Raw genomic sequence first — 71,272 nt, 5'->3', positions numbered from 1 at the left:
ATAGTCTCCTGGTGGTCATACTACAGCAGAGAGTTTGGAAGAATATGGTTTTGATTAATTTAGGTGAATATTTATAATGTAAAATCTTCAATAAATATGGCATCATCTTCAATAACGTTACTAGTGTACAGTATATTTCTCCCAAACTCACTACACATATCAGTAGTGTCCTGTTGGTCATACTACAGCAGAGAGTTTGGAAGAATGTGCTTTTGATTAATTTTGGTGAATAATTATAATGTAAAATATTCAATAAATATGGCATCATCTTCAATAACGTTACTATTATACAGTATATTTCTACCAAACTCACTACACACATCAATAGTGTCCTGTTGGTCATACTACAGCAGAGAGTTTGGAAGAATGTTCTTTTGATTAATTTTGGTGAATAATTATAATGTAAAATATTCAATAAATATGGCATCATCTTCAATAACGTTACTATTATACACTATATTTCTACCAAACTCACTACACACATCAATAGTGTCCTGTTGGTCATACTACAGCAGAGAGTTTGGAAGAATGTTCTTTTGATTAATTTTGGTGAATAATTATAATGTAAAATATTCAATAAATATGGCATCATCTTCAATAACGTTACTATTATACACTATATTTCTACCAAACTCACTACACACATCAATAGTGTCCTGTTGGTCATACTACAGCAGAGAGTTTGGAAGAATGTTCTTTTGATTAATTTTGGTGAATAATTATAATGTAAAATATTCAATAAATATGGCATCATCTTCAATAACGTTACTATTATACAGTATATTTCTACCAAACTCACTACACACATCAATAGTGTCCTGTTGGTCATACTACAGCAGAGAGTTTGGAAGAATGTTCTTTTGATTAATTTTGGTGAATATTTATAATGTAAAATCTTCAATAAATATGGCATCATCTTCAATAACGTTACTATTATACACTATATTTCTACCAAACTCACTACACACATCAATAGTCTTCTGGTGGTCATACTACAGCAGAGAGTTGATGAAATGCTGGACACCAGAGAGCATTCTGTGTCAGACCCCCCTCGAACCTTGTGTCTTCTTCAGATGAGTCCTGAAGCTCGCTGGCAGAAGAAGGCTACAAGATTATTTCTGAAGTCTCTTCTGCACTGACATGCTTCTTCATTTTAGTTCCTATTCTCTTTGCTCCAGGTCTTTCTCCTTCTCTGCTCACCAATGAAATAAGCCCTTGGTCAAACTGCATGTTTCTATTTGGCAGCCAGGTGCATAAACACACTAACAGTTGTAATCAAGCAGCTCTTCAAAGACACATCAAACACATCCCTCAAAAGATGGCCTTTTTTTACCCATGAAATGATCCGTGCATGCTTACAGATTCTCACAGACACACAGACACACAGGGAGAGGGAGGAGAGGTGTGTGCTGGTTGTGCACAGGCCTAAAAAATAGTTGTTCTATCACCTGAGAGAGCACCAGGTCACATGCTGCAGGACCTGCTGGTCTGCTGCTGGAAATGACACACACACACACACACACACACACACACACACACACACACACACACACACACACACACACACACACACACACACACACACACACACACACACACACACACACACACACACACATACATACATACATACATACATACATACATACATACACACACACACCACTCTCGGGGCCCCCTGTTAGTCACACGGTTCCATAATATAACTGGCAAAAATGTAAGAATTTCATGCATCGGACTACAGTGGGAAAATGGTTTAATCTGTTGGAATAGAGTAGAAATATCAAATATCACTACTTTTCTTCTAAATGAAATGCTGACATTACAAAATGCATGGTTTTATATTGCAATGGCAGTGAGATCAAAAAATGTGGTTTGAATGGAAGTCAATGAGGCAGAAACTGAAGAACAGAATTTACAAAGAGGAGCACAAGATGACAATAAAAACACAGGCATCAAAACACATTGGCGGAAGTTGCCAGTAGTATCTAAAAGGTTCAGAATAACAGTAAATCGAAAGAAATGGCAAAAGATTGTTCCATTGACGGGTTCAAACAAACTGAGGCAACCGTGGACCGACGTGTTGTACAAGAGTTTTCGAGAGAAAAATCCCTGTTGTACACTTGCCTTCAAGAGTCACCACATAAAAACTCCTAACAGCAGGAAAATTAAAAGTCCGTACTTAAACATCTGTGCAGTTTGTACATTCCCTTCCTGCAGGGCCAAATTCTTCTTTAAAATCCAAAATGAGCCAGTGAAAGACACCCTTGTTAAAATATCTGTGCTGCAAAGAGGGGAAATGGCACACAAAGCAAATGAGAAAAAAATCCGACCAGCAGCAAACAGAAGAAGAGGCAGAATTGCAAGAGCCCTGCATAAAGGAGTGAGTCAAGTATTTTACAGTAAACTTAAAAAAACACCTGTTGCTGAACTGATTTCAGGAAACATAACCCGCAGTCTGAACAAAAATGTTCTCAAAGTGATACGTTCAGAAGTAAGAAGAGGTAAAAGAATCCATGAGGATGTTTTCATGGAGATGTACCTCACACAAATTATCATTAAGGAATGTGACTCAAGTGATCGCAGGATGCCTGGGTACATACAGCATTTTCAAGTTGACCCATTTGGAATACATATGTATTCTGAAACCGGAGTAAACATAGTTGTGCAACACCTGAGAAAGAAGACACCGCTGACCCTATATCTAGATGCTACAGGTAATGTTGTATCCAAAGTTCCAGGTCAGACCAAAAGAGTGCTTTATTACTGCCTGGCTCTTCCTGGAGGTGGTCAGCAAGTACCTCCCCTCCCAGTCTGTGAAATGCTGACAAATGAACACTCCATACCACCAATCACATTCTGGCTAATGCAGTTCCTCCGCAAACTGTCACAGTACACTAAAATAAAAGTACATCAGGTAGAAACAGACTACAGCTGGGCCCTGCTCCAAAGTGTTCTCCTTTCTTTTAACAAGGAGAGCATTGTCAGTTACTTGGACAGGGCTTTCGCTATCTGTTCAAAGCTGAAGTCATGGAAGGAAATCCGAATGTTGACAGTGCTACACATTTGCTCTGCACACGTGCTGAAAGCTGTAGCACAGTCAATTGGGAGAAAAACTGCAGACAAGGGTTTGAAGGAATTTGCAACATTTGCATTTGCCAGGTTGCAAAATGCTACTTCAATGACCACAGCACTAAAAATCTTCCGCTCGCTGTGCACTGTGTTAATTGGAAAGCACAATTCCAATACTGTCCTGATCCATTTGAAGGCCATGAAAGACTTCATAAAAGAATGCAGGATTCCCGACATGGAAGAGGGAAACAAGTTAGGAGACAGCCCCTTAACTCAGGAGGAATTTGATGAAGAAAGAAGAAATGCCCACACAATTGTTGGCAGATCTCCCTTCACATATGAGTTTAGGAAGGTCATGGAGGAGGTTCAGGGAGAGCTTGAAAAAGAGGAGGTCGAAACCCCACAGGATGAAAATCCATACCTTTGCCCTGGCATTGTTGATGATCTTTTTGACAACTATCTAGGGATTTTTCCCCTTTGGAGTGGGCTGCTGTTGGGGAATTTGAAAAGATATGCAACTGACACAGAGGAAGACACATTTGGCCAAAGTAAAACAAGGGACACAAACTGCCATGTGGAGAGATGGTTTGGAATAGTCAAACATTCTATTCTAAAAAAGCAGAGACGACTGAGGCCAGCGACATACATCAGAAAAATGTATGGCTCTCTACAGGGGAGGTACAGAGAACACATAATGGCACATCACTTATCTGAGCAGTTACTCCTCAAAACATTGCTACCAAGAGACATCAGTCAATCCAAGGAAGGTTGGGCAAAGAGAGATGGAGTAAAGCCTCGCACTGCCAGCTCCAAATATTACACCACTCCAGACATTCTTCCAGTTCCAAAAAGAGCAAAGTTAACTGTGAACACTGGCGAAGATATTCAGAGCAGCACAGATGTGAAGAACAGCAGCAATGACCCCACAAGTAAAGGATCCAAGCCTGCAACAGAGGTATTGTTTTTCTATATTAAAATGTATGCTTGAAACAGATACAAATTAATTTGACAAGTAAGCAATTCTTCGAGCTATAAAAACAATGTTAAGAAAGCATTAAAAACGTTTTAGCATGAGGCAATCTTTCATAGAAAACGTACAAAATCTAAAATAATGAAATGTAAGGAAAGTATAATGTGCATTAAAAGTATTTAAAATTGAATTAATGGCAAATGCTGTACGAAGTTATTATGATACCATTGTTCATTTCATTTTAGGTTGATGCCCTTTGGACATGCAAACCAACTGAAGTTGTTGTGGCTGTTGTAAGACATGCTGAAGAGAAGCATAATTTCACCCTGAGGCACAGAGAATTTCAGAGTTTGAGACCTGATGAACTCATCATAGGCGAGGCAAGTATTTATTAAAACTTATGCTGTACCGGACTGCTCATCTCACATAAGCCATATGTTAATGATTCAATTGTTGACAAAAAGTATGTAATTTGTGCTACACAAAATGATATCCAAGTAAATTGTTAGGCCAGTCCATCTTTAGATAGACCAGTTTTAGCAAAGGTTTTGCATAATTGATCCATTCTAAAATGATCTGACAATGATGTGATTAAAACCGACTTTGGCCTCTATATTAGCTGGCATTTTTGTATGATTATTTCCCCTACAATTTATCCAAAAGGTAATAGAATGTTACATTAGAGGCATCCTCAACCTGAAGGATAATGCTGGCCGTCTATACCACCTGGATCACTACACCATGGGTGTAATCCTACACGGCACACGAGAGCAGATGGCCAGGCAAGAGCTAAAAAAGGTGAGTAAAACTGATTGTTCAAAGTATTTTCATCCCTTTAGTATTGTAGGCTTGAGAAAGGAGACTGAACTGTGTCTACAGGCACCTTCCAGCGTTATTATAATCATGTATGTCGTTTTTGGAGCCATTTGTGTTGTTTTTAACGAATACATTTAGAATATAAGCTTCCCTTTTTTTCTTGTTCCTGTTGAGAAAAATAATAAATTAATACTGTGTAAATGAAATTATTGTTTTGCACCTGTATATTATAGAAAATAACACTTGTGTTTACATATTCCCTAATTTTTTCAGGTCACATTTGATCTATATGATGGAGCCATTGGATTTGTCAATATAAGAAATGTGCACTGGAAGTTTGTGGTGAGTATACAGCTATACTGTAGCTGCTTTTACAGCATGTATGTTTTTTTTACAGCATGCATTATTTTTTTGTAATACATTACTCATATACTGTGACAGAGTTAAGACTAAAATGTGTATCTCATGCAGCCCCATTTTGGAAATGCATCTTTGCCTCATGATTGATTTAAAAATGCTTCTTTTAGTTTTAATTTCTTCAAGTTCTTCATCTATATCATAGGGAAACAATATAAAATGTAGTCCAAAATAAGTACTCATTCAACCATTTGTCATTGGTGGTCGCTACTTCTCCACTAAAGATTTGAGTCTTCTGACCCCAAATTGTGCAACTTTCTTTCATCTGATCTGACATCTTTAATTATTTCAATACTTTTAAGTCTTTAAATATACACATTTAAAATGGGTAGTTATTATTTTAGTATTACTTTTAATAGCTTTTCTAAAAAGTTGAAGGGATTTTAATAATATGAATCTATTAGTTAACTTTGTTTTTCATTTTTGAAGAAAAGCTGATACATTATTGTTACTGCTGACATATTGAAAAAGGTTTGGTTTAATTATACGGTATGCTACTTTTTAAAACAGTACCTCCATGCCCTTTCAAACCACATTTATGTGGTTGATCCTCTGCAAGGGTCAAATGAAGTTGAGGACTCCAGAAAGGCTGGTTACAAATTTGGGTAATATAAAATAATACTACAGGAAATACATTGGTTAAACGCACATTTGGTAAAGGCAAAGAGCAAGCGCAAATGTAAAAAATGTTCCTATTGTTCTATAGAGAGTATTTCAAGATGCGCCGGAACAGACTGGGAAAAGAGGACTGGGTGAGCATTAAATGGCAGCCTGGAAAGATAACCCACACCTTCCAGAAAGATGCCACCAGTTGTGGATCCTTTGTCATGCAGGTGATTCAATGCAACATGTTGTGTTCATTAATAATAAAGCATTTTATTTTAAAGGGAAATTCAAACACACGTCATAACGTCATGTTATTTTTACCATCTGTCCAGATGGCCAAGATGACAGTGAAGGAATTTCCGAAAATACCACAGACGTTTCACATCAACTCATCAAAACAATCTCTTCAAAATCTACGAAGAGACATGGCAGAAGAAATTCTCAAAGGATCAGGTATTAGCCAAAAATATGAAATGAATATATGGATCCCTTCCTGTAAATTGAACAGTAATACACCTGTTATTTTTTCAGTTTCAAAGGATGACTTCTGTTCCTTCTGTGGAATTGAGGACCTGCCCACAACTGCTGTTGATGCTGTTTGGGTGAGAATAAATGATGAATTGTTTTGAAACTCCAGAAGATAATCTGAATAATAGATAATATGTAGATCATCTGGAGTTAGATTTCAGGAATAACATAAAAGTAATGACATTTTGTATATTTTTATGCATTACAGGTTTCCTTTTGTTTTTCTTATAATTTGTTAAAGTTTTAGCACAGTACAGAGAAACCTGAATAACAACAAGTATTTATATTAAAAAAAAAAGTATAATCTCTATAAAATATAAATGAATATGCCTGCTTTACCTAAAGTGTCCTAAACTTGACATTTTCTTAATATCTTTCTTGTATTTATCCCCATGTAGATTCAGTGTGAAACTTGTGGAAGATGGTTTCACACGCAGTGCCTCGGAATGACTGCTGCACTAATACCAAAAAAAGATACCCCGTGGTATTGTGTGTTGTGTATCATCCCTAACTAAAGAGGCTATGTAAGAGTTTGTGTAACTTTTACCAGAGGTACCAGGATTTGGGGAGGTAAGGCTTGTAGTTAGAACTACCACAATAGAACTAGTGCGCTTATAAACGGCATGTGGGGGGAAATCCAGCCCAGCCAGTGATTTCAATTCGGCAAAATTAAAGCTGAATTTTGTACAAAACAAACAAAAATCCAGAAAAAAGCTTTGCTAAAGATTTTGGGCAACTGAAGTAATGATTAATAATCACCTGTCCATAGTTTTAAATTTTTATATTCTTAATTAAGATGTTAAATATATTTTCCTTTACAGATTAAATTAGTCACAGATGTTCATGATGTTTTCCATGTCAGACATTACATTGTAGATTTGTTCATTAATATTGTACAGTAAGATAGGTGAAAAGCCTGAAATGTTTTTTTTTTCAATTTTAACTTTATTTTACTGTTTCATAGCTAATGAACAAGTTGTTTCATGTCTTAATTTATATATACAATGTGTAACATATATATGTATATATCAATGTGTGTGATGTCTAGTTTATTGATGATTAAAAGACTGTTCTACTTTTGATGGATCTTGCTTTGATGTAGGTGATACCATGTATATATTCAGTCTGTAAGTTAATTAATGAAAGAACAATAAAACAGTGCAATGGTTATGAATAAATAGGAGATCTTCTTTTGAGTTAAATTTCAATAGCTTCTGGTTAAAATTAAGGGGTCTCCTGTTTGACAGTAACTTATACTTAACAATACACTTTATTTTTAAAATAACATAACGACCATTAAAATACGTTTTCAAATACACTTTTGTAGTGTAGCAAGTTAGAGACCATTAATGTCTGAGGTGAGTTTGGTAGCACTCCACTGTATAATAGTGAAGATATTGAAGATTATATTATATTTATCGAAGATTTTACATTATAAATATTCACCAAAATTAATCAAAAGCACATTCTTCCAAACTCTCTGCTGTAGTATGACCAACAGGACACTATTGATGTGTCTAGTGAGTTTGGGAGAAATATAGTGTATAATAGTAACGTTATTGAAGATGATGCCATATTTATTGAGGATTTTACATTATAAATATTCACCAAAATTAATCAAAACCATATTCTTCCAAACTCTCTGCTGTAGTATGACCACCAGGACACTATTGATGTGTGTAGTGAGTTTGGGAGAAATATACTGTATAATAGTAACGTTATTGAAGATGATGCCATATTTATTGGAGATTTTACATTATAAATATTCACCAAAATTAATCAAAAGCACATTCTTCCAAACTCTCTGCTGTAGTATGACCAACAGGACACTATTGATGTGTGTAGTGAGTTTGGGAGAAATATACTGTATAATAGTAACGTTATTGAAGATGATGCCATATTTATTGAAGATTTTACATTATAAATATTCACCAAAATTAATCAAAAGCACATTCTCCCAAACTCTCTGCTGTAGTATGACCAACAGGACACTATTGATGTGTGTAGTGAGTTTGGTAGAAATATACTGTATAATAGTAACGTTATTGAAGATGATGCCATAGCCTATTTATTGAGGATTTTACATTATAAATATTCACCAAAATTAATCAAAAGCACATTCTTCCAAACTCTCTGCTGTAGTATGACCAACAGGACACTATTGATGTGTGTAGTGAGTTTGGGAGAAATATACTGTATAATAGTAACGTTATTGAAGATGATGCCATATTTATTGAAGATTTTACATTATAAATATTCACCAAAATTAATCAAAAGCACATTCTCCCAAACTCTCTGCTGTAGTATGACCAACAGGACACTATTGATGTGTGTAGTGAGTTTGGTAGAAATATACTGTATAATAGTAACGTTATTGAAGATGATGCCATAGCCTATTTATTGAGGATTTTACATTATAAATATTCACCAAAATTAATCAAAACCATATTCTTCCAAACTCTCTGCTGTAGTATGACAAACAGGAGACTATTGATATGTGTAGTGAGTTTGGTAGAAATATACTGTATAATAGTGAAGTGATTGAATATTATTGTATTCTCTTTTTTCGGAGTTGCACTTTGCAGACGGTCCCTGAGCACTCGTTTCTTCTCCGGCTGCGGAAAGAGACCAATTGAATGTGTCCAGCTCGGAGGACGGCGCATATTGGCTTTTTTTTATCAACATGTGATTGTAGTTTGTTGTCAACCTTACCACGGTACTTAGGAGACGTAATTTGTGTCTGAACAACGTTTTGTTCATGACTTATTGATCCGTGAAATCCGAATCTGCCAATATCGTTCCAACTTTACTCAACTGCTGCAGGGACGGGGGCGTGTCATCTCTGATATGTACAGTACAGTGAAGGCGTTTAAAACCAAGCTGATCCTGTGGGAGACACAGATGCGGAAAGAAAACTTGAGCCACTTTCCCAGCTGCCAGACAATGAAAGAGAAGCTCTCTACCGCTGTGTTCCCGAGTGCACAGTTTGCTGATAAACTCAACATAGCCTACTTGCCGCCGACTTCCGACGCCGATTTGCTGACTTTGAAGCTCAAAAAAGCAGGTTTGAACTGCTCGCCAATCCTTTTGGAGTTGACGTGGAAAGCGCACCAACAAACCTGCAAATGGAGTTGATTGAGCTCCAGTGCAATGACACACTGAGGGAAAAATATGAGAGAGTGGGTGCTGCTGAGTTTGCACGTTTCATCCCCGACACATTGCCTCAGCTGCGCATCCAAGCTGCTCAGACGCTCTCTATGTTTGGCAGCACATACCTGTGTGAACAAATGTTCTCTTTGATGAAGCTAAACAAAACATCACACAGGAGCCGTCTTACTGATACACACCTTGAGTCAATCCTGAGGATTTCTTCAGCTCAGAGCCTGACCCCGAACATTGATGAACTTGTACAAAAGATGGGACACCACCAAGTATCAGGCTCAGCCTCAGACAAGTGAGCATCACAGAGCATTAACTTATTTTTAGTTTTTAATTCAGTTACATTTTTATTTATTTTTATTTTTTGTTTCTACAAGACATGATTTTTCTTTGAAAGAAGTATTGTTTTGTCTGTGTGCCATAGATTTTTGTATTTTATTTATTTATATTTATTTTTCAGTTAATGGATTGCAGATAAGAGCCATGAGAAAGAATACAACTGATTTTATTTTTATTTTTTTATTTTCTCATTTTACTATTTGAAAGCATGGGAGCAGCACAATATTGCATTTTCAGTTTATAATGCATGCAATTTCATTTATGCATTTATCTCGATATTAAGGAGCATATTTTATTTTTGAAGGACATTAACTTTTTTGCTGTTTGCCTGTTGAAAATGTTTTCCCTTTAAATAAATGACAGAGCCATAAGAAAATATTGCTTCATTCATTTAATCATTAAATAATATACAATGCACTGTGTTAGGTCTTGGTTCAATAGGTTATGTGCAATCATTTTAATATGTTTTAATAAAAATTGAACCAGTCCGGCCCTCGGCTTGTAGCAAATTTGTTTTTTTGGCCCTCTGATGCATTTGACTTTGACACCCCTGCCCTAGAGAGATAAGAGTTACGAAACTCTTTGATGTCGCCGCCAGCCGGTCACGTGGTTTATGTATGCCGGGATAGTTCAAAACGCACTTCCGTGGCAATGCTTCTCTATGGCAAAAACAGCACGAACATGGTCAAAATAGTCATAGATTAAACAAACGCTGTTATTTTTTAAAGATTGCTTTCATATTTACATGATGTGGTTACACTTTGTATGGATTGGCACTATTTCCAAGTTTCGTTATTTAACAATATTTTGAGGGGAACGTGTGGTAGCACAAGCAGGCTATGTTGATGTCACTGCCAGGGCAGTCACCTCCGTAGTATAGTTGCGCTGCGCTGACATGTTCTTCTATGGTACAGACAGACAGCAGCGATTGCGTTATTGAATGGTAAATATATATTAAAAAAACACGCACACCCAAGTACTTTATCAGCTGTAATTGCATTATTGCATACTTTTTATTGACAATTTTGCATTTGGAGAGGCAGGGTGACAACGGAAAGCTTGGTAGCCTATTACTTATGTAGCAGGATGAGCAGTAAATAGTGTTGTAAGGCATATTCTTTTTAGCCTATCACCGCCAGGGGGCACCCTAAAAAGGGGCAGAGGCTTCTTGCTGGCGGCTTCTTGTTCGCTGTAGCCCATACCTACCCACTTCCGTTCTTGCCGTGTTTTGCTTACGCCACCGGCGTAGGTATGTTGTAGGAGAATTCATACGTCACTGTATTCTAGCGCCGCCATTTTGGTGTCCGGTCACAGCAAGTCATTACAACAACAGAGAACACGGAGGAAGCAACAGAGAAAGACACATCGTGAATAATAAAGTTTGTGGATATGCCTGGGATTTGTTGTGCTGTGGGCTGTGACAATAGTCGCCAGAGGAACCCCGGACTACAGTTTGTATCGATCCCCAAAGACTTAGACCGTCGTAATAAATGGCTGGCTGCCATCAGAAGGGATCACTGGCAGCCGACATCTAACTCCAGATTGTGTAGTCAACACTTTGTTTCTGGTAAGCTCTTCACTTATTGTTATCTTTTAGCTTCTTTTGTCAGAAATAAGTTTTCTAAATACTTCAACATAGATAATTCAGTTACCGAATAATAATTACCGTTGGCAGTGTAATGGGAACATAGCACGAGTCAAATATTCCCAGTTTTGAAAGGACTGCATTAGTTTTGCTCTGTGTTCCTTTACGCTTGAAACCGACTGCATTTGAATAAAATACACATTTCTGGCAGAAAACTGAGAAAGAAATTGCCGTTCTCAATATTATTGAATGCATGCCTTAAATTACTTGTGTATTTATTGTATTATTGTATAATTATTTGTGTATGTATTATTGCTACATTTACTTAAGTTAAGGATCGTAATACTTGTCATTATCCTATTAGGAGGCCTTATACACACATTAATATTCTACCATGTTTGCCTCTGTCTGCTTAGGAAGAAAAAATGACAACCCCATGAGTCCTGACTACATCCCCAGCCTGTTTGCGCACACGTCAGCTGGACAGCGGCAGAGAAGCATCTATGCCACCAGCAGATTTGAGCATACTCAGCTGATGAAAAGGAAACGGACTGACACTTTGGTTCCTGATAGTGACCATGAGAATGTGGCACCTTCCAGCACCAGTGATGCTACTGGGCTTGACATCACCTTAGTTGAACAGGTAGAATGTGTGAAAGATGACCAGTTACTCTCAAGCCATTCTTAGCTCAGGTATTGTGGAACCATGCTCAAATACAGCCTGCCAAGCTACAGTCAAGGCATTGACCAACAAGTGTGCACGATTAAGAGCTTAGGTTAATTGTCTTAAGGACAAAGTTAATGTGCTGTCTTTTAATGAAGAAGCCTTCAAAGGAAATGATGAGATGGTACAGGAACTAACAGGCCTACCAAGCTATGCTAAAATGATGGTTGTTTTTGGCTTCCTGTCTTGGTTTGTGAAAGCCGGTCCAAGACTGACTCCCTTTCATAGCTTTTTATTAACACTGATGAGAATGAGGCACACATGTGAAGTTTGAGCACTTTTTGAAAATGTTCATAGGAGTTATATTACTCTCTCTCTTCTCTTGATCATTCATCATCATCGGTGTGTGTCTGTGTGTGTGTGTCAGGGTGTCCGCGGGGTCTTAAAAAGTATTAAAAGTTGATAAATCAATTTAGCAAAAATTAAGGCTATTAAAAAGTATTAAAAAGTATTAAACGGCATTTTCCAAGGTATTAAGAAGTCCCACAGCAACGACAACATGAAACACCCTTTAATTTACTGAAACGACATGTCGGGAAACCCCCTCAAGGCGGCCCCATGCATAGCGCGCCGTAAAATGCTGCTTCTTATTTTAAGTTTCGTTGCCTTGCTCCGCTCTGTGGAGGGTCCCAAGGTGGGTAGACCGGCATACGCAACGCTCTAGGGGTCCAACAGCTCCGTGTGTAAGCCCTATATGATCATTTTCTGATAACGATGAAATAGCCCGCCTCCCTCTCCCCACGTCTCCTGCTGCTGCTGGGCTGTCAGAAGAGGGGGAGGAAAAGAGAGGCAGGCACCGTTTATTAAATATTATTATACAGAGAACAGAGTCGTTATCAATTTGTTTTAAAGCTCAATAAATAACAAAGAAGACCTCTGATCGGCACTTTTCTAATTTGTACGGAAGATTTAAACTTTAACAGACATGTTGACCGGCGGAAACATTTTTTTAACGGAAACTCTGCCGCACGGTTCCCTCGTCCCTTGGAAGAGGCGGAGAGGTGGGTGTTTTTCATCTACTGGTGGACTACCTGAGAGATATACAGCAGGAGAACACGCCGTCCACCGCGGAGAATAAACAAAAGGGCAACCAAGGCAACCATGCTCCGGGGTCTTCTTCGCTGCTTTTGGTGTATTTTGTGGCGGCAGCAGCGCCACTTACAGGCCTGGCATATTTACTACAGCGTTTCCAACATTTCCAGTGGCCTAGTGTTAACGGACACATTAATGAATCGAATGCGTGTGAACGGAAGACCCTTTTTGCGTTTGCGTATGCGTTTTACCGTATGCGTCCTCGTGGGGCCGGGGTCTAAGCCAAACTATATCCGGTCACAGAGATCTGCTATTTTAAAGTAAAGTCAACACATATCGACCCTAATATAGTCTATATTAAGAACGAGAAAAGTCTTAACCTATATATCGTTTTTTGTAAACATATGACAAATGTGTGAGGGTGATGACGTCAGAGCATCGTCCTATGTGCCAGGGCTTAGCCCCGGACAGCCCCAGCCCAATTTAACCCCTGGGTATTTGTGAGGGAGCTCCTATATGGCATTACCCCGCTGAAGCTCACCAAAGTTTAATATATTTCATAGTTCAAAGTTTTGTGAATTGTTTTGTTTATTGGTCAAATACTGGTTTCTAATGGTTTCTGAGGATGATACTGGAATGAAAGAGCACAGAGTACAGAAGCAACAAAGCAGCATACTGCATTAAACCTGACCTTCACAGAGAGGTTGAAGTTCATGTGGAGAGGAGGCTTCAGTAGTCTGTCTACACTCTGTTTAGTTGTGCTATCTTACAATAAATATAGTAAATGTGAGGTAAAGTGTGTTGCCAATGTAACCGGTTAGAACTCAAAGTTGCGATGAGGTCTTAAAATGTATGGAAAGGGTCTTAAAAAAGGTCTTAAAAGGTATTAAATTTGACCTCAGGATTCCTGCATATACCCTGGTGTGTGTCTGTGTGTCTGTGTGTCTGTGTGTCTGTGTGTCTGTGTGTCTGTGGGCTGCCAGCTGTTACCTGCCACTGTTGGAAGGAGCTGCACCAAAGAAGGTAGCGGAACATTATAAACTGTGAATTATTTCATGAAGATAAAAAGAAAAGAAAAGTATTTGTAAGCTAATTAATTAGCCTAGCCTCTCTTTGGAACAAAACAAGTGGTCGCCATGGAAACTGTCCAGCAGGCAAAAAAGAACTTCTCAGCTCTCAGAGCAGAGGGAAGAGAGATTGAATATCCTGCTAAATGCAAGAGTGTAAATGCGAAGGACAAACACAAGGAGAAGACACTGTGTGGAAACCCAGAGGTCCTCTTCACTGACTATGCCCGACAAAAAGAAGGAAGGAAGAAGAACAACCTCATATTCTTCACTGATTCCATCTACATCTGGAAAGATACTCTGTGCAGGAATTATGCATACGTGTCCAGAGAGGGCATCGGCTCGGGAGGCAGATTAAAAATCTGTAAAGATGAACACCTTGACAAAGATGACCCTCTGCTCACCATCACATACTGCACCAAAGGAAAGGTCATGGTCCAAGGGAATGAAGCCAACCTGGAGTCATTCCAAGAGGCATTTCCCCTGTTGAAAGCTGAGGTGGACACAAAGAGGATCAATGTCCCCTCTGATGTCCCCTCTGATGTCCCCTCTGATGTCCCCTCTGATGTCCCCTCTGACAGCGAAGGTGATGAGAGCCCAATAGAGAACCCCAACACCTTGTCCATCTCTGCCCCTCCCACACCAGCCAGCTCCAACAATCGGCTGAAGGAGAGTATGGCCCTGCTGGAGCTGGACTTTGCAGAATTCAAAGAACGGACCCAGGCCAGGCAGTCTGGTCCCCCAGACAACACTCTGCAGCAGCTTAAAGAGGACCTCCAGCAGCTCAACGAGGCTTTGGCATCTGACCTCAGAGGAAGTGTAGAGGCACTCAAACAGGAGAACAGTGTGCTCCGTGTTCAGTTAGCCAAGGTGAGGGAGGATGCTGAGTGTAGAGAGAAGAGCTTCACCAGGCAGGTCCAGCACCTGACAGAGAAACTCTCATCAGTCCTCACAATGACGAGTAGAGAGACAGAGACTCTTCCTGCCAGTGTCCCTGGCCCACCCTCTCTGCTCAGCACCCAGCCCAACAACACCCTGGCCCCTCCTGATACACCCACACAGCCAGCTGCCCACAGCTAGCTCTGCCCATCCCAGCCTCCCTCTACTCAGCAGGAAGAACAAGACCCACAAGTGGTCCTGCTGGCTGACTCAAACGGGAAGGTCCTGGACCCAAGAAAGCTTTTTCCTGATAAAAAGGTGCTGTCTAAACACTGCAGCACCACAGGCCAGGCCATGAAGCTGTTGAAAAAGGAGACCCTCGGGAGCCTTCAGTACCTGGTGATCCACACGGGAACAAATGACCTGCACACCCTCCGTAGGGACACTGCTGAGGCAGTGAGGAAAATGGCGGAGCAGGCCAGTAAGGAATTCCCCGACACCCGCATTGTGGTCTCCACCCTGCTGCCAAGGACAGACACCCCTCCTCATGTCATCCATGACATTAATATGGAGATCAGAAAAGGATGTGCCACCTTACCAAATGTCCACCTGGCCCTCCACTCAACCATTGGCCCCTGGGACCTCTATGATGGACTCCACTTACACAGAGAGAGGGTGGGGATATTTGCAAAGACCCTCAAAGATGCAGCCCTGGGACGCAGTCCTCCCACCCCCTCCTCTAGAGGCCTTATAGACCCTCCCACACCGCTTCCTCCCCATCACCACCCCAGGACCACCACCCCTGCTGTGAGGAGACACAACAGCTCAGCCTGGACCTCCCACTCCCCACGCCCCCAACACACCCAGAGGAGGCTACTTTCACCCAGCTCAACACCTGCACAACATCAGCAGCAGAGATATGCAGCAACAGCTGCTCCTCATCTCCCTTCCCGCCTACAGCAGCGGAGCTATGCTGCAGTTGTAGCCCAGCCTGCTGCCACCCTCCCTCCCCCTGCTACCTCTGAACTGGGAGACATCAGGAAGATGCTGCACACCCTTTGCACCCGACTTCTGTCCAGCTAAGACATTACATTTATATGTTATCGTAGTAATCAGTACAATAGCAATATTAGTGAAAATAGTTGTTTTATTTGTTGTTTATTTTGTTTATATATTTGTCTCACTATACAGGTTCATTTTGATTGTTTGTTTTTGAAAAAAATATGCGTTCTTTTCATATAAGCTGTTGGAATATTCAGGGACTCCACTCCTCAACCTTTGAGGTTAAGAGTGAGAATCCAGAGTTCTTAGAATCTATCAAAGATGTTGATCTAATTATATTAACAAAAACATGGTGTAAAAATGATCTGCTCACTCACTGTCCTCCAGGTTATAATGAAGTCATGGTGCCCTCTATAAAATCCAAAAACATACGCAAGGGCAGAACATCGGGGGGGATCTTGGTGTGGTATAAAGGAGATCTTTGCCATCAGATCTCAGTAGTAAAACAAGGTAAATCACACATTTGGCTAAGGTTAGATCAAACCCTGGGCATAACTGACAGGAATCTATACGTGTGTGCTATTTATATACCCCCAGTAGATTCTCTTTATTTTGAAGAAGACATTTTTGAAACTCTCCATTCAGAAATAGCCTATTTTCAGGCCCAGGGAAATGTGCTTCTAACTGGAGATCTGAACGGACGAACAGGAATTGAACCTGATGTTATAGACCCACAGGGCAGCCACCATGTATTTGTTGATCCCCCCCTGTTTACCACACCAACCGTCAGCCATCGGAACAGCCTTGACTCTGAAATCAATCAGAATGGCAAAGAGATAGTGCATCTCTGTCGGGCCTTAGGCCTGTACATAGTGAACGGGAGGTTCAGAGGGGACTCTTTAGGGAGATTCACATACTCCTCAGCTCTAGGGTCTAGTGTAGTAGACTATGCAATCACTGACATGGACCCCTCCACTATCAGTGCATTCACTGTCAGACAGCAATCCCCCTTTTTAGACCACAACCAAATCAATGTGTTCTTTAAAGTCTCAGGCCAAATGAGTGACACAACGAGGGAACCCAGTAAGCTGTATACATTAAATCCTACTTACAGATGGGCCCCAGACAGTGGAGACAAATTCACCATGGCCTTGAACTCACCTGATCTAATGAATGACATGTCACTATTTGACCAAAATCAATATGTTCCTACCAAAGATGGTGTAAACATGGCCATTGATTATATCAATATGATATTTCACAAGGCAGCTATTAAAGCTGACCTTGTAAAACAAAAGCGGAAGCCTGTTAAAAGGCAAAACGCTGACAAATGGTTTGACCGGGAATGCAAGACCATCAGAAAAGACCTGAGAAAAATAGCAAATGAAAAACATCGGCAACCAAACAACCCAGCCTTACGCATTAGATACAATAAAGTTTTAAACAAATATAAATGTACAATAAGGAACAAAAAACAAAATTATACCCACATGGAACTTGAGGATATTGAGAAAGCCATTGATCAAAATCAATTCTGGGATCTGAGGAGCAACTTCAACACAAAACAACCACAAGCATTACCCATCCAAATCGGTGACATCTGGAGAGAACATTTTTAAAGTTTGTACAAAGACATACCAATAAATCTAATGAATTCAGATCAATGTATTACAAAAGAGAAACTCCAAACATTAGAAGAAACTATTAAAGACAACCAAAACCCCCTTGATTTCCCAATGACTTGGGAAGAATTGACCACACAGACACAATCTCTCCGGCCAAGGAAAGCTTGTGGCCCAGACAACATTAAAAACGAAATGCTCAGATGCAGCACCCCAGAGATGCAGGGTACAGTGTTAAAGCTGTTCAATATCATATTGCAGTCAGGATGTTTTCCTGACATCTGGTGCAAAGGGCTCATTTCCCCCATTCATAAGAGTGGAGACAAATCAGACCCTAATAACTACCGTGGCATCTGTGTCAGCAGCTGTCTGGGGAAATTATTCTGTAGTATTCTAAATAAAAGAATACAAGATTTCCTTAACCAACAATCCATCTTGAGTAAAAATCTAATTGGCTTCCTTCCAAAACACCGCACCACCGACCATGTATATACCCTTCACACTTTAGTTAACAAACATGTACACCAAACAAAACATGGTAAGATATTCACTTGTTTCATTGATTTCAAAAAAGCTTTCGACTCTATTTGGCACGAAGGGCTCTATTATAGACTTCTACATTGTGGTATAGGGGGCAAAATGTACGATCTGGTTAAATCAATGTATTTAGGGAATAAGTGTGCTGTTAAAATTGGAGACAAACAAACTGAATTCTTCACCCAGAGAAGAGGTGTTCGTCAGGGTTGCAATTTAAGTCCCACTTTATTTAATATATATATAAATGAACTTGCTGTTCAGTTGGATCACTGTGCTGTTCCTGGCCTCTCCCTCCTAGACAGAGAGGTGAAGTGTCTGCTCTATGCTGATGACCTTGTTCTGCTGTCTCCTACTGAACAAGGACTACAACTACAGCTGGACATAGTAGACCAGTACTGTAAGAACTGGGCCCTGGCAGTCAATATGAAGAAAACTAATGTCATGGTTTTCCAAAAACGCCCCAGATGTCAGGAGAACAAATACCAGTTTACCATAAATAATCATATCATCGAACATAGTATGAGTTACACCTACCTCGGTTTAACCATAACAGCATCAGGAAGTTTCAACATGGCAGTGAATGCACTCAAAGAAAAAGCCAGAAGAGCTCTAAATGCAATTAAGAGAACATTTTATAATGTCCAAATTCCAATTAAAATCTGGCTCAAAATCTTTGATAGTGTGATCCAGCCCATTGCGCTGTACGGTAGTGAAGTATGGGGTCCACTCAGTCACCAGAGCTATACCCGCTGGGACAAACATCCAACAGAGTCTTTACATGCAGAATTCTGCAGATACATTTTACGTGTTCAGAGAAAAACACCAACAAATGCCTTTAGAGCAGAATTAGGCAGATACCCACTGATCATTAACACTCAAAAGAGAGCACTGACATTCTTTAACCACCTTAGGTCCAGCCCCCGAGACACCCTCCACTCCAAAGCCCTCCAAAGCCAAGAGCTAACCCCAGAGAAGAGTCCCCTATGTCAGCTGGTGCTGAGGCTAGCTGCCCCCTCTCAGAGCCACTCTGACCAGTCTCTCAACAACACTGCTCTCCAAACACCAATCACAGTCCAACGCATTATAACACAATGTAAAGACAACTATTTACAACATTGGGAAGAAGAAACTAAAAGCCAAAGTAGATTAGAATGTTACCGGGCTCTAAACAGAGAGTATGAGCTGGCAGAGTATCTCTCTATTGTCAGAGATAGAAAGCAGAGACGGATCCTAACCAAGTACAGGCTCAGTGACCACAAACTGGCAATCGAAACAGGAAGACTCAATAGATCCTGGCAACCAAAAGAGAACAGAATATGTAGTCACTGTACGACAGGTGAGACTGAGACAGAGATGCACTTCCTCCTGAAGTGCCAAACATTCAACCAAGTAAGGAGCATTTACTGGAACAAGTTGAACTCTGTAATCCCAGGTATCAAGGAGGTTGATGACCTCTCAAGACTGAGAGTACTCCTAGGAGAAGGAGACAAGGCACACCTTGCTGCCCAATATGTATACACATGCCACAACCTGAGGGACAGTGAATGACACACACACACACACACACACACACACACACACACACACACACACACACACACACACACACACACACACACACACACACACACACACACGTGTTGAAATGTAATTGTATCACTGTATATATATATCATCAATAATATGTAAACATTTGAAATGTATGTTAATGTTGTTAATTATTTTGTATTGTGATGCTTTGGCAACATTGTTTAATTTAACTTTCATGCCAATAAAGCCCCTTTGAATTGAATTTTGAGAGAGAGAGAGAGAGAGAGTGTGTGTGTGTCTGTCTGTCTGTGTGTCTGTCTGTCTGTCTGTCTGTCTGTCTGTCTGTCTGTCTGTCTGTCTGTCTGTCTGTCTGTCTGTCTGTCTGTCTGTCTGTCTGTCTGTGTTCATTGTTACAGCTCAAATGCATTGCAATGACTTCCATGTTAAAAAAAGACTTTAAAAAGCTGAATATTTTCAAAAGTCTAACATATTTTCAAAAGGTTGAAAATTTCCCATCATGTGCTGAAAAGGCTGAATAGTTTATATTTGAATGGTTCATGCATCTTAAATTAGGCTGAAGGAGTTAAATAAAGATATTAAATGTAAGTAGTAGTGATTGAATGTTTACAAACACCTGTGTGTGTAAACCCAGAGATCAAAGGCTTCAATGGTGTCTGCTATGATTGGATGATGTCACTCGTGTGTGTGTGTGTGTGTGTGTGTGTGTGTGTGTGTGTGTGTGTGTGTGTGTGTGTGTGTGTGTGTGTGTGTGTGTGTGTGTGTGTTTTCAGCCATAAATGTTCACAGTTTACAGCATTTGCACGCATTTTCTGAAGGAAATGCATTTTCTAGTTATTATTATTTCAGCCAATACTTTGGCTCTCCATAACTTCAGCTTACTTTCAGCTACAGAAACCATTCAACTATTAAACTATTCAGCCTTTTCAGCAATCGATGGGAAACTTTCAACTTTTTCAAAATATTTCATACTCTTTGAAATATTCAGCTTTTTAAACTCTTTTTTTAACATTGAAGTCAATGGGAAGAGCCTTCAAATCAGCCAATACTTTAGCTCTCCATAACTTCAGCTTACTTTCAGCTACAGAAACCATTCAACTATTAAACTATTCAGCCTTTTCAGCAATTAATGGGAAACGTTCAACTTTTTCAAAATATGTCATACTTTTTGAAATATTTAGCTTTTTAAAATATTTTTTTAACATTGAAGTCAATGGGAAGAGCCTTCAAAGTGTCTAGCTGAAAGTATGTGGAAGGAGTAGCATTTGGCGCAAAGTGTAGGAAAACAGGATTTGAAGGCATCTCCCATTGACTTCAATGTTAAAAAAAGAGTTTAAAAAGCTGAATATTTCAAAAAGTTTGAAATATTTTGAAAAAGTTGAAAGTTTCCCATCGATTGCTGAAAAGGCTGAATAGTTTAATAGTTGAATGGTTTCTGTAGCTGAAAGTCTGCTGAAGTTATGGAGAGCCAAAGTATTGGCTGAAATAATAATAATAACTAGAAAATGTATTTCCTGCAGAAAGTGTGTGTGTGTGTGTGTGTGTGTGTGTGTGTGTGTGTGTGTGTGTGTGTGTGTGTGTGTGTGTGTGTGTGTGTGTGTGTGTGTGTGTGTGTGTGTGTGTGTGTGTGTGTGTGTGTGTGTGTGTGTGTGTGTGTGTGTGTGTGTGGCTCCAATCTGCCCAGCAACACCATGACAACCAACTGCAGCACTGAGTCCCATAACAATGCATTGGGGATTATATCTGACAATTTTGCCACCTGTTCAAAAACTACATATGTAGCACTTCATTTCAGACTCCAGTTTACAGCTTCCTGCCTACGACCTGCCTAAAACCAGTATAGAGGAATGTTAAGCCCTCTCACTATTTTCGAAGAGGGCGTTGCCAGATTTTCAATTTCAGGTTTTAACCAGGAGATGGCGCTTCATTCACAAATACAGAAAGATAAGTTTCATGGACTCTCAGTTGTGTTTTGAAGAGCATTTGAACACATCAATATTTTAGATACTATACTAAAGTATATCTATATCTTGTAATTCAATAATATATAGTCTTTATATATTAAATAATCATAATAATAATGTAAATGTTTACATTACACTTCTTTATTTGTTATGCTCATACTTTTACCTTTACAATCGTTTGCTTTAATATGCAGTATATTTTTTGTATATTTTTGTGTTTGCTTCCTCCTGCTCCCTTTCGGACACATACTGTATGATTTACTATTATTATTAATATGAAGATATTATTAAGATAAGATAAGATGTTACTTTATTGATTGAACATTTTAGTTTAGAATGTGCTGTCACGCGGTAATTCAGAAGGCTCACAGGTCACATTCCGACCGTTATTTAAAACAATAGGTGCTTTCACACCGTCTACAGTTTGATTTGTATAGAGGGAGCTCTGTGGCTGAATGGCCAGCGATTAGGTGTGGCGCATTTATCCTAGTTGATCAGAGCTAACTGCCTGCCGTCAGTTTTCATTTAAAAAACAGATCTGATTTTAAGACTATTTCTGCGCTCATAAAGAATGATAAGAATAAGAATAATCCGTATTGAACTGGTTTCATTAATTAGTGAGTTTATTTAACACTAGTACCACCAATCGGGTCAATTTGTGTGATGTGTGTTATAGTATATTTATATTTGTCAGTGATTTCATGTCATTTCATGTAGATCTGCAATAAAAATATTTTTGGGGTATTGGGGGGTCTGGGACCCGGAGTAATCTGCGGCCGTGAGCTGTTATGTGCCATTATGACACGCATGGTGTTCTTTTTTTATATTGAAGTTCGAGCTGTGTGCTCGAGTCTTCCTGCTTGTCGGCTCTGCTCATGGATGTATAATAAGGCTCTGCTGCTCCGACATGATGGTCTAGCTTCAGCAGCTACATTACCTACGGGTGCGTTCGTTACTATATTAACTGTGCGTCCGGAGTCACTGTGGCAGAGACTGGACCGCTGGTGAACAGCTGTTAGAACGGGCCGTTCAGGTGTTCAGAGCAGAGCTCCCTGTCGGAGCGGCAGAGCGTGATGTGAACTGAATTTTTTTTCTGTGGCAATATTATTTAAGGAATCGTTGAGCTAGCTAGCTAGCATATATTGTCACTATCTGCTAACGTTAGCTTTAGCCTTCTATTTCTAATAGTTTTTTTCATAGGCTATAAACAGAGGTGGTATAAGTATATATATATATATTAGGGCCGCGACTTTAACGCGTTAATTAAGATTAATTAATTACACAAACATTAACGCGTTAAAAAAATTAACGCATTTTAATCGCACTTATTTTTGCCCTGCGGAACGTTTCTCACTGGATGAGTTTCAGGCATACCGATTATACTGGAGCACCAACTAGGGTGACCACCCGTCCCGCGTAGCGCGTGCACGCACAGCGTTTGAACCCCAATTCATGCGTCCCGCAAATTGAGACCATGTCACGCATAATCAATGCTTGCTCAAAAAAGAATTGCTCGCTCTAGCTTCTTGAGCTCTTGGCAGCCAAACTAGCATTACTTGAGACTAGTTCAGCACGCTACAGTTGCCACACCCACCCCCCAGTATAACTGCTGACTAGGTTGTCAAATTTTGCGTCGTCGTCATGACAGCAAACGGCCGCACGCGCGGCGACAGACGCTGTGCAAAAGACTTCCGGCGGAAATGAAGTGCATTTGTGTAGGGTTATGCCGCGCTACCCGTGGTTTTGTCGCGTGAACTTGTCTATAGAAAATGGCGTCTGAAGCACCAGTAAGTAAAAAGAGAAGGTGTGGGTACAGGAAAGAGTGGGAGAGGGAATATGTGTGGCTGAAGGCTGTTGAGGGGGATAGTGAGAGGGTTTTCTGTGACATTTGCAAAACGTCCTTCTCAATCGGACATGGAGGCGAATACGATGTCAAACGACACAGACTGACTGACACACACAAGAAAAATGTCCAACAAAAAGAGACATCGAAATCTATGGATGCTTTCCTCCGACCCAAAAACGACTGTCTAGCTGACAAAGTCACTGCTGCAGAGGTGACGAGTGTGTATCACACTGTCCAACACGCTACATCATATCGAGCAGGAGATTGTGGCATAAAGCTAGCCCCAACGATTTATCCGGACTCGGACATTGCCAAGAGGATGGCCTGTGGTCGGACGAAGGCAGAAGCTATTGTCACTGATGTGCTTGCCCCTGCCTCTGTCGAAGATTGTTTCAAAGTCCTCAAAAGACCACTACATGAGCAACGAGAGGCAACAACTAAAGGTACATTTAAAGTTATGTTCATGGATGTAATATTGTGTTAGCTATTTATCTGACGTTAGCTAACTGATGTCTAATCATATTGATATTCTTCTACTATGTTAAAAGTCAACGTTTCCTTCACTTCAATGAAATTAAATAGCATCAGTAGCCAACGCAAACATAAAGGCTAAAGGCTCTTCCGTGCCTTTTTGAAACCAGGCTCTGTGTACCTTATATGATTTCACAAAAAAAAGCAACTATGATTTTTGAAAAGATGTAGGCCTAAATAATTGTATAGATTATATTTATATAAAATCAATAATGATCAAAACAGTAAAGTAGTGTCTTGTATTTTTGTAATAATCTGTTTTTAGAGAATCTCTCTCAAGTTCACCCCATCTGTGTGTGTCTCCACAGCCCACACGCCATTCTTCTCAGTGGCTTCAGATGCCTCCAATCATGGGACCACCAAGCTCTTCCCACTGTCAGTGCGTTACTGGACGCCAGACTTGGGAGTACAGACGAAGGTCATTGATTTCTATGATGACAGTGATGAAACATCTTACGCGATCCACAACCAGATAGTCACCAAGCTGGAGGAAAACGGACTGGGACTAGACATGATATCTGCGTATAGTGCTGACAATGCTAGTGTGAATTATGGGAGATACAACTCTGTCTTCCAGAAACTGAAAGAGAACAACAGTTCTATTTTGAAGGCAAACTGTGTGGCCCACATCGTTCACAACAGTGCAAAACACGCAGGAGATCGGCTAAATATCGACATAGAAAATGTTGTCAACAAGACCTTTAGCCACTTCTCCTCATCTGCCAAACGCGTTGAGGAACTTAAGTCAGTTCACACCTTTGTGGAGATAGAGTACCAGTCCCTGCTTAGACATGTGCCCACAAGATGGCTGAGCCTGTGGCCTGCAGTGAAGAGGCTTCATGACTGCTGGGCTCCTATCAAGGCCTATTTTCTCTCATTGGGAGAGGAACAGTGCCCAAAGTCACTATGGCGGCTGTTCAGGGATGACCAGGATGGTGAGGGCAACCCCCTTGAATTACAGGTAATTATTTTGAATTGCATTCAACAGGGATAAGAGAAATTATGATAATGCAAAGAGTGATCATTGACTCATCTTACTTCTTTTAGGTTTACCTGTCCTTCCTCAGCAATGCGCTGAAGATTTTCCACGACACTGTGCTGGTGCTGGAGCGAGAAGATGGGACTGTCTGTGAGCTCTACGATATGATGTTCACCCTAAAAACCAAGCTACAGCAACGACAGAGTGATGGTTTCTTTGGGGCCCAGACGGGTGTAATCTTCCAGGAGTTTCCAGACAGGCAGGCAGCTGTGCTCAGAGAGGATATGTGCAACTTCTACCAGTCCTCTCTCACTTACCTGGAGCAGCGCTATGACTTCTCAGACTCCAACTACCAGAAGAAAGTGGCTAGCCTGGCACTACAGAAGAGCCCATTCAACTTCACCCATCTCTGTGAAGCTGTAGAAGTCCTGCAGCTAAGCAAGCAATTGGACATGGATGCACTATATGATGAGTATTGTGTTGTTCTGCCACACCAACAGGCCATTGTGCAGTCAGAAGCTTCAGTCGTTGAGAAGTGGGCCACCTTACTCAAGCACACACACACACACCAAACATGACAGCATTAGCTTCTTTCCTCTTGAGTGTACCAATCACCAATGCTTCAGTGGAGAGGGTCTTTTCACTGATGACAGGATGCTGGACAGACACAAGGAACAGATGTTCGGTAAACCTCATCAAGTCAGAAATCCAGGTGAAGAGCAACTTCACATTCAGTTGCAAGGACTTCTACTCTTATGTAGTGAAAGAGAAGGCTCTCCTCAATGCTGTACGCTCCAACAAGAAATACAAGTTCAAGAAGAAACCTGAAGAAAACTAGTTAATATCCCATTTCTCTAAGATGTAGTTTGATTGATTTTGAACATTGGTGGACTGTTTACAGGGTTGCAAATTTACCATTTTTAGGTTACAGTTGCCTTTTAGGTTAAAAAATGTCATTGTTCTGCATAGGATTTTATGTTGGCAACTTTTTGCATTGTTGTCACCTTGTGATGTTGATGGGTTCGCACTCCTGTGTCTATACTGAAAAAACATTTGGAACCTTCTCATGAATGTTGCTTGAAGTGAATAAATTGCTTAAGTTAAATAGCATTTGCCAATTCATTGTTCAAAATGTTATGAATCTTTATTTAGAAAGAAATACACATTGGTGGCCTATTGATGGACATACATCAGATATTACACATGTCTAGTGGAATAGGGCACTATTAATGTACTATGTAAGATGGTATGTGCTAGAAATAGGTAAACCACTTCCGCGCCGGGCAGTGTCCCACATTGTCCCTCAGAAACATACCCCTTGTCCCCCCTTGGGCTTCTTAGCAGGTGGTCACCCTAGCACCAACTAACGTTCATGACTTCAGACAACAACAAACCACAGTGAACAATAGTCAAACATGAACGAAGAAGCTGATGAGACCGCTGTGGTTGGCCCCGTGGATCGCCGGAGCTGTTAGATTAACATTAACATGCTTATTGTAGTTGTAAGTGCACTGCCTTGCGACCTGTAGCACCGTCCTTGATGGAGCATATGTGTGGACTGGACCTGCATTTTACAGGAAAGGAGTGAGCAGAGAGTAGAGTAGTTGTCGATTCTCGTTCTATTTCGTATATGGCTTCGCCCTCTAAGGCTATCGCTATTGGGTAATCCCCCTGCGCCCCCGCGCAGCACTGAAACACTTGTAGTCCACGCCCACCCGCAAGGTGGGCCCCACCCTCGGGCCTCCTTCCGGTATAAATAGGAAGGTGGCCCGGCAATCTGCTCCCTCTTTTCTTCAGCAACCGTCAGAGTACTGAAGCACAGGAAAGGAATTAGAGTCATGAGCAACAATTGTGTCCGTGATTGTCCCTCATGTAAAACGGGGTACATCATGAGCTATGATCTACACGCGATATGCGAATCCTGTCTGGGGCCAGAGCACGCGTACGCGGCTCTCAACCAGCAGGTCGCGTGTTCGCATTGTGCCCGTCTCCCATCAGCCGACAGGCAGCGAAGAGCGGACGCTCTAGCTGCCGCGGCTGAGGGGGACGACTGGCCAGTCCAGGAGCACAGGGACGACAGCCTGTTTCTGGAGCCGAGTGGTGGGCAGGAGTCGGACGACTCCTACCCCGTTTCCCTCCATGGCTCGCCATGCGGCTCTCCCCTCCCCCCTCTCCCCCGGACGGGGGAGACGGGGTCGGAGCAAGGTACGGGTATGGCGGCCGAGCACGCGGCCCCCTTCTCCGTTGCCACGGCACTGCCGGCGTTGGGGGGCATCATGCTGGAGCTGCCGGAGATCATCGGCAAGGCGGCAGCCTGCAAGGCTCTCCTCGTTCCCCTAGGACGGGAAAAGGTAGCTCTGGATGACATGGCCGGAGTTTTTTCCCGCGTTCAGACGGGCAGGAGTGACCCGATCTGGCCGCGCTTCCCAGCCATTAGGAGGTACCAGGAGGGGGCTGCGGCGAACCCGAGGACCCTGAGGGCTCCGGTGGCCACCCTTGTTCCCTTCACTAAGGTGGAGGGATTCACTGACGAGGGTTTCGCAACCACCCCCGCTCTGGAGCAGAGCTTGACGGCGTTCTTTGGGGTTAAGCAGGCCAACTTGGTCGCCGGACGGCGCCCTGTGTTGGCCTCCCCCAAGGATCAGTATGTCGCCCGCCAGGCTGACCGGGCGCACCAGTGTGCAGTTCAGGCGTCTGCGGCGGCGAATAACATCGCGTTGCTGGCAAACTCGGTGGTTACGCTGGTGGAGCGGTCCACCACCGTGGCTCCAGAGGAGGCGGAGGAGATCGGCAAGGCGGCCAGCGCGGCGCTCACGCTGTGCGCGTCCGTGGCTGTCTCCCAGGCGAGGATCGAAGCGTGGATGACGCAGATCCAGCGCCACCTCTGGCTGCAACAGGCGGCTGTTACAGAGCCGGCCAGGAAGGTCTTGCTGGACGCTCCGATCAGCTCGGAAGGGCTGTTCGGACCCCAGTTTTTGGCCATGGTAGAGGCCATGAAAGCGGCAGCGGAGCAGGCGGATGATATCCGCCAGCACGTTGGCTGGCTCCAGCCTGCGGCAAAGCCGCAGCGGCACCAGCGGCAGCAGCAGCAGCAGTGGCCAACCCGGCCACAGCGGCAGGCAGAGAGACAGCCGAGGCGGCAGACTCGCCCGTCGGCGGCGGCAGGGGCACCGTCCCGAGCCTCCGCCCCCCCACCAGAAAAGAAAAAAGAAAAGTACTCCCGTTCGTCGTCTGCTCCACGAGAGCCGCCGAGGAAGCAGAGCCGGCCCTGACGGTTTGGTGGGGAGTGTGAAGGAAATAAAAGAAGCTTAATTTCCAACCTTTTGTCATCAGTTTCAAATTGGTTTCACCTATCCCCCACTCTGGGTGAACCAGCTGCCTATGACCTATCGGTTAATAGCCAGCAGGGTTCGTTACAAAAGCCTGCACATTTTAATCTATCGGTTAATAAGTTACAGAGCGCAGTAACTACGCCAGCTGCCTCCAATCTGTTGATTAGTAGGCAGCGGGGTTCGCTGCGGGGGTCTGATGGTTATAACTTTTCGGTTATTAAACCGCAGACCTCGCGGCATTCCTCTGTCCGAGATCTGCCACCTACACACGGTCACAATAAGCCCATGAGCGCCGTGGTAACGCCTCATGTGGATATTACTGCACACACCTCTACTCATCCTCTGAGCGTGTACGCGCCTCACGATGAGAGTCGGAGTGAAACGCAGCGTGTGGAGGCCCCCTCACAGCGCTTTCGCTCTAGGCCCACCTTGGGTTGCCTCACGGGCAGCGGCGGCGAGGGCTCTGGCGTGGCTCGTCGTCATGACAACCACAACACATCTCGAGCATGTGCGCCCGCTCTCAGAGTGTTTCTCGGAGTGGCAGCGCGTGTGTCTGATGGACAGATGGATGAGCAGGCTGATCAGCAGAGGGTACACCCTGCAGTTCGCCTCCCCCCCCCCACAGTTCAACGGGATACAGGAGACACGCCTGTCATCCCGGGAACAGTGTCGGGCGCTCCAAGCAGAGCTACGGGAACTCCTGTTGAAAGAGGCTATTTCCAGGGTTCCCCGAGGGGAAGAAAATTAGGGATATTACTCCCGCTACTTTCTTATCCCGAAAAAGACGGGGGGAATGAGACCCATCCTCGGGGGAATGAGACCCATCCTCGACCTGCCAGCGTTCAACGAGGCAATAATGAAAAGGCCGTTTCACATGCTGACGGTCAAAAGGGTGCTAGAGTGTGTTCACCAGGGAGACTGGTTCACCTCTATAGACCTAAAGGATGCATACTTCCACGTACCCATCATCCCACAACACAGGAAATTCCTGCGGTTTTCATTCCAGGGAATATCGTACCAGTACAACCGTCTGCCGTTCGGTTATTCCCTGGCTCCTCGCACCTTTTCGAAGTGTGTAGAGACGGCATTGCAGCCGCTACACAGAGGAGGGATGAGAGTACTATTTGACCTGGACGACCTGCTGCTGATGGCTCGCTCCAGGGAGGAAGTGGCTTTACAGACGGTACAGCTCATATCGCATCTGTCAAAGCTGGGTTTCATGATAAACTGGAAAAAGAGCTGTCCTCTTCCCTCCCAGAGTATTGTTTACCTGGGTGTGGAATTGAACTCAGCCCGCATGAGAGCGCGACTCTCACGGCAGAGAGTGGAGACGCTGACAGCTCTCCTTCGACGCGTCACACCCGGCAGCGTGGTGACAGCCCTCTCCCTGATGCGGCTGCCCGGCATGATGGCAGGGCGCTTCCTGGTTTCCATGCCTACAGCGTACGCTGTCAGGCAGACCGTGGGAAATTCCGTGGCGCGGGGACGCTCTCTCGCAGGTGGAGGGAGCGATTTACAGTCACCCAGTGATAGGCCAGCGCCTATGGGCATGGCCCCTGAACGGGAACACTTAGAGAGGTTGGGTCTCTCTCAAGATGTTGTACGCACCATTCAGGGCGCCAGGGCCGCGTCTACCAGAGCGACCTACACAGCCAAGTGGGCAGCGTTCCAGCGCTGGTGTGTAGAAAGAAGCCTGGACCCCACTACGTGCCCCCTGCCTCACATGTTGTCATTCCTCCAGCTGTTGTTGGACAGGAATTTGGCTTTAAGCACAATCAAGGTATATGCGGCTGCCATATCATCTTGTCACGTGGGTTTCGGAGCCGGGACGTTGTTCAGTCACCCCCTGATGAAACGCTTTCTGCAAGGGGTACGAAGACTCAGACCGGTGTCACGCGCACTGGCGCCTCAGTGGGATCTGGCTTTGGTGTTACGAGCACTAAGCAAAGCCCCATTTGAACCGTTAGAGCAGGTTCCCCTTAAAATGTTATCAGCCAAAGTAGTACTGCTTTTGGCTCTAACATCAGCAAAAAGGGTGAGTGATTTATCCGCTCTCTCTGTGGCCCCGTCATGCCTCCGGATCCAAGGAGATGGCAGTTCGGCTGTGCTACGGCCTAACCCAGCCTTTATGCCAAAGGTCATCACAAGCACTTTTAGGTCAAGAGTGATCACCCTGGATGGGTTTTTTCCGCCTCCTCATAAATCGGAGGAAGAAGCCACATCTCATCTCCTCTGCCCGGTGCGCGCGCTCTCCTGCTATGTGGCGCGCACGGCGGCCTGGCGCCGTTCTCAGCGCCTGTTCGTGCACTATAGAGAGCGCTCGATCGGGCAACCTCTGTCTGCACAACGGCTGTCACACTGGCTGTGTGAGGCTGTGTCACAGGCATATGTCTCCTCTGGGGTGGAGCCCCCGGAGAACATCAAGGCGCACTCCACAAGAGGAATTTCCTCCTCCACGGCTTTGCACGGAGGAATGTCAGTGGAAGATATTTGCACGGCTGCATCTTGGTCTTCCCCCTGTTCATTCATTCATTTTTATTTGAGGGATGTCTCCCATTCCTCTCTGACACACCCTGTACTGGGTGTCCTGTCGGAGTGAGTGACGTCAGGGAGCCAGCTGTGCGCCTCTCTCTCTCCTGCCTTTTGGCACGCGGAGAGCGGCCCATTTCCCCTCTTATAGGAGGGATGTTCCTTTTTCCTCTGACACACTTTGTACGGAGTGCCTGGTCAGAGTGAGTGACGTCAGGGATCCAGCTGGGCGCTCTCCTGCCTGTCTGCACGCAGAGAGCTGCTGTTCCCCCACTACGATCGCAGGACGAGGTGGGACTTTCGTCTCTACTTTCTCACAGCGGCCGGTATGTATTGTTCCCAGCCTTCACCCCGTCGGGAAGATAGGCATGTTTTGCTATGTTCCAGGTACGGTGATGAGCCATTACGCATGGCACATCAGGCAGGGGGGTGTTATTGAGCAGGTATGTCTGTGCTTCTAGTGCCGGGCGGACCCAGTGGGGCGCAGACTACATCATGCTTCGCCCTTAACCCAATAGCGATAGCCTTAGAGGGCGAAGCCATATACGAAATAGAACTGAGGTTACCTACTGTAACCCCAGCTTCTATGAGTAAATGGCGCAGCCCTCTAAGTGCGGGGCCCCACTGGCTCTACGAATAGCTGAAGAAAAGGTATGTTGTATGGGAGCAGATTGCCGGGCCACCTTCCTATTTATACCGGAAGGAGGCCCGAGGGTGGGGCCCACCTTGCGGGTGGGCGTGGACTACAAGTGTTTCAGTGCTGCGCGGGGGCGCAGGGGGATTACCCAATAGCGATAGCCTTAGAGGGCTGCGCCATTTACTCATAGAAGCTGGGGTTACAGTAGGTAACCTCAGTTCTGTTTTCTGTGAATATCTGCCTCATCCTCTCAGACTTTGAGTTGCGCACGCTACTAAAGAGACGTGTTACCATGGAAACCAAACAATGGTGTAGCTGTATTAAAGTCCGAGTGGAAACAGTCGTGTGTAAATCTTATTTCTCAGCAATCGGGAGAAATGCGGGAGAAATATGACCCCGGGAGGAAACCGGAAGAGGGCAATGAAATCGGGAGTCTCCCGCGAAAATCGGGAGGGTTGACAAGTATGACCCACACCCAACCAACACTCAACCAGATGACTGGTTTCAGGGCCAGGATAACTAAGTCCATGTCTGAAAAAATAACCAGCTCACTGGATTGCACTCGACTGTAGACCACTTGGAGTGGTAGAAGATAAGGGGCTGCAAAAGGTACTACAGATTGCATCGTCTGACACAACATATGAGCTGCCGTGCAGAAAGACAGTGACAAAAAGAATCCAGCAGCATTATGACAATGAAAAGGAAGATAAAGAGAAAGCCGAATGTGTTGCCCTGACTGGGGATCATTGGACCTCGGTAAGCAATTCAAATTACCTCTGTGTGACGGCACACTTTATTGACATCTTCTCACTGTTCTCAGGTCAAATATTTATATGTGATTAAAAATGCGATTAATTTCGATTAATTAATTACAAAACCTCTAATTAATTAGATTAATCTTTTTAATCGAGTCCCGGCCCTAATATATATATATATATATATATATATATTGTACTTGAGTAAAAGTAGAAGCACTCAGATCTTGTACTAGAATAAAAGTAGAAGTACTCAGATCTTGTACTTGAGTAAAAGTAGAAGCACTCAGGTCTTGTACTTGAGTAAAAGTAGAAGCACATAGATCTTGTAGAGTAAAAGTAGAAGTACTCAGGTCTTGTACTTGAGTAAAAGTAGAAGTACTCAGATCTTGTACTTGAGTAAAAGTAGAAGTACTCAGATCTTGTACTTGAGTAAAAGTAGAAGTACCAGAGTGTAGGAATAATCTGTTACAGTAAAAGTCCTACATTCAAAATGTTCCTCAAGTGAAAGTAGAAAAGTATTCTCATCAAATATAATGAAAGTAGCGACAGTAAAAGTAGTCATTGTTCAGATTGGTCCATTTCAGAATAATATATATGATATGTTTTATAATGATTGATCATGAAAGTGTTCTCAAAGCTGGTAAAGGTGTAGCTAGTTTGAATGACTTTGTATACTGTACTATACTTTGTATACTGCTTGTGGATTTACTCCAGGTGGAACTAAAGTCTGATTTAACTTGATTATATTTCACATCATTCATCCACATCTGTAAAGTAACTAAAGGTATTAAATACATGTAGGGGAGTAGAAGTACACCATGTACCTCTGAACTGTAGTGGATTAGAAGAACAAAGAAGCAAAACATTGAAATACTTAAATAAAGTACAAGTATCTCAAAATTGTGCCCAAGTATAGTACTTGTTGAGTTTATGAACTTAGTTACTTTACACCATGTGGCTATAAAGATAGAAAGACTAAGCCTTGCACAGAGGCATGAAAATACATTTTCAAAATGCTCAACAGTAATTAATTGTTCTTATTTTTATTTTATTTTCCAACCTAGGAGAGGTTTTCCTACATTTTTCAGGAAAAAATATGTCTGAGGAGTTATGGCAAGTTTAAAATATTTTTGGGGGAGAATTTCAGGCACTGCTGCACTCTGTTTTGAGATCAAAGCACTCTAGACTGAACGAGCTGCTCCATCCACTCTAATGTTAAAATCTGAAAAAGGACTCTCTACCAAGCTCCAAACTAAATTCAATATCTCAAAAATGTTGAAAAGCTGAAGGTCTTGTGATCATTTGAAAGTTGGAATGAAGTGTCTAGCTGAAAGTATGTGGAAGGAGTAGCATTTGGCACAAAGTGTAGGAAAAGTGGATTTGAAGGCATCTCCCATTGACTTCAATGTTAAAAAAATAGTTTAAAAAGCTGAATATTTCAAAAAGTATGAAATATATTTGAAAAAGTTGAAAATGTCTCATCAATTGCTGAAAAGGCTGAATAGTTTAATAGTTGAATGGTTTCTGTAGCTGAAAGTAAGCTGAAGTTATGGAGAGCTAAAGTATTGGCTGATTTGAAGGCTCTTCCCATTGACTTCCATGTTAAAAAAATAGTTTGAGAGAGAGAGAGAGAGAGAGAGAGAGAGAGAGAGAGAGAGAGTTTGTGTGTCTGTGAGAGACAGAGAGAGAGAGAGAGTTTGTGTGTCTGTGAGAGACAGAGAGAGATTGTGTGTGTGTCTTTTTGTGAGAGAGACTGTGTGTGTGTGTGTGAGAGAGAGAGAGAGAGAGAGAAACAGAGAGAGAGCGTGTGTGTGTGTGTGTGAGAGAGAGAGAGAGAGAGAGAGAGAGAGAGAGAGAGAGAGAGAGAGAGAGAGAGAGAGAGAGAGAGAGAGAGAGAGAGAGAGAGAGAGAGAGAGAGAGAGAGAGAGAGAGAGAGAGAGAGAGAGAGAGAGAGAGAGAGAGAGAGTGTGTGTGTGTGTGTGTGTGTGTGTGTGTGTGTGTGTGTGTGTGTGTGTGTGTGTGTGTGTGTGTGTGTGTGTGTGTGTGTGTGTGTGTGTGTGTGTGTGTGTGTGTGTGTGTGTGTGTGTGTGTGTGTGTGTGCCCGGTCTCTTTTGACGAAGCACACATCTGTCTTTTTTGCTCACGAAGGGGACTTGGGTTGCACCACCTTGATCTCTCATGACATCCCTCTTCTTGATGACGTCCCCGTGAAGTAACGCTATAGGCGCATTCCCCCGTCTGAGTACGAGGTAGTGAAGGAGCACATCAATCAACTTCTTGAGTCACAGATCATAAGAGAGAGTTGCAGCCCCTACGCATCCCCCATCATGCTAGTGAAAAAGAAAGATGGCAGCCTGCGCATGTGCGTAGACTACAGGCAGCTGAACAGCAAAACCAGGAAAGATGCTTTTCCTCTCCCTCGAATCGAAGAGTCCCTTGATGCGCTGACCGGTGCCCGCTGGTTTTCCACCATGGATTTAGCCATTGGGTATAACCAGGTACCAGTTATAGAAGCAGACCGGCCAAACACAGCTTTTTGCACCCCGTTTGGCCTCTTTGAGTGGAATCGGATGCCCTTTTCACTCTGCAATGCTCCTGGCACCTTCCAAAGATTGATGCAGCGGATCTTCGGGGACCAACAATGCCAATCTTTGCTTTTATACCTTGATGACATCGTGGTATTATCTTCCACCGTGGATCAACATCTTGAGAGGTTGGAGGTCGTGCTGAGAAGGCTACAGCATGAGGGCTTAAAGGCTAGGCTCTCAAAGTGTGCTTTCTTCCAGCGAGAGGTGCGTTACCTGGGCCATGAGATTTCTGACCAGGGTGTCTCTACTGATCCCAGCAAACAGGAGGTGGTAGCCAGTTGGCAGCTCCCCACTACCATCTCTGGACTGCGGTCGTTCCTTGGTTCTGCCAGTTACTACCGTAGGTTTGTGGAGGGCTTTGCTAAATTGGCGGCCCCTCTACATACGTTGGTGGCTGAGTTGGGAGGCACCAAGTCCAAAAGGAGATCAGAGCGTGAAATTGCTGGGAACTGGACTGAGGAGTTTCATAGGAGCTTTGAGGCTCTCAAGACAAAGCTCACCACGGCACCTGTGCTTGCCTATGCCAAATTCTCCCTCCCATTCATTCTGGAGGTCGACGCAAGCTTTGGTGGCCTCGGAGCTGTGTTATCACAGGAGCAAGATGGTAAGGTCAGGCCCATAGCTTATGCCAGCAGAGGTCTGAGGCCCACTGAACGCAACTCTGCCAACTACAGCTCTATGAGGCTGGAGTTCTTGGGGCTCAAGTGGGCCATGACTGAGAAATGTAGGGAATATCTGCTTGGTCATAAATGTGTTGTCTTCACTGACAACAATCCCCTTAGCCACCTGTCCACAGCAAAGCTTGGAGCCACTGAACAACGTTGGGCAGCCCAACTTGCGTCTTTCGACTTTGAGATTAAGTACCGCTCTGGTAGAAGTAATGGAAATGCTGATGCCCTGTCCCGTCAGCACCCACCAGGGGTGCAAGATATTGAAGCTGTGCTCCCTAGCACCTTGCTCCCCTTGCCTTTACAGCAAGCCTTGCCAGTAGCATAGGCAACCCAAGCAGCTGTCATAGCCTTGCCTCATCATACACAGTCTGATATGGAGGCACTTCAGCAAGCCGACCCCGTCCTTCAGGAACTCTTGGTGTTCTGGAGAAGGAGGCAGCGTCCAAGCAATGATGAGAGGAAGCAGTTGTCCCGGCAAGCATTGGCACTGCTCCGTCAATGGGACCGGTTAGTTGAGAGGAGTGGGGTCCTCTATCGCCAGATCTTTCGCTCTGATGGGGCTGAAGCAGTTCTGCAGCTGCTTTTGCCAGACCTTTTTTAGCAAGTACACTTTGGCCTTTGCCACCAGTGACCAACGAGCCTCCACTGTGGCTCAAGTTCTGGTCACAGAATGGTTTTCAAAGTTTGGTGTCCCAGCCCGTATACATTCAGACCAAGGCCGAAACTTTGAGAGCATTCGCATCCAACAACTTTGCAGCCTCTATAACATCGAAAAATCTCGCACTACTCCCTACCATCCGGCAGGCAATGGTCAATGTGAACGGTTTAACCGAACCCTTCATAACTTGCTGCGTACTCTGACTGTGTCTCGGAAACGGGATTGGAACTCCTGCTTGCCACAACTACTGTATTCGTACAACACTACTTCCCATCAGTCAACTGGTGAATCTCCATTCTTGTTGATGTTTGGACAAGAGCCAAGGCTCCCAGTTGATTTTCTGTTGGGTAGAGTCCCTGATCCAGTCGTGGTCCTGTCCATGAGTGGATTCAGGAGCATCAGGCAAAATTTCAAATTGCCTTTGAAGGAGCTCAAAAGGGGTTTAAAATTGCAGCAGAGCGCAGAAAGAGGTGCCATGTATGTCAAAGATGTCCCATTGAACGAGGGCCAGTTAGTTAGGTTGCAAGATTGTGATGCAAGAGGGCGCCATAAGATCAGGGATATTTGGAGTTCTGTCAGGTATATAGTGGTGAAAGCACCAAACGGCGGTTCGGTGTACGACCTGACCAAAACGACCTGACCAAAACCAAACGGCTCCACCGCACTTTGTTGAAAGCTATGATTGGCACACACTCTCCAGATGATGTCCCTGTCCCTCTCTCAATTCCTCCTGACTCACCACAGTCAGATGATGAGCTTTCCTTTGATGGTGACCTGTGGGTTTCAAGAAATGAAGCTCTGAATCCTCCTACCAGATCAGCTGTGGTGACCCAAGAAACCCCTTGGTGGCTGCCTCCACCATCTGACGAAGCCTCAATTGAGGCCGGTCCTTCGGTAGCTCTCGCTGCCATGCCAGAATTGCCTTCCCCTCACTTGGCTATCCCTCCATCCACTTGCCCTGATTCTAGCGCACACCTTGCTGCACACGGTTAATCGCTGGGCAGCATCCTAATGTCCATCATCCGCCGAGAGCGTTGGGAGAATTGGCGCCTGTGGCTGAAAACTCTCCTTGTCCGGTGTCTAACTTGGTGTCTGTCATCTTTAGACCTTGGGCCTAGGTTAGCTAACCTGGGCTTGATTTGTACATCGTCGGGGCGACGATGAAAATGGGGGGGTAGATTGTAGCAGGATGAGCAGTAAATAGTGTTGTAAGGCATATTATTTTTAGCCTATCACCGCCAGGGGGCACCCTATAAAGGGGCAGAGGCTTCTAGCTGGCGGCCTCTTGTTCGCTGGTGCCCAGACCTACCCACTTCCGTTCTTGCCGTGTTTTGCTTCGGCCACCGGCGTAGGTATGTTGTAGGAGAATAGCTGGCTTCCGGTAAAGTTTCACAATTCTCTATCATACTTACGTGTAGTCACGTTTTGTTTTGTATAGCGGAGGGTCTTCCTGGCAATGCCCGTCAAGTAGCCGTAACGTAGAGAGCATGAAACTCTCTCCTCGATTTGTTCAGTCCATTCACCATACTTTTCCTGAACATTAATATTATACTTGTGTGTTTATTGTTAATCTAGGGCCAAGCTAAGGCTTTAAAGAACCGCTGCTGTTTTGCTGTACCAAAAAGAGACGGGCTTCTGACGCAGGGTCATCACCCGTATTGCTGATCCTGTGTGCTGCTAATTGCTAGTTATGGTAAGTATATAAGTAATAGCTTCTGGCTATCGTGTCTGGTCCGGTTTGGCATTGCCTACGGCAGTATCATCACCTGCCCTACCGATCCTGTGCTGCTGGACGCTACTTCAATAGTTCGCTTTTGGCTACTTTGGTTGGGCCGGTTTAGCGTGGCCTACTCTGTATTATAGTATGTGTATTCAGCAGTATTCACTTTCTCCACTAAACGGCTCGCTGCAGCTCCCCCCCCCCCCTCCCTGTGAGCCCAGTGTGCTCTGATTGGTCGGTAAGTTGTGAATCGCGCTGAGCTCCGTGGAGGTGTGATTTCCTTGTTTAGCGATACATAGCCAAACACAGCCAAACTCAACCTGAACACACACAAAGTCACAGCCGAAATAAAAACAATAAGTGTGGCTTGATATTGAGTAAGAAAAAGGGTTATAGGTTGATAAACGCTGTGAGAATGGGTCTGCAGAGAGAATTTCGCCGCGATCCCAACTGTCAGCCTGCAGCAGGGAGCAGAAATCAGCAGAGCTGCCTGCACTGAGTGTGTGTGTGGATTGGTCAATTTGGACCAATCAGCGGGGGCTTAACGTAACGGCTCCGCGGACGTAACGTAACGGTTCCACGGATTGGCCCATTTAGTACCCGGAAGAATCAAATGGATGATGACATTTCACCAACGAGGCGTTTTGGGGAGTTATTTTCTGTGTTAGAGTTTTACTCGCTACAGGGTGTACTTTAAGGGTTTTGACTCTGCACACCGTTTACATGCAGAAAACCTTCACAACACACAAGGGGACGGTTAATAACCGGAAAGGCATGACATGGGAGCTTGTTTTTGCGGGAGTGGCGGGATCCCTCCACTCATTCGTTGACCCTCTCCCTCTCTGGTAAGCCTCAGCCCCCTTGTTCGTTCTCCCTTTTGGATATAGCCCTGTGTGACTCTTACCAAGAACACCTGGTTTCATGTTGCTTCCCTTTTACCCTAAGCGAGCTGGGGACGTAACATATTTGGGGGCTCGTCATTTCTAATCAGGTTGGTAATTTGATCAATTTGAATCAGATGGTACATTTGTAAGCTTAGGTTAAATGGCGTTATTTGGCTGTGAGTCAGTTGAATTATGTCCTTCGCTTGAAGGAATAGACAAGTGTCGAAAAGTCCATTTATTTCAGATCGCAGATCATTTTAGTCTCACGGTAAAGAAAAATGAGGTAAAAGATGAGCTTAAAGCTCAGGTCATAGATCAGTTGGTGGAACGGGGTGTCCTTAAGTTGTCCGGCGAATGAAAACTGGCTGTGTCTGACGGTACCATGGCCCATATAGAGTTCTCACAGGAGCTTGACGGGGAATCCCTGGCTGCTGGCGCGTCGGGAGGGCAGGATGAGGAAGGTACACACTGGGAGACGCCGGGTACACTTCCTCGATTCGATGCACTATCCGCGGCAAGTGATGGCTCTCAAGATGTGGTGAGGACTAAAGTCTGCATAGCACGTCTTGAGATAGAGGCTAAGGAGCGGACCGGGCAGGCACAGCTACAGTTTCAGCTGGAAATAAGGAAGCTTGAGCTGGATGCGCAGACACACGCACCAGCCCCACCCGCAGATATGACACCCAGTTAAACTAACTTAAATTTAGTTGGCTTTGATATTAGCAGAAATATTTCTTTGGTTCCGGTATTCCGTGAGACTGACAAACATATGTGGAGTTCGGCAGGGAAAAGGGAAGCATGTCCAATAAATGGGTCACAACATGTAAAGCGAATGATTTTGCTTCTCTGCAAGGATTGCTTCTGTTAGAAGAATTTAAGAAATGTTTGCCGGATCGTATTGTGGTGTAGAGTGTTTTACTGTCGCGAACCTGGGCATGTCATCGCCAACTGTTTGTCGCTGAAACGCAAAGAGCAGCCGCAGTCAGGCACATTTTGAGTCCTTTAGTCCTTCAGAGTCCTTATGAGTCCTTATGAGTTTGTGAGTCCTTAGAGTCCTTCAGAGTCTGTTAGTCCTTCAGAGTCCGTTAGTTCTTCAGAGTCCTTATGAGTCTGTTAGTCTTTCAGAGTCTGTTAGTCCTTCAGAGTCCTTATGAGTCCTTATGAGTTTGTTAGTCCTTATGAGTCCGTTAGTCCTTCAGAGTCCGTTAGTTCTTCAGAGTCCTTATGAGTCCTTATGAGTCCTTCAGAGTCCTTTAGAGTCATTATGAGTCCTTCAGAGTCCGTTAGTCCTTGAGAGGTCAAACATTTTCTTTAGAGGGAAATGTTTGATTTTTAGTTGGGGGGTGTTACGACCCTGGTCGTTATGTGTATTGTGTGTAGAGATTTCCTTCGAGTCTTTTAGAGTCCTTCAGAATTATTATTATTATAAACTGTGAGTTTGTGTCTTAAGGGGGGGGGTGTCACGGCTGCTGTCTGCTCGTTAACCTGTCTGGGATTGTTTTCAGCTGTGTATGTTATATGTATATGAGATGTGCCGTTGCCCGGACGCCATTGGATGCCAGTTTCCTGTCCCTCCTCCGGCAGGCGTGACCGTAAAATCTGGATTGGAGCAGGTCGGGCCCGACTCACTAATCCCTGTCCACACCTTCCGGGGACTCTTACAAGAGTGTGTGCATCTCAGTTAGACAGGAGAGGTCTGAATCTGTGTCAGACGTCTCTCAGTACTCTCCTTACGTTCTGTGTCAGTTCTGTGTAGCTCTGTGCTAGTTCTGCTACAGTGGTTAGTTAGGGTGTGTGCTTAAGTGTGTTTTGTGTGTATTCTGTGATTTGTGACGGCGTCGAACTTGTGCAAGACGCCTCACTATTTTAGCCTTAAGTGCCCATAGTGTGCTATGACTGTGATAATCTGTGGCCTTCGTTTTGTGTAGCGTTATTGTGAACAGATAGCTGGTTTTAAGAGCCTGTATTTTTGGTTATATCATCTTTATTTTTAGTTTATTATTAAAATCAACCTCTTACCAAGAACACCTGGTTTCGTGTTGCTTCCCTTTAACCCTATGCGAGCTGGGGACGTAACAATGTAGTAAGCAGTGTTGGGACTGTAACGCCGTTATTTTTGGCAGTAAGTAGTACTCTAACGCGTTATTTTTTAAACTCAGTAACTCAGTTACCGTTACTACATGGTGTGTTACTCTGTTTGTTTTTATATATAGTCTCGGCTCCCAGACGTTGGTGAGTGGCGCCAACAGCGAGGCGAACAGAGATGAGAACTGTACTTAAGTACAGTACTTGAGTAAATGTACTTAGATACTTCCTGTGTCACATGCATGTCACATGCGGAGACCAGTTTATGGTGGAGACGAGCTGTGGGCGTGTTTGTGTGTTTACTAACAAGAATATCATGGCGGTGGAGGAGCTCAAGTCGAGTTTCTCCACCTGGAGATATTCTCACGATTTCACTTTTGTCGAGCACAAAGAAAAGAACGTTTTAGTTAAATGTAAGTTGTGTCTTGGCGGGTCAAAGATCCTATCTACTGCCCAAAACAGCAATTCAAATCTGTTGAAACAACATGCTGGGACGAAGCTAGTAGCCTATCTAAGACCACAGACCCAGACTCATCCGACGCCACTCCACCTCCACCTAAGCAACAGCGGCTGGATTTTAGCCGAGGGACTGCTAGCCAGGGAAAAGTTGATAAAGCCATTGCACGGTATGTTGTAGAACACATGCAGGCTATTTCTACTATTTCTATTGCTATTTCTTGATCAACAGATTCAGTGGCGGCTGGTGGCAAATATTTTTGGTGGGGCTGTTGATATCGTGAGTAAAACACATTTTTTGGGGAGAAATTACCCCTTAAATTGGGACTTCTGGTGATGTAATGGCCCCATAAAATCGTGGTTCTAGGGCCAGGAACAACCAGGCTGAGTCGGGCTGAGTATGCTAAACTAGAGAGAGAATCGCTGTCAAGGGGGCTACAACTACAACAAGATGAACATATTTGACCGTGATTTAATTGTAATACACATTTCAAAATGATGCAGAAGTAACAACATACTGATACTGGATAGTCAAAACCATGAATTAAGGCTTTGACAAGTCTGCAGACAGACGGCAGGCAAAAAACCTTTTAAAATGCGTGTTTTCTAATAGAGATTTGGCTAAGCTAACGTTGTAAGTGCTCCGACCGTCCACACTCACAACAACGGCCTATACAGACATAAATAAACCAGTGACTGTATTCGCCACGACACAGACAGTATGTTGTTTGTACTTGTTTAACTTTTGTCTAGTTTCTGAACAGATATGAAGAACTGTGAGCTCTGATTGCTAAGAGCTAACGGCTGTGTTGTTTTTCAGGGGAGCTCATTGAAGATGAAGTCACGGCTCCGCCTACACTGCGTTACTATAGATACTACCCCAGTTCCTCACGAGTCTAAAAAACAACTCACGTCAACGCACGTAAGCAACTTGGGCGCCAACGTGAGCGCCCTCGTGACCAAAATATTTGACGGCGCTGATTGGCTGAAATTATGTTTCGGCGGCACAGTTTACTATTGAGACTTTTGCAACGTGCTGGTTTCTGCTGTTTGGCTGTATCAGTGACTTTAGACATCGTAACACAATTTTAAACAAGATTTTATTGTAGATTATACATTTTACTGATACCAATTGTATGATATTTACCTTGTTCATTAAAAATAAAAAATATAAAATATATATATTTTTTAAATATATATATTTTTTAATATATTTTTTTTAATATATTTTTTTGTATGTGGGAAGAGGTGGGGCGGCGCCCCTATGGGCCGGCCGCCACTGAACAGATTGTATTATTCTCCAATGCAATAACAGTACTGAAATGAAGGCTATAAGGGCATTAATGGGAGCCCTTTTTTTAAGTAACGCGTTACTTTTGGGTGTAAGTAATCAGTACAGTAACTGAGTTAATTTTGAAATGAAGTAACTAGTAATGGTAACTAGTTACTGGTTTTTAGTAACTAGCACAATACTGGTAGTAAGCGCCACAGTTGCGCCGCTGCAAGGCTTACCAGGTTGAAGAAGCCATATATCTGCCAGTTGCTTCAGTTTCCTTAAGAGAAAAAACATTGAAGGTTAGCTGGGTTGCAAAGTTTTCACAAAATGGTCTGGGAAACACTATTTTCAAACCTAAAATGGCGGCAGGCGGCGTGCTTTTCTTCAAATATGTTGTTACCGCATGCATGTCTGTGCATGTTTTATTAACTTAGAGGCATAGAAGATTTACGTTCATTTTATCCACTAACGTTGTACCATAACCTTGCGTTCTGCATATTTGTAAAAGCAAGCAAGAAACACTAGACTATTAATCTGTTAAACCCGGCAGCTCCCGGTACCGAGGGCTTTTTGTTTACGAAAAGTTGTCTCAGGGCTTCTTAACATTTAAAAACCTATTACCCACTTAAAGAAACTCAGCTAACTGACGATACAAACCTTTTTTACCGAAACAAAACAAAAGTCTCACAAGAAGCGTCTAAATTAGCCCTGAGCGAAAAAATGCCAACTCACGGTAGCAATACTTTGTCATCAACATTTAGTTGAAAACAAAATAGGCCACCACAAATTGATTCGCCATGAAGGCTAAACATTGTGTATTATTTCAGTTATCAAGCTTTGCCATCTTATTTATATTGAAACATATTTTTAAATAAATTGTACAGTACATTTTGCTCTGGTAATCGACTGGAAATCCACCCCTCTGGTGGGATCAAGATAATCCAGTTTTTTGGGATCAAACTGATCCCAATCCTGTGTTGTCGAAACTACCCGTTTTGAAGATTTGATCCACATTAAAGCTTGGATTTGATTTCCTGATCTGATCGGATATCAAAGTGATCCTAATTCGGTTTTTTGCTTATTGTTAGATGTATTCGTTGTTCTCGCGTCCCAGGAGAGAAGCTTAAAATAAGGAGACCAATGGAGTCTCTCAAAAGGTTCAAATGGGCTAATTTAATTAAGTAGTGCGGTAATGGAACAAACAGAAGATGGTGGGGAGAGCAGCTGCAGCTGTTGTCTTGCAGTGGTTCCGGTGGAAAGAGACTGAGACACGTTGGTTCTTCCCGGTTGCATCTCCCCTTTGCTCCTCCTCTCTGGGGGCTGTGACGTGAGGTTCCGCCCTCCTTTCTCCAATGTCCGATATCGCGCATAACAGAGGAATTAGATGTTGTGTATTTATTGCATAACTCCACACGCCTTTTCTCCTCATGGACTCATTCATGACTTTTTATTTAATGCATTTTAACTAGGGCTGTCAGTCAATTAAAATATTTAATCGCGATTAATCGCATGATTGTCCATAGTTAATCGCAAATTAATCGCACATTTTTTATCTGTTCTAAATGTACCTTAGAGGAATATTTTTCAAGTTTTTAATACTCTTATCAACATATGAGTGGACAAATATGCTTTATTATAAATGTTTATTATCATTTGTGTGTGTGTGTGTGTGTGTGAGAGAGACAGAGAGAGAGCGTGTGTGAGTGTCTGTCTGTCTGTCTGTCTGTCTGTGTGTGTGTGTGTGTGTGTGTGTGTGTGTGTGTGTGTGTTGGATCGTTGGAGCTATGTGCTACTCGAATATGCTCGAACGGGAGCTGCCTGGACGCTGCAATCATGTTGCGCGCACTATCCGTGCTGAGTGTGCTGACTTTTCCCACAATGTCCCACTGTCTGGCTCCCTGCATAAAGTCAAGTGCTCGGCGCAGTTATTGGCGAAATGTCACCCCTCTGTTTTCATTTAAACAGGTCCTTATATCCGTTAGCGCAGCTAGCTAGCACCAGATGCTAACAACAACAACAATACATGTAAGGTCTCTCTCTCGCGCCACACATACACACACCCTCCCGGTCCTCCCGATGACCAGTCGGTGCCTGCCGGTGAGCGTGGAAGTGTGGTCTGCCGCAAGCGGACGGCAGGAGTTGGGCTGTCAGCATCAGCTTGTAGATGGTATTTTAAACTCGATGCGCTCTGAAACTACGGGGCGGCCGAGGACAAAAAATACACATGCGTTAATCGCGTTAAAATAATTGGCGTTAATTTCTTTTTGCGTTATTAACGCGTTAACTTGACAGCCCTAATTTTAACGGCTGTAATCGTTGCTAACATAAAACCGGAAGTTAAGCTCACTGTTGATATTCCGGAGACTTCTTCCGGTAAAGCTTTTCAAAATAAACGTTAGCAACAACGTTAGCCACAGACGAATGCTAACCAGAAATGTTTTCAGAATAAAATGCTTTATGCTTACTGTATGTTTAAACTAAATTACGTCATGAAACATTGAATTTAATTTCTTACATTTTTAACTACCCCCAAAATCCAAATCTGATCCGATCAGATAGGGATTAAAAATGTTGAACTACTGGGCCCAGGGCATCAGGTATCCACTTTTCAAAGAAATCAATTTGTTTTGCCCTTCTTGTCTTCTTTCAGACCGATAATCCTCACTTTCAGTCGTCGGCTTTGGTTTTCATAACTGTCCAGACGGTCTTGCGCTATCTTGATCTGAGTTTCACAATAATTCATATTTTGAAATAGTGAAAACCCTGACCTCCATTCCCAGGCATCAAGTCAGAATGTTTCCCTTTTAATCCAAATTGAGTTTTCAGGCAGCATCACCCATTGTGGTATTGTGTTATGGTAACCTTCAGTACCTTTACCTGTATGTCTGTTGACTGTAGTCATGATGGTCCATATTGCTTTACTCTATAGTTATAGCACAATTATTTTTAATCAGTGCATTGTGACATATATCTTCTTCTCTGCTTATTTTAACTGCATGCATCTCTCTTAGTGTGGTCCCAATGTACCTGGGTGAGATAGCTCCGAAGAACCTGCGAGGCTTCCTTGGACTTGTGCCCAGTATCTTTATTGGCACCGGAGTGTTCACCACACAAATCCTCGGTCTACATGAGCTTCTGGGAAAGGTAGTCAACAGTGCTCTCTAACACCCAGTGGTTTGAGAGGGGGACCATTGGTTAAGGTGGCTACCTGAGCTCATGAGTACTTATTGTGAATGTTTTTGACATGTATTTAGTATTTGCCAAGTGTGTGAGGCAAATCATGATTTATGTGATCTACTTAATGGAGGAACACACATTAAAATGAACATCATTGGTTTCAGGTAAAATCCTCTGTTCACATGTTTGTTACTTCTTTCACACACAGACCTGCTGACATTTTCCCTGAAATGTTACTGGTCTTAGGGTGGGACAGTGGCGATACATGGCCAGGAATTGTTGTCTGCAAGTGCAAAATTACTTAACATTTTCAGCTTTCTTGAAATTATAACTGTGTTGTGACTTTTATAGGAGGAGCACTGGCCCCTGTTTCTTTCAGTGGTGGTGGTACCCACAATCATCCAGTTCATGCTGTTGCCATGGTTCCCAGAAAGCCCCAGGTACCTACTAATGGAGAAGCAGAACGTCCATGCCACCATTACAGGTCAGTCCACATCAACAAGTGGATGCTTAACAAAAAGAAGGGATTCTGGGCTAAAGCACATTAAAATAGAATAATGGTGCGTTAATGGCAACAAAAATAGGAAATTATTTTTCTTCACAGTTTAGTAGAAGTACATTTTGAGAAATATATTTGTATTGCAATATGGCTATTATTGTTGTGCACCGACAGAAATGCTAAGAGAGGTTCATTTTCCTGTTTTATGTTTGTTTTGTCACTCACCATTTATCTCTCATTCCAGGCTTCCTTATTGCCCACCCCTTGTGTGTCTCCTGCCCCGCCCCTGATTGGTTTCACCTGTGTCTTGTTGTCGTGTGTTTAAATTCCCCAGTCTCCCAGTGTTCATTGTCAGTTCATCTTGTCTTATGCCAAAGTCAGGTCTATGCTCTCTTTGTGCTCAAGAAAAGTTTTGTTCCTCACTAAGTGAGCGATTTCCTTTTGTTCTCTTTTTTTGTCATCTCATCCTGAGATTAGATAGTGACCATTTTTTGTTCATCTTGTTTTGGAAAAATAAAGTATCTTACCAATACTTTACCTCTGTCTCCCGGGTTGTGCAATTGGGTCCTATATCCTGAGTGTCTGAGTTCATAACAATTATCTCGTAAAATACAACAGCTGCCTTCATTATATTGACTTGTGTTTCACATGTTTTCTTTCTCTCAGCCCTGAAGTGGTACAGAGCCAAGTGTAACATCCAGGCGGAGATTGAAGAGATACAGGAGGAGCAGCGCTCCTTGTCGTCAGTGGAGACGCTGTCCGTATAGAAGCTGTTGCAGGTGCTCAGTGTGGTGGTCATTAACATCGGGATGCAGCTGTCTGGCATCGATGCTGTAAGTACTATTTGGAAACTGAGTAATGCAAGAGGGTTCACAATGCTGTGATGTCTGCCACAATGTATTTCTTTATATAAGTAAATACTATTTAAGGAATTCCCGAAGTGGTCAAACAGTTTAAAGAGGAAATTCCTTACACCCAGCATACACAAGTACAGGCATCTTTATGCATTGAGAAGATATCAAGCCATTCCAAACAAAAAGCTATTCACTAGAAAGGACAATGTACAAACAATATGCTGTTTAAAGACAGGGGATTTGGGATCACCCAACCCCCTTGTCTTTAAACAGCATATTGTTTGGTAATAATGAATTTTAGAGGAAGGGGTGGAGAAGAATGAGGGATGTTGTCTTCTCAGTCTTGTCTGGAGGAGAAACTGAAGTCCAGCATGGATTCTGTGTTGATTGGGCCAAATAGGAAAATCACTGGGGGTCCGTGGGCCACACAATACTTTTTAAATGAATCGCTACACATAACTCTTACTTACAGTAGTGTTAATAGGTACTAATTCATGAAATGAAGTACTCACATGCATCTCTTTTTTCACTATAATTAATTGCAGAAAGCAACCAGTCCATACAAAAAATAGGAAAGCTATGGTTACAAGGCTTGACACAAAAGGTCAAAATGTTGCATCTTTAAAACAAAGGAGACATGAGTTTATGTCCCAACAGGTACATATCCACTAATGTAGAAATAAAGATGAATATGATTAAACAGTATTCATCACATTAACGATAAGTAGCCCTGTTTATATAATATCCTCAACACTTCCAAGCATACATAAGGTGCTTTGAAAACAAGCCCATATCCAGCCCATACAATGAAATACTAAAGGCAACTAGAACATAGTAAAACAGTAGCCATCAGACTCACAATATCTTGGATACATTTTTACAATTGAACAGTAAGAAGGCTTGTTTGAATCATCATAAATCAGATCTGTCTTTGCATTTACACTAAGAATGCATTAAATTCCTAAGTCAGGTGATGAACTACAGTTGAACTACAGTACATCATTCAGACTTCTGTCATTTTGAGCCTCTCGTGCAACTTTTCATTGGTCATGGAGCAACTTGCCCTTGTTTGATGGCATTCATATGAGAAAAGCTATACTCACAAGTATAGGTAGATCCAAATGTTGTCAGTATAAGCGAGGCCACATTCCTCATTGTGGGGTACTGCCAGGGCCGCCTTAATGCACGGGCTGACCTGGGCTGAAGCCCAGGGGCCTACGGAGATCGGGGGCCTATCATGAGCCAATTCAAAAAGAAAAAAAAAAATCAATTTTTTTTATTTTTTATTTCGGGGGATTTTTTGTTTTTTTTAAATAAACAAATTCTTGGCTTTCAGAATAGGAAACTTTCATTTCCAAAATCACACGATAAATAAATTTTTGAATCTTGTAAAGGGAAGACGACAGCTCTCCCTCGCCACTCTGCTGTTCCACAGCGCCGCCCCCCCTCCCTCCACTGAAATTATTATTGTAAGACGTAGAGTAATGATAGATAACACGGCAGGGTCCGTTACAGTTTGTTTTCATCTGATTTAAAAAAAAACAAAGTCTTGGCTTTCAGAATATTAAACTTGTTTCGGCAAATTCAGATGATAAATACAGCTTTGAAGCTTGTAACGGCATAATTACAAGCGGAGAACGGAGTAACGTAACGTCACAGCAGGCATAACAACAGCCGGTGTTTCTCGTGAGTGTTTTCCCCGGGAAACAAACACAATACACACAAACGCAAATATACACAAACACACACACGTCAGAATGAGAATATGTTTCACATGTGACTTATTCAAATTGCGAGTGATTGAGTGAAGAAAAAGTTTGAGTGGCGCTCGGAAAAGGAAATTGTTGAGGGAAAAGGAGTTTCGAGACAAGCAGCTATTACAAAAATGCAGACGCTTACAGGTTATTTTAAACCTGTAGGCCAGGATGAGGAGGAAGGACAGATGAGTTCCGTACCGAGCGGTAGCGGTGCCGGCCGCGGGGCCTCGGAGACAAGTAGGCCGTCTGGTTCTGATAGCGATGGAGTAGCGGGAGAGGAAAAACAGACAGGAGGGACATTATCTGTTGGAGGAGATGGAGAGGACGACGAGGACTTGCTACGTGGAGGGGAGCCAACGCCAACTGGACAAATACATGAGGGAGGCCCGATACGTCACTCATATGGAGGAGAGGAGCAGGCGCGTGTAGAGCAGAGTGAAGAAGTGCGATCACAGAGCCTGCCGAGGCTATAAATGACTTTGATTTGATGTTTAAATAGGGGGCCTACAAAAACTATCAGCCCCAGGGCCTGATGGCAGGTTAAGGCGGGCTTGGGTACTGCTACTGGCTAACATGGTTAGACCAAAAGTCTACCTCACCCTCAGACTGCAAGTTACTGTTTTAAAGCAAAGGAAGACTGCACATCAACCAGCTCCATCTGAAAGATGCTCTCATCAATGCAAGATATTATCTCTTTTACTTTTACACAGAAATCTGTATCAGGCTTGATGGAAAATGTGTCACGAGCAAACTGCAACACCTCAATGGGAATGCTGAAGCCTTGGAATCTGAAGTTCCCAAGTTCTCAGTCAATTGTGTCATGAAGTCTGTCATGACTGGCGTTCTGTGTGCTCCAGGTGATGTGCTCATAAATACACAGAGTTGTGGGAAGTGCAGCAGTTTTGTTTTCATAAGGTCTGTTTTGAAGAGCCTTAGCTTTGTCCTGAAGGCACAACGTTTTTAAGAGTTCAAGTGTCCAATAATCTCAGATAGAAAGTAGACTTCTGGCATAAACTGTTCATCCAACATGCACTCCAAGATGTGTGTTGCTCGTTGTCTTTAAACGTGCGAAGGAAAGACACAATCTCCTGGCGGAGTTCACAGAAACAGTCAACCTGGTCTCACCAGAATGCGTGACTCCACCACGACTCCTTAACATCGCATTGCGTGGTGGAGTCACAAACTTTGCTACATTTACGTGTCTGCACCACGCAAACAAGGCCAATGTAAAGTGGATGAGGCTCCTTTGTCAAAATAAAATAAGCCTCCCGTGAGTTACTACAAGCTATAAAGTAGATTGTAAAAATGTTTTATAGAATAAAAGCTCACTGCTGGACGTTGTAGAAATGCGTGTGTGCACCACGACAAAGCAGCCTCATTCACTTTACATTGGCATTGTTTGCGTGGTGCAGACACGTAAATGTAGCAAAGTTCGTGACTCCACCACGCAATGCGTTGCTAAGGAGTCGTGGTGGAGTCACGCATTCTGGTGAGATCAGGTTGGAAACAGTCCTGGGGCCTCATTTATAACCGTGGCGTAAGCTCAAAAGATGGCATTTGTTGTGTTCAAAATTCCAGGAAAGACAGACAACTTCTAAGTTTAACTATTTATTATGAGAGAGCAAAAGATATATATTCACTTGGCCAAGGACTCCTTCACGTCATATAAATTACAGGCAGCAAAGCTGTAATCTGTAACCACTATTTCCGGAAAAAGCCCCGAACCTGCGTGCATACATTTTTATTAGACAGGGCGTTGCCCAATCATATATGATTGGTCAAGACTAGCTGAAGAGATACCGTGGTTTAGACTTGGTTCTTTTTGGTTGGTGCACAGACTCAGATAGTCTCTTGGCAACACAACCTTCCAATCAGCATTCGGCCGGCCTGTGGAAGTCCCACCCTACTCTGGCACCATCATACAAAATTTGTTTTCACTAACGTTTCTACAGAAAAAGTGGAATCTTCATAGGGCTGCTTCCTAGCTAGGTGTGGGAGCGGAGCTCACCCAAATCTCAAGGCCAGAGTGATGTCCTGTTTATGAATAACTCTTTGTATTCTTCCAGTGTCTGCACCTGACCTTGTTACTCTGTATTGCAGGCTAAAGACGTCTATTTATTCCAAAGTCACAGCCACATAAATGAGCACAATAAGCTTATGATATAATAATAAGAATCAGTCTTTCTAATGTTATATAAAAATATGCCAATTTCTAAGCAGTCTTTGCAATTTATAAAAAACAAACTTGACGAGAAAATGTTTGGACACTTCAACCCATCCTTACGCACAAAAACGGGAGAGATGAGAAACTGACACACCGTTGGCAGAAGGAAGAATGGAGAGAAACATGTAAAATAATACCATAAATTGAAATATTACCTCTCATGTATCATATATGAAGAATACATTTGCAAAAATGTATTAAAGCCTATCTTAAAATGATTAAACAAACGCCTGTTTGAGACTCCTCAGTGCACACAAAAACATAACTTGAAGAAATAAATACGAGCATGGTTTTATATAGAATCATGTTTAATCATGTTTTGTGCCGTTTGCCAAGACTTGATAAGTCGCTCATAAAACACAGGAGGTATGGAAACTAAGAACACCATATATTTGGTAAATTGTACAGCTGATATAACACAACACATTTGTTTAATTTCCTTTAACTGGGGGATAGAGTTATTGCTGGGGGGTTGAGATGCACAGGCTGCAGTGGAGACGCTGCGCACAGCTGATCGACAGCTGTAACACAAACCACCAAATAAATAAAATAAATTGTAAACAAATAACGCAAGGCATTATAAATGAGGCCCCAGATCTCTGATCTCTCTCTCGCGTCCGGTTACACTTCACTCGCGTTTATGTCCATATCGATCAGATCCAGCTCTCCTGATCGGCCTTTATAGAGAGCACCGATCAAACTATTTAGAGTGAATATCGGCCGATAATGATCGGCGGCCAATCGATCGGAGCATCCCTAATTATTTCCGGACATTTTGACCGGCAGGTTTTGAATTAATTTTACCAGCTAAAAACCGGTAATTACCGGCTAACGTATTCATATCGGACGTCTTTCGCTTTACAGTTCTTCCCTGTTTTCCGGCTTGCACTACACTTGCTGGAGTCAGGATTGATCCTGAATCCAGCAAGGCTAGGAACCTAATAAAAAAAATGTAAGTAAATATTTATCACCTGGCCGGTTGAAAGAGCACATCATGTTTACAGGAGTCCTCTCAGGGCAGATTAACAAGTTTATAGAAATATCATATGTATTTAATAATTATAGGGCAAAATCACTTAGATGCTGGTTGGAGTCTTGATATTAAGAAGTCCTATTCTTGTATTGCCTTACATCAGACAAATGTCCATGGTGGATATATTTTCCTCCACAACCTGTTAAGCCCCGAGCCTGTTTTTCAGGTCTCAGGCTCGAAAATGACATTCCCAGAACAAATGACCATATCTTCCCCTCTAAAAGGGTTAAATTAATAATCTTTTTTCTCAAAGCAAGGTTACATCTGTGAGTTGGATGTAGAAGTGTCAGAATCAATATAGATGTTTTTATTTTAAAGAAAATTCAGATTGAACATAGTAAAACAATTTAAATTATTGTGTCCGTCCAAAGAAAATAAAAAAAATAGTAAAAACCACCCTTGAATGATGGTAAGGTAGACTAAAAGCTTTAGGAATCCAAAGTACAACATATAATAAGTACCCTGTATCAAGATTGATGCAAAACAAGTCACATTTGACCTTTTTAGAGAGGTTTAGCAAAAAAAAACTCCACCTCTGAGGTGATTTGGGTGGAAATGGGGGTTTTACCGTTTCTCTTGAACCCATTGGTCGATTTTGGTGATTGACATCTCTTTATGACGTTAGAGCCAATAGAATCGAAGGGGAATCTCCCCACACACACACACATGGTAAAACAAAAAGGTGGGGGCTTCGCGCACGCAGTTTTGCTCCAGAATGAAGCTGTCTCTAGGTCTGACATCTCAAAACCGAAAAACAGATTTATTGCTCATGGATTATCAGAAATCATTCAAAGTGACACAGACACATTGGATTAACCCAGGGATCGGCAACCCGCGGCCCTCGGGCCGCATGCGGCCCTTTAAGCCCTCTGCTCTGGCTCCCTTGAGCTTAGACCATAGGCTTAGACAAAAATAAGAAGGAAATAAAATAAAAGTATTTGTAGGACTATTTATATTTTGTTGCATGGTTGAAAATGTTTCGTATCTTGTATTTTGAGGTGATACTGTGACATATAAATAAAAAACAAAACGGTTTTAATTAGGTCAACTAAAATATGCGTCACATCCTGCTACAGTCCCGCACCAGCGCCTTTTCCTGCGGGTGAATAACCTGACCCCCGGCTCGATGAGCGAACTATGGATAAATCAAAGAAAAGTACAGGAGGAACACAGGATTTAATTCTGCGTGGACAGAGTTGTATGCTTTCACAGCAAACGATGCTGGTTTACCGGTATGTTTGATATGTAGAGAGAAGTTGTCAACGGTGCTGCAGCCTTTACGTATCGCGAGGAACAACAAGGGAGAGGAAGACAGCTGACGATCTTCAGTCATAATTCAATGGGGTATGTAATTTATTTCAGAAAACACTTTTTGTTATATTCCATGGAATGCTCTTAACGTCCCGATAGCAATGAATATATTAAATGCTTTGACAATAAATACATACAAAAATGTATCTCTGGAAACCGTAGCGCTGTAAAAAGCACGACCAATCATTTTAGCCGGCCTCATTGATGATGTGCGTTCGTGTGTGTTGGAGGAGAGACTCTGTAAGAAAGTCTGAAGGAAGAGGCATATTTTTTCCGGTCGTGTATTTTCAAATTCTAGCGCACTCGAGCTGGTTTCTCCATTCTTACCTACCTTTAACTCTTTTTAGGGTGCAGCTATATGTTTTATTTATTTCAAAGTGGGCCCATTTTAATCATATTTTTTTTCCTTCAAATGTGCAGAGGACTCCCCAAGTGCTGTGTTTAATTTATTTTAAAGTAGGCCTGTGTATTATTTTTAATTCTCCTTATCAGAATCAGAATCCCTTTATTAGTCCCACAGAGGGGAAATTTGCAGCGTTACAGCAGGAAAGAGCCACCGACAGCTTAGTGTTGCATATTTGAAATGCGTTAAAAAAGTACTAAGTTATAATATAATAAACAATAAACAATATGCTAAAAAAGTACTAAGTTATAATATAATAAACAATAAACAATATGCCAAAAACAAATCAAATCTACAAATCAAATCCTGTAGCAGTCCTTATAGGAGTTCTTTGTTTCTTATTAGAGGTTAACAGTTTTATATAATGTAATAAATAGCCTAATAAATGTAAAAAAAACTGTAGTTTTTGTCTGATATAACAATAAATGCAACTTTATTAGCGATCAAGCTATGAAATATGTTTTGCGGCTCCAGACAAAAAAATATTTGGGAAAAAGGAGCAAAATGGCTCTTTTGGTCAAAAAGGTTGCAGACCCCTGGATTAACCTATGGATTAACTTCAGCATCGTTTTTATCGTTTTAATGCCATTGAAGACCACTTTTGACCAGACTACCACACAGGTGAGCCATTTTGCCGTTTTTAGCTAACTAGCTCCATATATTTTGATGTGTGTTCTTGTTATGATCTCAGAGAGTTCGTATAATTGAGTGATAATGAAGGGTACCCCTCGATTCTGTGCTCCCTCACGATGTGAAACGATGGGTTGAGATGTGCAGCAAAGATAAATAATAAGGTTTTGTTAGTGAATTTCGGTGCAGCCATCTGTTAGCATTTTTCGCTCGTTGCTAATTCAGAGGCTCAGCGTTAGCATTGTGGGGGTTTTTTTTAAAGAAAAAAGATGCCATCTTCTGCTATGCATGTAGACATTTCGGTTCAAGTAAGTCAGATGCCTTCCCCACAACTGGCTACAACAACTGGCGCCATGCTCTTGTACGTGATAAGGGACTAGGAAGGCATGAATCAAGCAAAGAGCACATAGATCCATAGATCTCTTAATGTTGCTCTCAAAGTGCACCAGATTGATGATTTTAACTTCAATATTTAAAAAAAATCTTCCCGGGGGCATGGTGAGGACCCCCCTAGAGGAGGTGAGGACCCCCCTAGAGGGTGTTAGGTCCACTCCCCACTTATAAAAAGAGCACTTTACCACTGCACCCTCTGTAATCACAGATGCACCCTGAGTCATTTTGTTCTGGAACCGGGCCTGGTGGACTTACATACTCAATACTGTGGGCAATCCGCCCACAGTATTGAGTATGTAAGTCGCTTTGGATAAAAGCGTCTAACAAGTAACATTTAATGTAATGCAATAAAACTGTTAACCTCTAATAAAAAAAAAGAACTCCTATAAGGAGAATTAAAAATACTACACAGGCCTACTTTAAAATAAATTAAACACAGCACTTGGGGAGTCCTCTGCACATTTGAAGGAAACAAATATAATTAAAATGGGCCCACTTTGAAATAAATAAAACATATAGCTGCACCCTAAAAAGAGTTAAAGGTAGGGTAGGTAAGAATGGAGAAACCAGCTCGAGTGCGCTAGAATTTGAAAATACACAACCGCAAAAAATCTGCCTCTTCCTTCAGACTTCCTTACAGAGACCCTCCTCCAACACACACGAACGCTCACATGACCAATGAGGGCACAAGATAAGTTTGTGCATAGATGGAAGGCTGACAGGCAGGTAGGCCATCCAGATATTTTAGCCGGGCCGGCTAAAATGATTGGTCGTGCTTTTAACAGCGCTACGGCTTCCACAGATTATTATTTTTTTATATAATTATTGTCAAAGCATTTAATATGTTCATTGCTATCGGGACGTTAAGAGGATTCCATGGAATATAACAAAAAGTGTTTCTGAAATAAATTACATACCCCATTGAATTATGACTGAAGATCGTCAGCTGTCTTCCTCTTCCGTTTTTCTCCTTGATACGTAACGGCTGCAGCTCCTTTGACATCTTCTCTCTACATATCAAACATACCGGTAAACCAGCATCGTTTGCTGTGAAAGCATATAACTCTGTCCAGGCAGAATTAAACTCTCTGTGTTCCTCCGGTACTTTTCTTTTCTTTGATTTATCCATAGTTCGCTCATCGAGCCGGGGGTCAGGTTATTCACCTGCAGGAAGAGGCGCTGGTGCGGGACCGTAGTTAGTTGACCTAATTAAAACCGTTTTGTTTTTTATTTATGTGTCACAGTATCACCTCAAAATACAAGATACGAAACATTTTCAACCATGCAACAAAATATAAATAGTCCTACAAATTGTATTTCCTTCTTATTTTTGTCTAAGCTCAAGGGAGCCAGAGCAGAGGGTTTAAAGAGCCGCTTGCGGCTCGAGAGCCGCGGGTTGCCGACCCCTTAATTAACCGATTCAGCCGGGTTTTTTCTCGTTTTAATGCCATTGAACAAGTCTTATGATCAGATACGGTGAGACGATCCCCCTTAAAAGCTCCGTAAAGGTACGTGTTGTGATGTCTGTGTTTGCTTCCTCTGTCGCGAGTTCGGATCACTCAGGGATGATACTGTATACTTAAATAATCTGTGGAACCTCAGCTTTAATCGGATATCTTGTATTTGCAGCTACGATAAGTAATAAGGGTATCTTTTATCTTGAGTTCTGTGCCAAAGTGCGTTAGCATTTTTTGCTCAGGGGTCATTTAGATGCTTCTTATGAGACTTGTGTTTTGTTTTGGTAAAAATGGTTTATATCGTCAGTTAGCTGAGATTATTCTCGTTAATCTGATATAACACATTAGTAGGTTCTTAAATATTAAGATCCCCTGAGACACAGTGTTGTGAAAAAGAAAAGAAAAAGGACCCGCCGAGGGAGTCCTTGGGGCTTAACAGGTTGGTCTTCAATGACATCCACTTAAACACAGACAGTGGCAGAACCTCTGTGTTAGTATTATTAGATCTCAGTGCTGCGTTTGACACTGTTGACCACAACATATTACTAGACCGACTGGAAAACTGGGTGGGACCTTCGGAAACCGTTCTAAATTGGTTTGAATCCTACTTAATGGACAGAAACAAATTTGTTTCTATAGGTAAATACACATCTGAGTTGACAAATATGACATGTGGGGTACTCAAGGCTCCATCTTGGGGCCTCTTCTCTTTAACGTCTACAAGCTACCACTGGCTCAGATAATGAAAAACAACAAAATAGGTTACCATAGCCATGCGGATGACACACACATTTACGTAACAATTTCACCAGGAGACTATGCTCCAATTCAAACACTGAGTAAGTGCATTGAACAAATCAATGACTGGATGTGTCAGAACTTTCTCCAATTAAACAAAGATAAAACTAAGGTAATGGTTTTTGGAGCCAAGACAGAACGTATAAAAGTTAGCGCTGAGCTTCAGTCTGCAATGTTCAAAACAACAGAGCCAGAAATCTAGGTGTAGTCATGGACTCTGACCTGAGTTTCAACAGTCACATTAAAACAGTTACTAAATCAGCTTACTATCACCTAAAGAACATATCTAGGATTAAAAGACTAATGTCACAGCAGGATTTGGAAAAACTTGTCCATGCTTTTACCTTCAGTAGACTGGACTAATGGTGTCTTTCCAGGTCTCACAAAAAAATCTATTAGAAAGCTGCAGCTGATTCAGAACGCTGATGCCGAGTCCTCACGGACACTAAGAAAGTGGATCACATCACTCCTGTTCTGAAGTCTTTACACTGGCTTCCTGTGTGTCAAAGAATAGATTTCAAAATACTGCTGCTGTTTATAAAGCTTTGAATGGTTTAGGCCCAAAATACATTTCTGATCTACTGCTAAATTATCAACCATCCAGATCTCTCAGGTCTTCAGGGACTGGTCAGCTTTCTGTCCCCAGAGTCAGAACTAAACATGGTAAAGCGGCGTTCAGTTATTATGCTCCAAATATCTGGAACAAACTCCCAGAAACCTGCAGGTCCGCTGCAACTCTGACTACTTTTAAATCCAGGCAAAATACTTTTCTTTTTGTCGCTGCTTTTAATTGAACTATTCATATCTTAGGCTGCACTGTAACTTTTATCCATGTATTTTTTATTTTAATGTTTATTTTATTATCTTTGTTTTTTAATGACTGATTTTAAATGCCATTTTCTTAATGTCTCATTTTTTGTAAAGCACCTTGAATTGCCTTGTGTTGAAAGGTGCTTTATAAATAAACGTGCCTTGCCTTGCTTGCCTATGTTGCAAAGAGCAGTTATTCCTTTGCCTGTCCAAATCCTTAAATCTAGTGTCTAATTTATTTGGAGTAAAGTCGGTGTCATATGCACACCATTTCAGAATTGTAATATGTTCCTCTAATTTATACTCAGTTATGACTGTTTTCCATACTTTAAGAGTCAGTTTTACCCATGGGTTTTCAATGTTATGTATGTAGCCCTGTAGGTCGCTGTCAGCTATGATTGATGGATAATATTTTCTCTTCAATGGTTTTCCATTGGGCATCATACGATGGATTGCCCTAGCATACCTTGGGCCTCAGCTTTGCTGCCCGGTAATACTCTTTAAAGGAAGGTAGGGCCCACCCCCCCCCTTTTTGTTTGCTAATTGTAAAGTTTTAAAACAAATTCTAGGTATTTTAGCCTGCCATATATACCTTGATATTATTCTGTGCCACTCGTTAAATTGTTTTTGGTTAATCTCTATTGGTAAGGTCTGGAACAAATAAAGTAGTCTTGGCAGTATGTTCATTTTGATGGATTCAATTATTGAGCTGAGACTAAAGAAAGGGATTAGGTTCCATCAAGCTATGTCCTCCTTAATCTTTTTTTTTAAAGGTGAGTAATTGTATTCTGATAGTTCTGAAAGATCCTTTGGTACATATTTCAAATGCTCTGTGTGCCATGCCAAAGGGTATCTATTTCTAATTTCACCTGGTGGGCTGTAGTTGTAAGTAAGCAATTGTGTCTTAGCAATATTGACCTTGTATCCTGACAGTCGACCATATTGTTCAAGTGATTGCATAAATTTAAGGAGAGAGTTTGTTGGTTGAGCCAAAAAAAACTAAATGTCGTCCGCGTAGCAAGCCAGCTTCTGTTCCCACCCATGATTAGTAATTCCCCTAATCTCTTAATTTTGTCTTATGTATTGAGCCAATGGTTCCAACTACAGTGCGAAGAATAGCGGTGACCATGCACAGCCTTGTCTCGAGCCTCTTTCGAGGGTAATGCTATTTGAAAAATATCCATTAACTTTAATTCTAGCAGTTGGCTTGTTGTATAATGACAGTTTTAATAATTGTGTCATGTACAAATCTATGTAGAACTCGATAGAGAAAATCCCAATTTACAGAGTCAAAAGCCTTTTCAGCATCCAAGCTTATCACCATTGCCTCAATTTTACATTATTACATTACATTACATTGCATTTAGCTGACGCTTTTATCCAAAGCGACTTACAATAAGTGCGTTCGACCGACAAAATACAACCTTGAAGAAAACAGAATCATATAAGTACATCAGGTTTCATAGAGCTAAAACATTTCAAGTGCTACTCAACTGGCTTTAGATAAGCCAGTCCTTTATTAGTATATACCGTAATTTTCTGACTATAAGCCGCGCCTTTTTTCCCATTTTTCGAAGGTGCGGCTTATATAACGGTGCGGCTAATCTATGGATTTTTACAGCTAACGGCCACTAGGGGACCTCCTAAATCTATGGATTTTACAGGTTACAGTCCACCACCTTTAACTCTATGGGCTCTATGGCCGGTCCGCGCCCCCCACCTTTAAGCTGCGGGCTCCAGCAGGAAAAGCTGGAGGCCGGAAAAGAGTGAGACAGGTAGCGCGCAAAAGTAAAAGTGGAACCGAGAGTGGTACGAGAGACAGAACGAGAGCAAGACAGACAGACATTACGAGAGCGAGACAGTTTGTCCCCGTACCACTGGTTGAAAACCACTGCTGTAGATCACTGCCGGTACGTGCGCTGGGAGCGCACCGTTTAAGTTTGAAAGTTGAAAAGTTTGTGTGTCTGAAACGCTATGTGATACAGTACAGTTTACACAGCACAGTACATGTTCTGTAGCTACTATTGCACTAAATGGTAACACTTGAATACGTTATGCAAATATGCAACTTGTTTGTTTAAATGTTAATAAATGGGAGCTTCCTCAAACAGCCATCTCTTTCCCGACAATCCCCTCTGTGCACGAACCCTTACATATGGTAATGAAACATTAAAACACCTGCGGCTTATAGTCCAGTGCGGCTTATATATGTACACATCATTCAATTTAGCTGCTGCGGTTTATATTCAGGTGCGCCTTATAGTCCGAAAATTACGGTCAGTGCTTTGTTAGTAATTCTATCGCTCGACGTGGAGTCGAAAGAGATGAGTTTTCAGTCTGCGCCGGAAGATGTGTAAGCTTTCTGCTGTCCTGATGTCAATGGGGAGCTCATTCCACCATTTTGGAGCCAGGATAGCAAACCCACGTGTTTTTGCTGATGGGAACTTGGGTCCCCCTCGCAGTGCGGGTGCAGCGAGCTGTTTGGCTGATGCAGAGCGGAGTGCACGTGCTGGGGTGTACGGTTTAACCATGTCCTGGATGTAGGAAGGGCCAGATCCATTCGCAGCATGGTACGCAAGTAGGACCATTGTCTTGAAGTGGATTCTAGCAGTTTTACTTATTTGAATGTGGTCTATGACATGTAGTGTCCTTCGTATGTTGTCTTGTGTTTGACGTTGTCGAATAAAACCTCTCTGGTTATTGTGGATCCATTTAGGCAGGAATTGTTCTAAACGTCTGGCCATAATGGAAGTAAAAAGCCTGTAATCCACATTAAGAACAGATATTGGTCTGAATGATCCACACTCCATTTTGTCCTTTCCTTCTTTTGGTATTGCAGATATTATCGCTTTGTTCCAGCTGGGTGGTGTTTGAGCCTTTTTTAAGACCCAATTGAGTGTTGAGAGTATAATCGGTGCTAACTCGCCCATAAATTCCTTATACCATTCTGCCGTATAGCCATCTGATCCTGGTCACTTGCTTAGTTCGAGTTTACTTATTGCAATTTTTAATTCACCTTCAGTTATGTCAACGGTCATCATTTTATTTTGTTCTTCATTTAGGGTCGGCAGATCTATAGAGCTTAAGAAAGTGTCAATTTGAGTAAGTCTGCCCCCTGGAACTCCAGAGTACAATTTGTTGTAGAATGCTTCAAAAGCTTCCTGGATATCACTTAATTTGGTTTTTATTATTTTGGTTCTTGGATCCCTGATTTTGTGGATTGTATTCTCTGCTATATTTTTTTCAAGTTTCCATGCCAGTCCTTTCATAGATTTAGTCCCGCTCTCATAGTACCTCCGTTTAAGAGGCACAATTTCTTGTGTAGCCAAATTGTTGATTTCGTTCCTTATTTTCTTAATCTCCTCCAATGCAGTCTGTCTAATTTTGTGTTTTCTTTCTAGTTCCTTCAATTTATTTTGTAAATCCTTCTTGCTGTTGAGTAAACTTGAATTTAGTTTCCATAGATTATTCTTTGGTCTTAGGTCCAGATCAACTGTCAGATATATCGGGTGCATGGTCACGAGGAGGCGTGTGGCAGTGGATAGCGCCTTGGTATGGGGATCAGATGGATGCAGGTTCAAACCCCACTGCAGTCAGCATGTCGCTGTGTCCCTGGGCAAGACACTTCCCCCCAAAGTGCTCCTGTGGGGATGGTCCACAGTATGGAGTATGTAAGTCGCTTTGGATAAAAATGTCTAAAAAGTGACATGTAATGTCGCTTAATTCTATTGATCCAATTCCACGCGTGTTTATTTTATCTTTACCAAATGTTAAGAAATAATCTATTCTCGTGTTTGAAGAGTGAGGGGCGGAATAATGAGTATAGTCTCTTCTTTTAGGAAATAGGTCCCGCCATATATCAATCAGACCAACATCTTCAAAGAGTTTGTTAACTTTCTTATGTAGAGATTTTGTACCATTAGTTTTCTTCCTAGAACAGTTTAATTCAGGTTGTAAGTGCACATTTAAGTCCCCCCCGCATATTAGAATACCTGTAGTTTCCATTATAATGACATCAACAATTTTCTGGAAGAAATTAAAATCACTTTCAGGAGGTGCGCAAACATTCAACAGAGTCATTGGATTTCCATCCATGTTACCCCTTAAAACAAACCTGACCTCCTTAACTTTCATTTCAAAGACTTTCTCAAAGTTTTGCTTGCTTGAGATGAGAATAGCAACTCCTCTTCTGTGTCCTGATTTGTATGAGGAGACAAATACATTAGTAAAACCCATTCTTTTAAGTTTTTCATGCTCTTTATCGTTTAGATGGGTTTCTTGTGGGCACACTATATGGGGTTGTTCTTTTTTCATTTTAGTTAAAATCTTACTGCGTTTAATCGGATCCAACAGCCCATTCATATTAAAGGAGATGAATTTTACTGTGTCGTTAGCCATTTGTCTCTTACTTTCTGTGTTTCAAATCTAATGAAGAAAATAATAAGCGATCTACTCCCTGAACAATAAAGAAAAACAAAACATGTAACATAACAAATGTGTGATTCCAAGGTAGGGTTCTCCCGTGGATGACCCTTGCCTGGGCTAGAGAGAACATCTAGCCATGGGGGAAAGCCTCTCTCGTCTGTGGGCCCCCGTTGCAGTCTCCATGAAGATAACAGTCTCCATCCATCACACCGTGTATTCCTCCCGTGTGTATTCCCATTTGGAGGGGGTAAGGTGATGAAAATAGCAAACAAAATATAAAGTGCCTGTTCATTTTAAATCTAGATCTGCTCACCGACGTTTTCCAAGTTATCCAAACGTCACATCTCCTCTGAGAGGGGCGAGGGCTCCCTCCTGAAGATCCGTAGTTTCTCTCTGATGCCCTGCTCTCGCGCATCCTCTGCCCCCTGTGGTTCAGATCCTCCGACCACCTTCCAGGCATAGCGGGCCAGTTGCTCAGCCAGGCTCTCCTTGGACTTGGTCACTCTGACGGGCAGACCTCTTTTAGTCCGTTGTAGCCTCGTCCACCGTCTGGTACAGCCGCGTCCCATCCTCATAGTATACTCGCAGCTTGGCGGGGAACGGAGTCTGGAAGCGGATCTTGTTCTGCTTTAACACCCGTTTCGCTTCGGAGTATTCCTTTCGCTTCTGCAGGACTGCAGGGGGATAGTCTTGATCAAAGTATATAATTCTTCCATTTAAAAACACCTGTTTCTTTCCCCAGGCCCTCCGCAAAATATCTTCTTTCACTTTGTAGCGGTTAAATCTGATTATTATTGACCGTGGTTTGTCTCCTGGTCCCCCGGGGGGCTTTGGGACGAGTGACCAGAACGCCCTCTCGATGTGGAGCTCGGTAGCGGGGGGGAGGACAAGGGTGTCCCATAGTAATTTTTCCACAAAGTCCACCATAGACGTTCCCTCCTCACCTTCGGGGACATATATCCATATCCTATAGGGGTTGATTCTATAAGAACAGCTGTGCTGTTGTTTTGGTCTAACCAAGTTTCAGTTAAAAACATAAAATCCAGGTTGTGCTTGGTGATAAAATCATTGATTTAAAATGATTTACCTGCTAAAGACCTGACATTTAATAAAGCCAGTTTAAGTGTGTTTGATGTACTATCACTCTGATAGTTTGTGATAGGCATCTTTTTAAATTCGATACATTTAACAGATGCTTTTGGATTTTCTGTTTTTAGCCAATTGGTGTGCTCAAGGGTTCATTGCGTTCTCTTCCTTTGGAGTGTTAAACACTCTCAACAGTCTGATCTTTCTGTGAGTTACCTATGAGTAAAGCCTTAGAATAACTCTAAACAATGAACATTAAATCATATTTTCATGTAATACATTTGTATCAATATTGTATATATTCCAGTTGAATGATTGTGACTGAAACGCCTAAGGAGACTGGTAAACATTGCAAAGAAGGATCTTTTATTCATAAATAATATTCCTAAACTTAATGCGGATGTGTAATTTGGTGCTGACGTTTTATTTAAAATCAGGAGAAATAAGCAGGTTAGGAAACCAAATGAAGTGATGTGTTGAGTCTATCCACTGCGCTTCACTCAGCTCCCTAACTGCACACACAGCCAGGCCCGGACTGGCCACCGGGAGGACCGGGAGGTTCCCTGATGGCCTGGACTGTTAGAGGATTTTTTTAAATGTGTATGTAATGTGAACGCAACTCTGTCCACATCATGTGGCCTGCCAACATGGCCACTGTCATACAGATCATACATCAAAGCCCTCAATTGGTCTCTGTGTGTCATTCAAGCTCGGGAGGGTGTGTGTATGTGTGGCACGAGCGAGAGAGAGAGAGCGTGCACCGGTTACAATATTGTTGTTGTTAGATCTGCTGCTTGCTAGCTGCGATAACGGATATAAGGAGCTGTTTCAACAACAAGGTGGAGGAGGGTCCTCTCCTGTCAGACTGAGAGGCTCAGTGAAGTTAAGGACTCTCTCAGTGTTTAGATAGTTAACTTAGTCTAAGTTATCTCAGTGGGTCTCAAACAGTTTGGTCACCATTTATGTAAACACATTTCCATTTGAGGGGGGAGTGATTAGTAAAATGTGATTTAATAAAAAGAAAACAATTGTGAAAAAAGGTAAGATAAACTTTTAAAACTTGTTGAGAGCTAAAAACTAGTCTTTGCTGCTGCCTCAAAAAGGAGCAGGGGGGAGAGGAGGGAGACAGGTGAGGCTGACCACAACATTTTAGTGGACATATTGGAAAACTGGGTTGGAAAAAGCCCTTCACTGGTTTGAATCGTATCTACGGGACCGAGAGTATTTTGTATCCGTTGGTCCTTACAAATCTCAAAAAACACCCATGACGGGGAGTTCCCCAAGGTTCAATTCTCTTGCTCATATCCTGAAACAATACAAAACATTAGGGATGCACGATATTGTTTTTTTGAAACCGATGCCGATACCGATAACTTCCTGCTTCTCAAGACCGATACTGATACCGATAACAATATAATATATATATATTAAATGTACCTGTTGCCTTTTTCCCTCCTCGTGGAACTTCTGCATTGCATTTGTTAATACAAATAGCAAGCAAACTATCTAACTCTGAAACTTTGAAATAGTACCATACTACCGACGACATGTTTGTTTACTGTCCTGGCTTCACGGCCGCACACCATTTACGTCACAGTCAGGCATGAGTTAGGGAGCGCTGGATTTGTGAAAAACTCCCCTCTTCCTAAACCACTAATACCACAGTACTGGCAAAACGGGAGGAGCCGAGTGAAAAACAAGCGCCCCTCATCCCAATCCACCCACACCGCAGTATTTTTTCTTTTTTTTTACCCAAAAAATATATTGTATATTATCGGGGCTATTAATACTTTTATCGGGTTTATCGGGATGACGTCATAATTCCTAATATCGGACCGATAATTATCGGGCCGATAATGATCGTGCACCACTACAAAATATCTTACCATAACTATGCAGATTACACTCAGATTTATATCACAATAAACCCTGACGAAAAAGGACCATTACAATCTCTGAAAAGCTGCATACAACAAATCAGCACCTGGATGAATGACAATTTCCTGCAACTTAATAAGGACAAAACGGAAACAATTGTTTTTGTTTCTAAAAAGGACCAGGCCAATATCAGAACTCAATTGGAATAAATACTGTTGAAAACATCAGACAAGGTCAGAAACCTTGGTTTAATTGGATTTAAATTTCAAAAAGCACATCTAAGGAATCACAAAATCAGCTATGTATCACCTGAAAAACATAGCCAGACTGAAAACACTTATTACCCAACACGACCTCGAAAAACTAGTCCATGCATTTGTTTTTAGCAGACTTGATTACTGTAACAGTGTTTTCACAGGTCTATGTAAAAAATAACAACTGCAACTCATCCAGAACGCTGCTGCTAGGAGAATTGACCACATCAGGAGAATTGACCACATCACCCCAGTTCTAAAAAATCTGCACTGGCTTCCTATTAAACAAAGGATACAGTTCAAAATCCTACTTTCTACATAAAAAGCACTTAATGGATTGGGACCAAAATACTCAGAGCTCTCAGATCATCAGGAGGTTTACTCGTCATCCCCAGAGTCAGAACTAAATTAGCCTAAACAGCTGTGTTTTTGATTGTGTGTTTTTTATGTTTTGAACTATTATGTGTTGAATGCCTATGTGAAGCACTTTGATTGCCTCTGTGTCTTAAAATGTGCTATACAAATAAACTAACCTTGAAACTTGAACCTTTATACAGGGGCCCAGACACACTCACAACTATAAATGAATCAAAAATAAATAAATAAACGACTTTCAATGTTTTTTCCTATTGGATATGGTATGTTATTGGTCATGGCCATGTTCTTATGATTTTATGATTATTTAAATGTATACAGTTCTGTTTCATATGGGTGTTTCCATAGATCTAGTCTCTTTATTTCCCCCTCAAAATGCACCAGATTGATGCATTTAACTCGAAAATAAAATTAAAAAAACAGCAACAGCAACGCTGTAAACATTGAAAAATATATCCAGCAAAATGGCACAAAAAGAAAAAAATCAGAGTGTGATCTGCTCAAATAAAAGTCAACAAACACAAAATAACAAGTGTCCTCATCCACACTACAGAGGATGAGGACACTTGTATGACACTCGACACCCTTTATGACTCTACACTGAGGTCCATGGTGAAAAAGGGAAACACTAGTGCTCCTTTTCTCCCTTGGTACACTGCCATGTCATACACTACACATGCTCAGTGTACATTTTGACCAGGTAGTGTGGTAAGTGGAAATACAGAAGTATGCACATTGAGATACACTCTTACGGCCCGTCCACATGGCGGCATGCGTTGAAGCTTCAACGCTTCTTCCCAACTTTGAACGGGGTGATGTCACGCTTTGCCAAACTGCATTGTGGTTCCGTTGCTTCGCTTTGCTCGCGTTGCTCGCTTCAAAAGTTGAGCAATGTTCTACTTTTGAAGCTTCGACGGAAGCGTCAGCCAATCAAATCATATGCCAGTACAAGCTCTAGCGAATCAAACCACGTGCTTGTGTGTCCGGGGCGGGAGATTCATGTGATTGGTTGTTGGACGAGTTTCAGACACGCCCACCGGCAAGCTTCAATGCACGCCGCCGTGTGGACGCTGCGTTAGAGATGATTCTGTGAGGATCCACAGTGCGGCCTTCCTCTTTTTTCTCTATTGTTGTATGTCTGTCGTCCTGGCTTGACTTGGCTGACCTACTTTTGGATTTCCGTCTCCACACCGCTCCTGCTGTTGATCATCTCGCTGATTGCCACTACTCACTTGCACCTGCTTAAATCCCATAGTTCTCATCCTCAGTCTTCGCCAGTTCTTCGTTTATTCTTCAGTGGTAAACTAACGTCCAGGCCTACTTAGCATGTTTGCCGAGTAAACTTTTTTGATGCTCCTAGTGAGAGGATATACCTTCCTAACCCTGCTTTTTTCCTGTTTCCAGATCCACACACCTGCCGCTCCGCCTGCCTTGTCCAGCCGCCTCCCTGGTCTGTCCTGCTCCTCGTCTCCCCTCTCGGAGCTCCTCGTCCCGGTCTGAACCTCGGTTCCAGGATTCCTTCAGCGTCCTCTCCTGGTCTAAAATAAAGCCCTTTTTTGCAAGTGCTTGCATATCGGGTTCTCATCTCCAGTCATTCAACGTGAAGCCTAACAGCTTCCTGTCCCCCTTGTTTATTCACCTCAGTGTTTTACAAAACAACCAGAATGTTTTTAATGATTGTTTTTTAGATGTGGGCATAGTGAGAACCAAGGCCCGAAATGGAAAGAAAAAGAAACATTTTCAGAGTTAGCTGGCTTAAATGAACTGTGGACAGAGTATTTGAGGAAAATGTAATGCATTGTTTGATGTGTGAACGTCCTAATGCTCGCTGGAAACTATGGAGTTTTTGTCATTTGATGTGCAGTGACCCAGCTCTTGTCACCTATTGAGTGCTTGAAAAGTACAAAGCATGTCTCTTGTGGTACCTTTACTCTCCATAACTCCCTGGTAACACAGCATGAAGTTTACCAGAGTTCCGTTTCCTGCCGTCCGTGTCCCTGTCCCTCCCTGCTCTGTCTCAGAGTGTTGCTACTGGCTGTCTCCCTCTGGCAGGTAGCTGATGAATATAGCACTTCTCTGCTACAGCCTGTAAGGGTTTTGTCCCAGAGTGGGTTACAACGGGGCCGGCCTATTCTTTATGCTTTACCACCGCACCACCACACACTGTGAGGCCATGCATATGTCTCCTCCCTCACATAAATACACCAACATGCAGACTGAGAGGGATCTCATCATCATGTTGTGAAGCTGCGGTCGCTCAACTTCTACTTCATCCTTACATGCCCAAAATGGTTATGAATGATTCATTTTCTGTCTGCAAGTTTACATTTCTTCTCCTGGTCAGTGCTGGGTCGGGACCTGTTCACAGACATACTGCAGTAATGGCCAGCCCTAAAGCTAATATCATATAACAGTAACAACACAACAACCCCCAATGGCTTATAAAATAAATCTGACAGGTTATTTTCTTAAAATACTGTTGGTTTTGGTCTTGAAATGCTCCAGAAACAAATTAAATGAAGCCAGCTTAGGAGTGATCCTCTCTCTTTGTTTAACTGCTCACAGCTTTTTCTCTCTCAGTTTCAGTGCTCTGCCACCCCCTAAATGGATCTTTACCGAGTAAGTCGGGGTCCATGCTGGGTCACAGCAAGTTAAATCACTCTAAGTCGCCTCTTACTCTCTCCCATCACCCCTCACTTAACTTCTCATAAAGCCCAGCTGTTTTCACCAACTGGATCTAAGTGGATGTGTGATAAGTTAAAGGTTTGGTCAGGTGGCAGTTAACTTTGAAGTTTTTTTGTTGTCTGATTCTGCGGTTTTATGTTGTCTAACGTTGGACAGAGGTCTGTACTAAAAAAAAACCTTGAAACGCTACTGAGGGAGCAAAAAAACAAAAATAAAGGATTTAATGTAAAGGCCGCAGTGACGTGGCTTCATCCCATGGGGAGAAGGTTTTTCTGAGAGCCTTGACCAAAATGTGGAGACAGGTAGCTGAGCACCAGGCTTTTCTCATCATCGTCGACCTGTGCCTGTAAGAATGTATGTTACATTTTCATCCGATGATGAAAAAGGCAGACTTTAAGGGTTAAACTGTGCCAAACAAAAGAATGGAATACACTTCTACCATAATGTCACTGGTCAGTGATCTGACTATTATCATGAAAGAGGTGAGGAGTTGCGGGGGAGGGGGGGGCCCACGGCCTGCTTTAAATGTTAATCGCAGTGCCCTGGGGCCACAGACATGGCCACAGATGCTAGTATGCTAACGGGGGCAGCCAATAAGCATCTGAGCTGGTTTCTGCTGACTGCTGCTACCCACATGTTTATTCTCCCACATCATTAAAGCAGCACATGTTGATTGCAGCCTTTCACTCCTCAATGTGTATGTGTTAGGGCGTTTTTCCACCTGCTGGCTTTGATGTGGATGAGCAGTGTGCGTGTGGTGTAGGTGAAAATGTAGGGCTATTGACCGGGTCAAAGGTTGCAGTCGAATTGTCCAAAAATCAGCTCCTATCGTTTGAATTCTCCTATCGCCTATTCCTTGACCTCTGAGTGAAATGTCTAGGGATTAAGGGATAGTGGATAGGAGAATTCAAAAGGACTTAGGAGAAGAGACTGCGGTACTTTAGAGAATCCGACTGCACTTTCACTATCGACGTATTTATAATGCGCCAGCGGACGTCATAAATGTGCGTCTGCTGTGGGGAAAACTAAAGTTTTTTATACAGCGGACAACATGGATGTATAATAAGAAGGGCGGACTACTGTAAACGCATCTATACAATTTTGCACCGGGCTCTGAGGGTGTTGTTTTATGCTTTATGAATGTGGACAACAGTGAAACATGTATTCTTCATTAGGTTGGAATTGAAATTGAAAGAAGTCAAAAGTGTGCTCAATCCACAATAATCCCAATACGTATGATTGTATGAAAATATTTTTAAATAAATACAAATGTATTTTTTATAAACTTGTTAGGCCTTAACCTATCACTATGTATATCACCATTCAAACATGTTTGCAAACATGCCGCAAGGCATTGTGGGACAGCATTTTCTCCTTTTCTTTCGTAAAGGAAGGTCCAGTGTTTCCTAAACTAAAGGAGGTTGTGAAGGAAGTTTCAAAGCTCCTTTCCTATCATCTAGAGAATTTGAACAGCTCTTATTTCACTCTGTTAAGAACCTTCCTAAGCTAAACTGACATTTCCAACGCAACCCAAAGTTAATAATTAACTTTTGAACAGTAAATAAGATCATTTGCATTCAATAACACTTTTTGTCTTGAAGCTACAGCCTCGACGATTGTTTAAAAATAAAAACTGCTTTCAAATATTTTTCACTCTTTTTGTGGGCTGCATTACAGTTATTGTAAATTATAGGTACAAAATTGTTTAGTTTCAATTATTGTGGGATTTATTTTGGAAAACTAGAGGAATAGAGGATTAATAGCAGGTGCTAACTGCTCTGTAGATATAAATGATATTATGTATGTAGAGATATGGAGATATAAGGTGGAGTGACTGTAGATTAATACATTGAGCTTTAATTAACTGCATAGAACAGAAACGTCCACTAGAGGACGCTCCTGAGTTATGAGACAGAGGGCAGCAGCAGGTGGACAGTGTGTGGTGGTCTCTGTTGGCCTGTCCAGACCCGGCCCCCAGCAGCTTCACAACACTGCTCTGCAGGGTCACAAAAACAGCAGGCTCTCCTCCATTCACTGTTCTTTCACTGGCAAACGAGGAACAGACATGTTATTACTCTGTTACTCTGTTCATTTACGACTAAAGGGCCGAAAAACAACAAATCACCAATACACGGCTCAATACACAATGAGGTACTGAGTGTCTGTGACCTGAGGGCCCGGGTCCTTCTTTTGTGCAGAGGGAGTTTAACTTGAAACCTATTTGAAGTCATTGTACCTTGCTGCAGTCATTGTGTACTAGGCCCTCATCTTAACAAGTAGCGACAGTTCACAACTACCTGTAATGGTGAATCCCCAACAAAAGGAGACCTGAGTGTCTGCATCTACGAATAACAAAACAACTTTTTCCCAGTCGTGGCCCTGAGCCTGGTCGCTGGGATCCAATAG

The 71,272-nt window shown here is 42.5% G+C and overlaps 4 protein-coding genes across 8 annotated transcripts; all 4 read left to right on the top strand.

Moving 5' to 3' along the window:
• The first annotated feature begins 763 nt into the window (after nucleotides 1-763).
• Nucleotides 764-7,587, top strand: LOC307043427 (uncharacterized protein). Of its 4 annotated transcripts, XM_079687863.1 has the most exons (9): nucleotides 765-4,027; nucleotides 4,288-4,422; nucleotides 4,706-4,840; nucleotides 5,132-5,200; nucleotides 5,786-5,880; nucleotides 5,982-6,108; nucleotides 6,214-6,334; nucleotides 6,413-6,483; nucleotides 6,808-7,587. In XM_079687863.1, exons 1-9 carry the CDS (start codon nucleotides 1,880-1,882, stop codon nucleotides 6,922-6,924), a joined length of 3,018 nt encoding a protein of 1,005 aa, XP_079543989.1. In that variant the 5' UTR covers nucleotides 765-1,879; the 3' UTR covers nucleotides 6,925-7,587. The 4 variants fall into 4 exon arrangements, with proteins under 4 accessions (XP_079543988.1, XP_079543987.1, XP_079543986.1 ...); XM_079687862.1 differs by having other exon boundaries at nucleotides 764-4,027; nucleotides 6,214-6,483; XM_079687861.1 differs by having other exon boundaries at nucleotides 764-4,027; nucleotides 5,982-6,334.
• Nucleotides 7,588-11,129: 3,542 nt separating this feature from the next.
• Nucleotides 11,130-15,430, top strand: LOC307044408 (uncharacterized protein). Of its 2 annotated transcripts, none has more exons than XM_079689594.1 (2): nucleotides 11,130-11,474; nucleotides 11,909-15,430. In XM_079689594.1, the coding sequence occupies exon 2, from the start codon at nucleotides 14,385-14,387 to the stop codon at nucleotides 15,393-15,395; it is 1,011 nt and encodes a 336-aa protein (XP_079545720.1). In that variant the 5' UTR covers nucleotides 11,130-11,474; nucleotides 11,909-14,384; the 3' UTR covers nucleotides 15,396-15,430. The 2 variants fall into 2 exon arrangements, with proteins under 2 accessions (XP_079545720.1, XP_079545721.1); XM_079689595.1 differs by lacking the exon at nucleotides 11,130-11,474 and having other exon boundaries at nucleotides 12,102-12,135; nucleotides 12,584-15,430.
• Nucleotides 15,431-23,264: 7,834 nt separating this feature from the next.
• Nucleotides 23,265-26,828, top strand: LOC307043529 (uncharacterized protein). Its single transcript, XM_079688029.1, has 3 exons — nucleotides 23,265-24,156; nucleotides 24,553-25,205; nucleotides 25,292-26,828. The coding sequence occupies exons 1-3, from the start codon at nucleotides 23,637-23,639 to the stop codon at nucleotides 25,799-25,801; spliced, it is 1,683 nt and encodes a 560-aa protein (XP_079544155.1). The 5' UTR covers nucleotides 23,265-23,636; the 3' UTR covers nucleotides 25,802-26,828.
• Nucleotides 26,829-44,904: 18,076 nt separating this feature from the next.
• Nucleotides 44,905-70,474, top strand: slc2a15a (solute carrier family 2 member 15a). The gene is made up of 5 exons (XM_079689597.1): nucleotides 44,905-44,914; nucleotides 45,829-45,961; nucleotides 46,346-46,478; nucleotides 47,160-47,326; nucleotides 67,586-70,474. Exons 2-4 carry the CDS (start codon nucleotides 45,839-45,841, stop codon nucleotides 47,258-47,260), a joined length of 357 nt encoding a protein of 118 aa, XP_079545723.1. The 5' UTR covers nucleotides 44,905-44,914; nucleotides 45,829-45,838; the 3' UTR covers nucleotides 47,261-47,326; nucleotides 67,586-70,474.
• Nucleotides 70,475-71,272: the final 798 nt, after the last annotated feature.

The sequence above is a fragment of the Notothenia rossii genome (genome assembly GCF_949606895.1).
Source record: "Notothenia rossii genome assembly, chromosome: 6".
Classification (NCBI taxonomy): Eukaryota; Metazoa; Chordata; class Actinopteri; order Perciformes; family Nototheniidae; genus Notothenia; species Notothenia rossii.
This window is presented reverse-complemented; position numbering and strand designations above follow the sequence as displayed.

Excerpts from the sequence above, each read along its gene's own strand:
- LOC307043427 (XM_079687860.1), top strand. The coding sequence starts at position 1,880 with ATGGAAGTCAATGAGGCAGAAACTGAAGAACAGAATTTACAAAGAGGA. Across the intron at positions 4,028-4,287 it reads GATCCAAGCCTGCAACAGAG|GTTGATGCCCTTTGGACATG; the intron begins GTATTGTTTTTC and ends ATTTCATTTTAG. Across the intron at positions 5,201-5,785 it reads ATGTGCACTGGAAGTTTGTG|TACCTCCATGCCCTTTCAAA; the intron begins GTGAGTATACAG and ends TTTTTAAAACAG.
- LOC307044408 (XM_079689594.1), top strand. The coding sequence starts at position 14,385 with ATGGAAACTGTCCAGCAGGCAAAAAAGAACTTCTCAGCTCTCAGAGCA.
- slc2a15a (XM_079689597.1), top strand. The coding sequence starts at position 45,839 with ATGTACCTGGGTGAGATAGCTCCGAAGAACCTGCGAGGCTTCCTTGGA. Across the intron at positions 45,962-46,345 it reads TACATGAGCTTCTGGGAAAG|GAGGAGCACTGGCCCCTGTT; the intron begins GTAGTCAACAGT and ends TGACTTTTATAG. Across the intron at positions 46,479-47,159 it reads CGTCCATGCCACCATTACAG|CCCTGAAGTGGTACAGAGCC; the intron begins GTCAGTCCACAT and ends TCTTTCTCTCAG.
- LOC307043529 (XM_079688029.1), top strand. The coding sequence starts at position 23,637 with ATGGCGTCTGAAGCACCAGTAAGTAAAAAGAGAAGGTGTGGGTACAGG. Across the intron at positions 24,157-24,552 it reads ACGAGAGGCAACAACTAAAG|CCCACACGCCATTCTTCTCA; the intron begins GTACATTTAAAG and ends GTGTCTCCACAG. Across the intron at positions 25,206-25,291 it reads GCAACCCCCTTGAATTACAG|GTTTACCTGTCCTTCCTCAG; the intron begins GTAATTATTTTG and ends TACTTCTTTTAG.